The following is a 72089-nucleotide window of genomic DNA, read 5'->3' as shown; positions in this document are numbered from 1 at the left end:
TACCTTTCAGTTTTATTCAGGGCTTTTTCATCACTTCTTTTTAGGTCGTACCCTATTTGACGAAAATAAGTCTTTAATTTTTTTACATCCTTTCTCCACTGTTTTTTTGTTTTGAGAAAAAAAAATATTTTTTTAGAAATAAAATTATACAATATCTTTGACAATTTAATAAAATTTAATAAAAGAAAACAAAATTATTGCCTGCTACGCTTTATAAAACCGAATACAACCGAACTTTCCCGAACTTTGAAGTCTTACTCTAATGCCCGATCTGTCAAAAGTAACGGATGTTAATTACATCGGGATTAAATATTTGTACTAATCGCGCTTGCGGTGCTAAGTATCACTTTAACTGGTCATTATGAACTTGTCTTTATAATGATGAACGATTCGATTGGTTACAGAGAGTGGCAGACATCTCAAAGTTGACTCACTGCATTATTAACGCCGGATTATCTAAAAAAAGGACCAATATTTAGCCACTTCCGCACATGCAGTGGAAGTCGTGCAACAAAGTGCACTGCCCGCCAGTCTGCTGATAAATGTGCATGCGGCAAACAATGCGAATTACACAACTGGCTAAATATTGGTCCTTTTCTAACTTAGGATGGACTTCCGCAAAAAACCGATATTAATATTATTCCTAGATCTGTTTGACAATCAGCAAAGGCTTCTAATCTCATCGAACCTTTTCTATTTTACAGCCACTTTGTTTTTCATCACTCCTACCACTTCTTTGATGCCATTATCTCTTCTTTTCAGTGGTGTACCTCTTTTTTTACGATCTTTGGGATACCATCTCGTATTTTTCCTACTCATAATTATGATTGTATAATAACATAGCTGTCAAATTTCCAAGCAGTACAATACATTAATCGTTCCACAAACGAGTTTTAGTTTTTGCACGCGCAACAAATATACTTTTTGCTCAACGCCAATTCCATATCGAATACTAACTAGACAACCAGCAAAAACTCACACGTGAAATACAATAACATAAATGTCAGTTGCAGAATATCGAAGAGCATAACAATATATGAAATATCGTTGTGTTGTATAAAGCGATAGAACTGTGGTAGTCCAGTGGTAGAGGACTAAAACTTACTATAGTAGTGCTTCCCGGGATACAATCTTATATACACCAATACCTCGCTTTGTGTTCGTTTTGCGTTTTTTTCAAAGTTGCGTCGCTGCTTAATTAGTACTTATTTTCACTGTGCGTTGTTAGATTTTCAAGGTTGCGTTGTTTTGGGTTCGAGTCTTAAATTTTTTTTTTAATTTTTTTTTCTTAAAGAGGGCAACACTTTTGTTTCTAATTGCGCCATGCCATCAAAATTCGGGGATTCCCTTTCTAACTAAAAATCAACGCAATTTGAATACAGTTATATTTTCACTTTGTTTTGCTAATTTTAAGAGTTCAGTTTCAATTACGTAGTGTGTTGTGCATATTTTACAAGAGAATAATAAATTTATATAAATTTTTACGAGTCGTTTCTAGTTACAAAAAAGGTAAATATTTTTCCAATTTATTTATTGATAGAGTTCTATCATTTTTGTTTTTTAAATGTTTACTATGTTCAATTTTCTTGTGTGTTTTTCGTGACCCTGGAACCTATTTCCGATCTTTACATGGTTTGCTATAGAAAATCTTAATTCACTTTGCGGCGTTTCAATTTGCGTCGTGTTTTTTTGGAACGTAACCACGACGCAAAGTGAGGTATTGGTGTAGTTCTCAAGCTCCATGCTCTGCAATCTTATTTGTGACCAGTGGCAATCTTATGTAACTATTGCACAAATTGTAAATCAATGTCATTTCATCATTCATATTTTATTCTTCACAAATTCTTTCATTTTTTTCTAATCCTTTCATCATCACCTCACTTTCGTCGCCTTTGCACCAGAATATTGCAGTTTTACATTTTGTTCTGTTTTGCTTAATCTTTTATTTGCTTGTTTATTTTGCTTTATTCTTACATTAAAAATCTTTTACATTTTAATTTTTACTTTCCTATTTTCACAGATTAAGTATCTTCACTAGTCTTATTACACTTTTGTTTTTTACCTACTTGTTCTTTTTTATCGTCTCTTATATGACTCTCTTGCAGTACCCTAGAAATGACCCACGACTCTTCCGTTTTTCATAAGCGATGCGATGGTCTTTTCTTCGACCCCTTGCTGTAACCGAAACTGGTGTACCGTTCTTATCGCGCCAAATACGGGAGAGCCGGTGATTGTTTATTTTATCTTTTTGTATTACAGTTATAGAAACATTTAGGCCTATCGCAGGAAAGAGGCATCAATAAAGCAATTACCTGTGATTATTGTGACAATGAATTATTCATGTATCGATCACCGGGCAAGTCGCGGTGACGTGTCTGTAATAATGTCCGCTGATCGTGTATTCTTTAAACGACAACCTCCCCCACCGCGCACTCGCTTCCACACATTGACCGCCCTGTACACATGCTCTCTGCTCGCGATTTCAATACACATAGACTTGGAACGTCCGGTAAATATAACTCCTGTGTCTTTCTTTACAGAGATCATTTCGTAAATACAGGATGTTAAAATTTTAAAAGCATTAAGTAGTTGAATGCATAGCTCATTTACTGTCAATTAATGTATGTATACAGGCTGTCTAAAAATCAACGGTTTAAATAATATAATGATGACATAGTAAGAAAGAAAGTTTTTCAAAATTCGAATTATTCTATATTTAAATTTTACTATCTGTCTCAACAGAATTCGTACAGCCAGGCATTATTGGCCAGTTGCATTGAAATTGAAAAAAAAAAATGTCGAAAAATCTGTTTTTTTAACATATAAACAATATGTAATTTAGTATTCCTAAAACTATTGGTTTTGAATAGACCAACATATGTTAATTAAAAACAAAGGGGTTACACATTTATCTGTTTAAACCTTTTACACCTATAACCAATTATCCTGTAAATACTCTGTTTGACTGCCAGAGAGGTGACGTAAGGACTGTCCCACCGTTTGGGGATTTTCGCGGGAGCCTTACGCCAGAAATATAGATGCGTTTAATAATAATAAAGCAATAAATATTTATATATATACATATATATATATATATATATATATATTGCTATATTACAGTTCTGTTTCGTCAATTACAATTAAATTGAGCGTATTATCTATCTGGTATTTTATTTTTAAACAAAGGTACTCCACCACTTTGCTATAACAGTGGTCATCGCCCACGATAGGCCGAGGATAAATGATTTTGAGCCTTCTAAGGCTCGTCATCACCAGCAACACACGTTGGTGAAAGACCTTCTTCTTCAAACATTGCGGTATTTTGAATGAAAAGAGGTTTCCGAGCTTCCTGAACGCTGCCCATCTGAATTAGATTCGGCGTGTGAACTCTTTCTTGAAATTGGTTCAATGTAATACATAGATTTATTATGACTTATACATTACGCTGAATTATTGTCTCTTATGATTTAAAATCACTTAATAATTTTTGTCTTTTTGAACAGTGTACTATACCGAGCATAAATAACTTTTTACATATTATGTATATATATTCGGTTGTATTGTGCCGTTTGAAAAAAAGAAATATATTTATTTATAATAAAAGGGTAGTAGTAGATGGCGACAAAAAGGCACACAAAGAAAAATATATATGTGTTTAATTATTTAACTAAGGGTAGTGGGCAGAAGGCCTGGTCTAATTTTGCACCGCAGTTAGGTACTCCCCTGATGGTGGTGGTGGTCAGCTGCACGATCTCCCAGGACTGGTCAGGCGGCAGCAAGTCGAGAGCAGGGAGCGCCGGTAGGTTGCAGTATGTGTCGGTCCCGGTGCACGGTGATATAATTTCAACGGTGTAAAACTTGCAGTGTAAAACTTGCAGTCTAAAACTTGCAATGTAAAACTCGTAGCGTAAAACTTGCAGTATAAAACTTGTAGTATAAACCTTGCAATGTAAAACTCGCAGTGTAAAGGTAGCAGCATAAAACTCGGAGTCTGAAACTCGCACCTGTGAATAAATGTCACAGTTATGATATACATATATAAGTATATGTACAATTTGCTCCGCTGACAGTAAACCCCGAGATGGCTTGCGATGAAGGAAGGAAAGAAGCCGAAAGCAGTTGATGTGATTGTTTACTGTCAGAACGGAGTTACAAAATGTAAAGCATGTAAAACAAAAATAGAAGAGATAAATAAATAAACAATTGGAAAGTAATAATGAATACATAATGATGGAACTATGGACACAGACAAAATGTTGAGCTCTAACTTATAGATAAATGCTACTTAATAATGATGTCTTCATAATATTTGTTCAACACTTACCCCTTGGGGTGCGAGACGATGTAAAGGTTGTGGCGTGAACTAAATGATGCCCGGAGAATGAATAGGACCAAGGCGTGAATTTATAAAGTAAATTCTAATTGGCCCCGGCGCGTATGAAGACACATAGCTGGTGAACGCAACCGACACAAAGAGTGTGCGTCGGTGCGTGAGACGACACCTAGCTAGTGAACGCGACCGAGGCCAGGATCCTTCTCCTGGCAAATGTGAACTGCTGTCGCTGGTGCGCGGGCGCATAGGAATTTTTGTTATAAAAACAAAGATCCGTTAAACCAATAGCACGCTCCCACGACCCCACGCCACTTGAGATATACCGTTACCCGCTAAGGGTTGAACAATTTTTTGCTGTATTGCGATTTATGAGACGTTTCTCGTGATTATATTTTTTTTGGTTAAAATTTTAACTAAGATTTATGGGACCTTAATCTGCAACGTTACATTACCCCGCGCGTCACCGAAGGATTTTATTTCATCTAAAGGAAATAAAATCCGAACTTATTGATAACAATTTCATTTTTATCCTTTTAAACTCATTCTTTCATACTTCTCGCAAACAAACTAGCAATAGTAATCATTATAAGGATTACTAACGCGACCAAACAATTATGAAGGTTATAGATTCATTCTAATAACCCAAACGAAATATTACGCGGTTAATGGTAATGCTTCAGTTTATGTTGTGTCGCATTATGTTTATTATTTATTCAAACCTATTATTTTTAAATCCTTTATGTGCCATGTTCCAACATTTTTATCGGCCATGTCTTCTAATACATACACTAAGAGAGAATTTATTTTCATTATATTATACATTTTATAAAAAGAATCAAGAATAACGTATGTCCTTAACAAGCACGTCTTCTACGCTATCGTAATCGTCCGAAATTTCATTGCTAATAGTATAAAACATCCCCAGAAGGAAAAAAAGGACCCAGTGTAGCGATTTGTTTACGTAAGTTGTTAACAATAGCGCCATGTTTAATCTATTTTTATAAATTGGTAAAGAGAGAAAGAAGAAAAAATTAAATGCACCACAATAAGGAAGGTGTTGAACAAGTATTCTACTCAATCTACTCCGTTCTGTTACAAATTCACTAACGAACGTTATGGTTGCTAGTATAAGAATTAAAAAAATAACACAAAAAAAATATGAAAATGATGCGTATAACTGCAACTAATGTGTACGGTCCTATGAAAAAATAGCAGAAGCAAAAAAAGTTACAACATAAGAACAAAATGTATGTTAAACTAAACAAAAACTTTTTTAAGTGAAGGATGTACACTTCAGTTGCTGGCAGTAGAAAAGGCAAAAATAACGTTTTACAAAATTAATTAAATAAAAAAAACAATCACATAACTACACTACAATGCAAAATCAGACCTTTTAATACCACGTTAAGGGCGCCAGTGTGCCGTTATAAAGAGAAGAAAAATATATTTATTTAATTATAAACGGGTAGCGAATGTTGGCCTGGTCTAATTTTGCACCGCAGTTCGGTACTCCCCTGATGGTGGTGGTAGGCAGCTGCACGATCTCCCAGGACTGGTCAGGCGGCAGCAAGTCGAGAGCAGGGAGCGCCGGTAGGTTGCAGTATGTGTCGGTTCCGGTGCACGGTGATATAATTTCAACGGTGTAAAACTTGCAGTGTAAAACTTGCAGTGTAAAACTTGCAGTCTAAAACTTGCAATGTAAAACTCGTAGCGTAAAACTTGCAGTATAAAACTTGTAGTATAAACCTTGCAATGTAAAACTCGCAGTGTAAAGGTAGCAGCATAAAACTCGGAGTCTGAAACTCGCACCTGTGAATAAATGTCACAGTTATGATATACATATATAAGTATATGTACAATTTGCTCCGCTGACAGTAAACCCCGAGATGGCTTGCGATGAAGGAAGGAAAGAAGCCGAAAGCAGTTGATGTGATTGTTTACTGTCAGAACGGAGTTACAAAATGTAAAGCATGTAAAACAAAAATAGAAGAGATAAATAAATAAACAATTGGAAAGTAATAATGAATACATAATGATGGAACTATGGACACAGACAAAATGTTGAGCTCTAACTTATAGATAAATGCTACTTAATAATGATGTCTTCATAATATTTGTTCAACACTTACCCCTTGGGGTGCGAGACGATGTAAAGGTTGTGGCGTGAACTAAATGATGCCCGGAGAATGAATAGGACCAAGGCGTGAATTTATAAAGTAAATTCTAATTGGCCCCGGCGCGTATGAAGACACATAGCTGGTGAACGCAACCGACACAAAGAGTGTGCGTCGGTGCGTGAGACGACACCTAGCTAGTGAACGCGACCGAGGCCAGGATCCTTCTCCTGGCAAATGTGAACTGCTGTCGCTGGTGCGCGGGCGCATAGGAATTTTTGTTATAAAAACAAAGATCCGTTAAACCAATAGCACGCTCCCACGACCCCACGCCACTTGAGATATACCGTTACCCGCTAAGGGTTGAACAATTTTTTGCTGTATTGCGATTTATGAGACGTTTCTCGTGATTATATTTTTTTTGGTTAAAATTTTAACTAAGATTTATGGGACCTTAATCTGCAACGTTACAGTATAACATATCGAATGTTAATTCATGTTTCAGCTTACTAGTAGGATGTAAAGAGAGTAGTACAATATAAAAAAATAGCGGAAACAAACAGTAGCGGTGCAGCGGCGAGCGTCTTGCATCAACCCGCTCCGAGTCCGTGACCGGCCGCCAGCCAATATGACGGATTCAATGAATAATTCACGTGTTCTTAGCTTTCTGTAACCAAGCCTCGGTCTGTTACAACTGCGTGGGAATATCCACCCTGTTGTATAAGTTTTAAGGTTCGAATTGTGTTATAGCCAGTGTGTAGCGATGCCCGCCGCGCCGGACAAGTTATCCGTGTAGTTTGAGCAAGGCTACTCGCGGACGGAATGCGAATTTGTTGCTTCTGTCAATTGGAGACGTATTAGCATAGTGGCACGAAAGCCTTACATCGGTTTGTACATCTTCACGCTATTCCCACAGACGAGGTGAGTTGAATATTAAAAGCTTTTTTTTATTAAATAGCTCCCGCTATTGGGCGCCTCTCGTACCACTAACTAGTTTGGGACAGGGACTTTTATTTTCTTTTTAATAATTTTTCCATTTAACATTTTTATTTTCCCTCTGTTTTTTCATACATCTCAGGTTCTCACGTGTTTCCCTTTTTTCTTACATTTCATCTACCTTTCCCTAATTTTAAAATCTTGGTTAAAACTGTTTTTTTTTTTTTATATTTTATTATAAATATTTTTGTAGCATGTAGTGGATCTTTAGATACATTATCCAGTGTGAAGGTCAGGTAGGTGGTCACTGGTAATAGAGACCTTGGACCGGCATCCGTAGATCACCAGCGGATGAACACCCACAAGTAATTCAAACGACTCCAAGATCATCAGAAGACGCTGGTTGTAGACCGCTTCTGACCGGTCCTAGCAAAATACGTATATTCAAATTTGGACTTCATATAGATGATATAAACCCGCTCGGAGATGATGCCATCAGCAGTTGCGCTTTATGAGGGCTTTAATAATATTGGTGTTTCCATACCACAAAAATGACATTAAATTCGCGGATGTTTAGGGTTGGGATCCTAAATTGCCTCTTGCTTCAGTAAATCTGAGGCGGATAGTGAATCATATGGTCATAGCAAAACACACATACAACACTGTATACTATCCAAGCATAGAAGAAGAGGAACTGCCACTAATCAGTGTAGAAGAGATTTTAGATCACAGGATTCTTTAATAACTCCTGCCTGCTCCAAGAAAGATAGCTCTCTTTTTGAATTTAGAAGATTTCCCTACGAATCGAAAAACAAAAGACGCGCCATTCGTGGGTTCTGATAATTAACCACGTATTAGTGGACGTGGCTTTCTTTTTTCTTCTAATTTAATTGGTTAAACTCTTGCGTTTGCTTACAAAAGCCTGGTTGTAAGACCGTCATATCAAGTATATCGAATGCAGTATATCAGTAAATTTTCGATTATTGTATTTTCATTTAACACCGCCTTAGTAAATTAAATCAATACACCAACTCCTCCTCGCGTTGTTCCCCTCATTACTGAGGGCCATGACCCTTCCCCCCACACACAAAGTTTGTGACACATTATGTTACGTCACCTGAGCTGGTTTCCAGTGGTGTGTTACTTTGGATGCTGTAATTTCCAACGTGGTTCAGATTTCCAAGATCAATCAGTATTTCCAAGTTGTCATCAATATACATTAACACAACAATAAAAACATAATTAACTATATATACTCATATGTGCCGATGACGTCTGTATTTTAAATTTCGACACAAGAGCATCAGCGATGGAGCCGTCGGCCGTGCGTTGCAGATAAGTTGTACCAATTAAAAAACAAATGAATTCGCATTCACACTTCGACGGATGCTGTTCGCTTGTTAAAGCGAACTTGTGCGACGATGAGACGCGCGATTTGTCGCATGCACGCACGCACACGCTCACGCCACGCACGCTACGCATGCATGCACACATGCACGCATGCAATCCTCCCCTCGTCCCCCCGTTACGTCGCTCCCCTCCGCCCCGGACCGTGGGTAACGAGCGTGAAGCGGGCGCGGTGTTCCGAACCGCCGCCCGATCGCTGCGGTGAGGATCCGCTATAACTTGAACGTTTTGCGGATTTTATCCGTTTCACGTCTAACCGGCCAGCACTCTTTTGAAGAGGGAATTCGACATTTTTTTTTATTCTTAAATCCATAGTACCTCGGAACGGTTAGTGGTGGAGTATTGGCTTTTGAAATTCGAACGTTATTAGCCTTCTTTTTTTCATTCCCGATATCTACAGGAACATGTGATCTGATCGGTTATGTGGCTGGTATTTCGTAGTTTTCCATTTTAATTGGTACTATCGTTGGTGGTTTTATAGATGAAACTCCTATGTATTTTTAACCGATTGGTGAATACATACACTTATTTACATCTAACTATACTTGTAGAGGAAGATTTTGAAACATTTCACCTTAGTATTTATTAATATTTATAAATTTACATTATATATGTTTTTATGTTCCATTACTACTTTATACAAAAACAGAACTAGCTGGAATACATAGATTCTATAAAATTAGTTCTGTGAAGGTAACTGTGTAGTCTTTTATAATAAATTTTAAAAAGTCATTAAATTAAACGTAAAAGATAATTAAGTTGTGTTAAGTATTTTATGAAATAAAAAATTGTAAAAATGATCACAAAAAAACGACCGAGTTTGGTGTAGGCTTTATACAGATTAGTGCGCGTTTGTAACCCTCCTTAATTTAATTTTAGTTTTTATCAAATTGTGATTTTCTAGCATTCTTTCATTACTTCTCTTCTATAAGAGTATATTCTTCTTCGTTCCTTAATGAAGGTTTGATTTTTTTATTCATAGTATTATTATCATCACCATGTATAAAACACCTATTGCAAGAAGACCTTCCACAAAAGTCCCCGATAATGATCGGTTTTGCGTTACCTGTATCCAGTTACTTTCCAGCACTGTGAATATCTCGTAGGTCCACTAGTGGGACGTGAGTTGTCGCGTCTACCGACTCGTTGTAGCTGCTGTAGAACTTTTCTTCCCCGATGGGATTCTTCCTAGAGTCTTTAGGTAGTAACAAGATGAAGTCCGAAGTAGAAGTGCATATTCATTCAAGCATCGAATTTATACTGAAGTATATGAACAGTTTCATTTCTCTGGATTTCCCCTTTACAACGCGACAGATATTTATTTATTAATTGAACCTATATACTATGTGTACAGAAGAGGACTTGCGTTCACTGAGTCACATAGTCCAAAGGTATAGTAGTACCAAATATAGTGCAATAAACAGAATAATATAAGATGATAATTATAACGAAAAAACGTGTTAAATATATGAACAAAAAATGTAATGTTGCAAAATAAAATAGTAAGGAAACCTAGAATGTAGTGGTTGAGGATGGATGTATGGCTAATGGAATGAAAGAGAAAGATTGGGAAAATTGTAGAATGAAAGAAACAGTACGATATATAAGATGATACAGAAGAATGATAATAATAAAAAATATGAATAAATTACTAGAAATAAAAAGTCCCTGTCCCGCACGAGATAGGGGAACGAGAGGTCCCCAATAGCGGGGACCATTAAAAAAAATTCAGGGTCCAAAGGTGCCGTTATACAGTGGCTATCATCAGATGTTTCCTCATTGGTTTTCCTAATCATCCGGAACTGCTGCTACGGTTATATTTGTTCTAGTAGTTCACTTCGGACGGTCCCGCGTTCGAAGTCGACGGCAAGCACGCTCAGGAATCGATTTCAGCGCAGTTTGTTTTACAACTACTCAGGGTTGTCACATCGCTTGCTAAATCACTATTTAATCACTTTATAATAAATGTTTACAAACAGGAGATTAATAGAACCGAACTATTTTATAAGTAGGCTATCTATATAGACAGCAATAAAGGTTTTTTTTATATGGCCCCCGTAATTGGTAGCCTCTTGTACCTCCTATCTGGTGTGGGACTTTTAATTTACATTTTTTTTTAATTTTTTAATATACATTTTTTTATTTTCTTTCTCTTCTTTCATACTTTATATTATCTTTCGTTCATTTCTTTCTTTCCACAAAAGCAATAAAGGTTATTTTATTTTTAAAAAGTTGACCGTTAATTTTTTTTTAAATCTTCAATTACTTTGGGTCATAGGACTTCCACTGCTGGGCATGGGCCACCTCCATAGAATTCCAACAGAATCGGTAGAAAGCGATCTGCGTTCAATGTCTTCTGACTTCTTTAACAAAGTCTTATGTCGATAGCCTTACAGCCATATGTTCTTTGCGGTATGTGATCTGCCAATTGCCACATCAACTTTGCCAATCTACTTGGTTAAGTCAGTTGTTTCTTTTGTCTACGGATCAATGCTTTATAACATATTTATAAACATATTTTCTACAATTAAATTTTCAAAGACTAGTAGCTTAGTGGTTAGCGAATATTCGATGTGGACTCTCACTAAGAAATCTAGGTAACGGGTTCGATTTCTAACAACAAATCATTACACAATTGAATATGTTAGAAATTAAAAAAATGAAAATTACATTTTCTTAGAGATCTTTCTTTAAGAGATTGTATAGCAGAAATATAACACGCTATGTCAAATCATGTACAAGATGAACGTTTTTTATATAAAAAGCTTTATAAATGTATAGCTCAAAAGCTTTGAAACTTTTATACCTATTTACAATTACCCTGTATAATAAAATAGAACAAAAAACAACTTTATTAAAAGAAGAATGTTTGTTGTGTTTGTTTATTTTATGGGTAGTTTTATTGTATGTTAAATGTTAATTTTTCTAAACATTATAAAACGCATGTTTTGTAATACGAAATTTGAAAAAAATCTTTTTTGTCTGCTCTAAGCCTGTTAAATTAATTAAATATTAGTGTAAGATGCAGCTGGGGAGAATAGAGAGGGGCAGCATTGCCCCCCGATGGGAAAAAGTGTTAGATGCCACATATTCTTTCACTACTGCGTAATAAGTCATACAATAAAAATAAATAAACGTAATAGTTTAAGAATTGTGGTGAAGGATGTGAGATGATGCAAGGAAGATACGTAAATAAAAAAAATTAAATATATATGTATATATATATGCACCGCGCGACAAAATCTACATTAACATATATGATATAAATATTGCAATAATTGCACTTTAAATAGCTTATAAATTATCTGTTAGAGACAACCCTACCGTTGGCTAGTACTGTTAAACATTTGTAATTATAAACGTGTTGCCACACTAGGTACTATAATTAAGTTTTAAAATTAGGTTTTATTTGAGCTAAAACTATATATGACTATCGAATTGCTTGCTCAATTTGTGTAAATTAAATAAGCCACGTACCACGAACCGGCAGACACGGTGTGGGTAGTCCCCTACTAGATGTACGACCGACGACATATAGCACATATATATATATACATATATAACTATGTCGAGTGACATCCCTGGATGCGAGCAGCGCAGGACCGGTCATCGTAGCGATCTTTGTAGGGAACAATTTTTATTCAGGTAATTTATACACAAGAGGTGATTTTATCACTAAAGGCGATATTTAACAGTCAACCATTGGATCGAGATGAGAGACATGAAGGAGAGGGTAGTTTAGGGTGTACACGATAAAAAAACCTTAAAATATACTACACATTTTAGAATATAGTACACTTGTACACATATATATACACATACATAAACATACAAATATATTTAAACACGCACACACACACATATATATACATATAAGTTTTATATAAATATAAATAAATAACAAATGCTACACAATATCCGGTTTTAGACACCAAGGAAGTGCTTTTTTACCATATTTTTAAAAGCTGGCAGCGACTTAGAGCATCATTGCTTCTGGAAATTTATTTCTTGACCTGACAGCGAAAACAGTGAAAGGTTCCTTCACATATATAGCAGAATAAACAGGTATACAGACAGAATAACATGTACAACTACTTGTTAGTTTTATCATTTTCAAATGAGGACCACAGAAGCATGATGAGCAGCATAAATAATTGTTATTTTTATTCGACAAGACAATGTCAACATACTGTACACACAAAACCTACATTACACGTTATTTGTCCCGTCGTGTCCGACGAGTGTGTCTCAACACAGCAAACACTGGATGTCAGAAACACGTGCAAGTGTCGATCTTTTGTTACTGAGTAGATATTTGTTTAATCAGTTGCTGGCAAGCAGGTGTTCTAGAGCGCGTACACTCGCATTTCGGTGTTACATTCCGATAAAAGCGGTGGGTCTTTTGCAAGGCAAATACTGGAGTTAAACAGTGTTCATTACTACTTTGTCATTGCAGGTGCTGGAAATTTTCACATGATTTTATATACCATTATAAGGTATATTTTTTTTTAAGTCTGTCTGCTTCCGTAATGGAATTTCTAGATTTTAGGTAAGGGCACGCCTAGTCTAAAATTTCTTTTAAGGGAGGGAGCGCGAAGGCTTTCTAGTAGTCTCGATTCGAGTCGTTATATCGCGGACGCTCTATGGTGTGACTAAGCTCAAGAGCTCCCACCAGTGGACCTCGGCTCGGGTCATCACTGTCAGTGAGGGTCAAACTTCGAATTGGTCGGTTGCTATTGCCTGGTTAAATACATTACTACCACTTTGGAAAGCGTTAACGCTGGGAGAAGAGATAGAAGAAACTCCAGTAAAGTTTCTATCTAGTATGATCGCGGGTTGGCATTCCCTGTGATATTTTATCCGACTTCGTTTCCGACAGTAAGTTATCAAAGTGTTAGCGCTAGAAGAAGAAGTAGTGGAAGAATCTTCAAAGTTCTTATATGGTAGTTTATATCGAGATTGGTTACAGGGGTTTAGTGCTCGTAATAATGGTATAATAATAATTTATTCCCATGTCCCCAAGATGGGGCAAGGGGTGTCTGCAGTACGACGCGATCCCGTGCGTTCTTGTGCTTTGAGCTTTACTTCGCTGAACGTCATTCCAACTGCCTTCAATTCTGCAGTGATCGTCCGCCGCCGCTGCTTTGGGCGGCTACGTCTTCGCTTTCCTTGAGGATTCCATTCTAGGGCTTGTTTCGGTATATGATCAGGGTCCCTTCGGAGCGTGTAGCCTATCTAGTTCCACTTGCAGCGTTTGATCTGCTGGTCGATCGGCATCTCATCGCAGCGTGTCCAGAGATCTACGTTGGAGACTTCAATATATATATATGTTATTATAAATAAATGAATTGTTGTAAGTATTTTCTATTACTTTATATATTAATAGTGAATATTAAAGATAAATAAAGTGTATATGACAGAAATTTATCTTTAAAAAATACAAATTTATCATTTAATATCAAAAAAGTGTTAAATTTATCCCAATTTGAAAACTCTTTTAAACGCTATCAAGCTACTATTGGTTAATAATCGGTTACCATAGATTTAGGTCAGGACTTCCCGGATACGGATAAGTTTTTTTCAATTAGACTGTTTCAAAATTTTCGTCGTAAATTTTTAACTTTAAAATATTACATTTTTATATGACAAACTTATTTACGCAAAATATATCCAGTTTTATATTTCGACTTCACTGAAACCGATTTGAGAGTTCACTCAGAATTTTTGATATTTCATATTAATGAAAGTAAAATATTTTTAAAGATTATTTTTAAAATAATTTTACTTTTATTCATATTTTTTATTTGTTTTTATTAATATGATATTATTTTAAAGCTTTTTTCATCTATCTGAAATAATTTAAAATTTCGAATAGATGCAAAAATGATATATAATAGATGCATAGGCCCAAAGATATCTATGGGGGGATATACCATAATCATCACCCTTGACAGGTGAAATGGCGATTGCAGTGCAGAATTATGGTATGCAGAATACGCTAATGTCCATCCTCTGGAAACTTTTGAGCTGTGGCAATCTTGTATAATTACTGCACCGTCAAATATATAAGGTTGTATGCCGGGAATCAAACCTGCGTGCTGCGGTCGCAAGTCTCAGTCCTTTACCACTCCACACTGCTAAAATTATTTTTAGCATATTGTTACAGGAATACTATTGCGATTTAATCAAGGTTGGAGATACTTACTTACTTACTCACTCCGCTGGCTTAGTGACCCAAAGTGGGTCTTGGCTTCTGAAGCGAGAGACTTCCACTTTGCTCTATCTTGCGCCATCGTCTGCCATTGGCTGACATTCAATTCGCGCAAGTCTGCCTCAACGCAATCGATCCAGCGATACCTGGGTCTACCCACTAGTCTTCGACCCCTCGGTTTTTCCAGGTACGCTATCTTCACGCTCCGATCCGATCCCATTCGCTCCAAGTGACCAAGCCAGCGGATTCGTTGAGCTTTATATTCGCCAATGATATTTGCCGGCTAGGCCCGAAGGGCCCGTTGACCAACGAAGGATGTGGTCCTCCAGCACATTGGGGGTTGTGCGGAGGGCTAACTACCCTCCCACGTAAAACACAACTGTTACGAAACCGAAGAGAGAGAAAGGTTGGAGGTAGAGTTTGTTTTTTTTTTTTGAGCCCAAGACTTTACCTCTATACTCCTACGTACATTGACGAGGATCTCTTACGTTTATCCGCTTGTCACGGGTTACTTAATATTTCTTCCACTATTTTGTGATTTGCTCTCTATTTTAACCAAAGGTAAGTCAATGTAACAATGGGTAGACAGTTAGTAACAGATGTCTGCAGGAACCTTAACGTTCTGGAATGGAGGCTGCAAGCTGGCAAAGGCAGCTTAGAACCTCCATCCATAAAGTGGATGGACGTCCTTGTTTAGGTCCTCGGAAGACATCGGATGCAAGCCGTCTCAGGTGGAATTTTCTTTTAACACCAGGGCATCAGGAAGGGTAGGTATTGTTGTCTGGTTTAATTATCACCAACTTATACCAGCTTTTGTCGAATGTCAAATTTTATGAATCGCTTCAAGTCTTGATCGGTGCTAAAATCGCTCATTTTTTTGAAAAATAAAGAACGTCAAAAACTCTATTCACACTGTTCTGTAACCATTCTTTTTGACTGATTTGATTCAGTGCGATTTCTGCAAAAGCACCATGCGGGGACGACACAATTGAGGAGATAAATACCGAATCGAAGTATTACTTGAAGGTTGTAATGGTTGCGATGAATGGAAAAAGCATTGGCAAATGTACGTTTTAACGAACGGGGATTACTTTGAAGGTGATGAAATTAATTTCGAAGAATAAATAAAGAATTTACATTTTGTAAACAAATTCACTTTACATTTTGACCACAGTATTATATGTCCAACAGGAGTGTTGGCTATTTATTTATTCTGTATCTTCGTTTTATATCTATCGTCTTGTTATCTTTACTAACTTCTCCAAAAATTTTTGCGGCTTCCCACTCATGGAATTATTGGTTGCCGCGATACTTAACCATATCTGTTTTTTTTTTTTAAAGACATTTAATAAAATGTAAATATGAAATAATGAAGAAAAAATGTGTTTTATAACTATAAATGTCATAAATAGGGTACATATTTGTGTACTCAGTGGTACATTGATAGTGTACCCGTGGGACGATCGTATACCGCGTCGGACGTCACTAGGGCGTCATAAATAACAAGCGATGGTGTGTAGGTGGCCTTAAAGTTAAATTTATTAATGATTCGTTCTCGCAGCTCGGCTAATAATGAAATAAGTTATTTCCATGTCCACTGCTGGGTCGCGAGCTGCCTAGTATCGACTTTCACAATTTTACTGCGGCACCAAGCAGTAAAGTCAATATAAAACACGTCTAGGGTTGCGCCTCACGCAACTCCGTTGTATAATATTATTTAAATATAGTTTAGTTAAACAAGTAACTTCTATGTTTCGTCTTAAAAAATAACAAACCCTTCGTGTCAGGTCCTGGAGCAGAGATATATAAACAAGTTTCTCCAGATGTCTTAGATCTCACGTTTTTTTGTTAAATCTAAAAATAAAAAATTTGTTTCCATGCACGTAACAAATCACTACAATTGTGCAGCATTCTCCGAACAGAATTAAGAACAGAAAACGTCAAATTTATCGCATTGGTCATCAACATTAAAGATATGTTTACATGGGACCATAATATCAGTTTACATATGTCATTTGCACGGTGCGGACGCCATCTTTAATTTTTATGTCTTTTTTTATTAATTCTAATTTGTATCGCTTGTGTTTTTTTACAATATTTATTTTTCGCTTAAACTAAACGCAGACAGTTGGGAGAGGGTTGCCGCTATTTGATACGGATCTTTCTTCTCCCAGCTGCGAGGCACGACAGCGTTTTATAAATTTTTTCAATTTTTTTTTACACAATTTTCTCTTATGGCTAAATACAGCTAAAATTTATACGTATTAACAATACAATTTAGAATACTCAATTACATAATTTTTATGTCTATTGTTTATATTTACATTATTTCAGCGTGATCTGAAAATGACCTGTTGTTTCTGGAACAATTACAAAGGTTTTCTAGGGAGCACTCAAGTGTTTGATGTACGACAGCAAGTGTACTTCCAGTCGACTAAAAAGTTGCGTTTGTAACTTTCGTAAAATTGGGTTCTAAATAAAAACAGTAAACGATTCAAAATGTAAAATAAATATTTATGAAAAGAATTGACGAGAAAAATCGACAGCCCTGATAGCTGAAGCATTTTAAGACGTTTCCACACACTTAATACCCGATTTAAAAGCAATAAATAGACAAATGCATTCGGATTTAAATCATGCCGTGAATTATTTATAACCTGACTTCAAATCTATCGATATTCTAAGAACTAATCAAATATGATATATGGAATTTAATATTTGGTATAACAGGTTTCTGTATAATTAATATATATTTTTATTAAGTGACAGAAATAACACTTCGATCTGTACCGGGTGAGTCAGAGGCAAATTTTTTAAATATTGATATAGATCATACAAGGTCCAAATTCAAATTCAAAATTATTTTTTTTAATGGATAATATATAAAAATGTCAAAGTCATTGGTAGATGCTGCCAGCTACAATACAATCACACCTAGTATCATAGCAATCACCAATACCTCGCTTCGCGTCATTTCGTTTTGCGTTTTTTTTCGAAGTTGCGTCGCTGCTTAATTAGTACTAATTTTCACTGTGCGTCGTTAGATTTTCGAGGTTGCGTTGTTTTGGGTTCGAGTCTAATTTTTTTTTAATTTTCTCAAAGATGTTAACACTTTCGTTTCTAATCGCGCCATGCCATCAAAACTCGGGGATTCCCTTTCTAACTAAAAACAACGCAATTTGAATATAATTTTATTTTTATTTGTTTTGCTAATTTTAAAGTTCAGTTTCAATTACGTAGTAGGTTGTGCTTTTTTTAAAAAAGAAAATAATAAATTTATATAAATTTTTACGTGTTTTTTCTGGTTACAAAAAAGTTAAATATTTTTCCAGTTTATTTATTGGCAGAGTTATATCATTTTTGTTTTTTAAATGTTTACTTTGTTCCATTTTCTTTTTAAAAGGTAGTATTTTCGTAACCCTGGAACCTATCTTCGATCTTTACATGGTTTGCTATAGAAAATCTCAATTCACTTTGCGGCGTTTCAAATTGCGTCGTGTTTTTTGAAACGTAGCCGATGCAAAGTGATGTATTGGTGTAAATTCAAACGCCGCACCATCCTAATATCACCTCTTGGTAGGTGCAGCCAAGTATCATCTGGAAGCTTTGGACTCAGTTGACCGTAGAGCCCGTAGGTTAATTAACAACGAAAAGCTCTCAAATAGCAGACTACACGCCCTTGAGCATCGTCGTCGAGTTGCCAGCTTATCGGTTTTTTATAGGATACACTTTGGAGAGTGCTCATAGGCTCTTCGAACTGATTGAGCCATCTCCATTCCTTTATCGGACTACTAGGCGCAGGCAAAAGTTTCATCCATACGTTGTTGACATACCCAAAACTCGAACTAAACGGTTTGACAGCTCGTTTTTGGTGAGAGTCGCCAAGATTTGGAACGACCTGCCTGGGTCTATTTTTCCTGATGAGTTGAACTAAGGAGCCTTTAAAAGTAGAGTAACCTGGTCTCTTTTGGATAGGCCTGTACCACCTTCGTCTTCATCTACACTTTCCATCAGGTGGAAGACCATTACAACTATATAAAAACGACGGTCGCCCTAAAGGGGGACTCACTAAGCTTTCATTTGCCTAAGCTTTATGCCAGTGAAATTATTATCTGCAACGGATTAATGGCTTACGAAAAAATTTTCCAAACATACAAATTTAATCAAACATCATGGGAGTTAAAACTCGTCACCCGGCCGCCACGCCAGTCAGACGACAAGCAAATTGACAAATTCCGCATAAAATGCAATCGTGTTTGTTTTCCACATTTAAATTTAAATTTTGAAACTCGAATAATTTTTCGAACGCTCCAATACGGCCAGTGCAAACGGTTTGACGTTTTTTAATTTTTATATTTTTTCAAACGCTTTATTATAGAGAGACAAAAGCCCCGGCTCTATGGAGCGATGGCGCCTTTATAATCTATGCAATTAAGATATTTTATGACGTCATAACGCTTCGGCGCGTAAACAATATATTCAACAAATTAACATGGCGCCCGAGATATCCGCGGGCCACGTGTCGTTTTACTGCATTTTTATGGCTAATTATACTTAAATTTAAGATGATGTCAGTAACGGTACGGTGCAGCTTGTGTATGTGTTGCCATTGTATCGATAATAATCTTTTTAAATTATACAAACTTTTTACACGAAAAAGTAATAAGACGAGGATGGCGGTCATTTGATACAAGCTGATAACAGTGACACACACATACATTTCAATTTACATTATGAATACCACGGCAATACCTGGAAACATGAGATATATTTTCTCATACAGCTCAGTGGTAGAGATCAGAGGCTTGAATCATAGGTCGCGGGTTTGATCCCGGGGATACGATGTTATTCAATTCACACTAACAAAAAAGTTACAGGACAGCAGCCCCGTTTAGCGCCCCCACTGCGATACAACATGCCTGCCAAACGTGGCGATTATGTTATATCCCCCCATATATATCTTTAGGGGAGGCCCACCAGTGGGCGTCTATAGGCTTAAAAGACGAAGTTATTTAATAAGCTTTAAGATATATATCACAATATTTTTTCCGTGTAGATATTTACAAGCACTTTTAAATAGTCAATTATTTTAACATTATAAGCAGTAAGCTACCACCGACTCCCGTTGAGAAGAACTGGCCAGAAAATCAACAGTTGCTCCAGTAAATGAATTTTAACAATTTTTCATGTGTACTTTATAATATCAATCAAGTAAATGAGTCAACAAACCAAGTTCTACACATCGATCAACTAAGAACTCTTAAGTTTTTCTTAGGTTTTAGATTTAAAACTAAGAAACCGTAGGTCTAACATATTTTATGAAACTTTGTTATATATGCATACCAGATCCATAACAGATTTGTTAACATTTTTAAAACGAAATTTAGGTGTTACGAATTTATTTATATTTCTTGCATTTATAAATCTGTAATTATTTGTATATGATTTTAAAATATTGCGCAAAGGTAATATTTATAATTTATCTCTTAGGGAATCTATAGCTTTTAAGATATGAATAGTTCGTACTCCTTTTTGTGAAATAAATATAGAATTACTAGTGGTAGCACAGTTCCATAATAAAATACCGTAAGTGACAACTCTATGAAATTACACAAAAAACATGGCGGAACTTGGTGTCATTTTTAATATAATCTTCCTTAATGTTTTATTAAAATTTTGAAATTGGAACTTGCTGCCATTTTAAATTTTTTCCTTTCGTTAAAATGTTATTTTCTTTACACGTTAATAATCCCTCCTTCTCCTTCACTAATTGCAACCATTTTCCCTTGACCTATTCAGTTTTTAATAAATAACTTGTAACACGATTTATAAAACAGAAGAACATAGATTTTATATGGAATTTTTTCCAAAGGCAATCACTATGTCTATTGGTATTCAATATCGCAAATAGAAACGTGAGGCGAAGACCAATCCGAACAGTTAAGAGATAATTTCATTCATTAGACGAAATATATTTTGACCAGACCATAAATAAAATTGTACATGTGTAGACTTAAGCATTAAAATGTTTTATTGATTTTTATTTCAAAATGGCTGCACGAGCTGACGAAGTTACTGACTTGTAAAGTTTAAAAGAAAATATGTATGAACCTACCGTATACGAGTGCTTACTTTATAGATGTAATATCTTAGCTTGTATACTTGTAAATATAAGTACTAAAAATAACCTGAAAATTATAAATAAAATTTGTAAAAAATGTATATAGATTAACTAGACAGATGAGGAGGTTAATAATCGAAGCTTTAAAATAAATTGTAGTTAAAATAAAGAAAACTTTTTGTAATATTTTTACAGCGAAGTATAAAAAAAGAAGGTGATGTGTTGAGGAAAATCAGTGAGCTAGAGAAATATGTGATATTGTGAAGAAAAATAGAGAAATGAATGATGATTTTTATATTAACCCTTAATAGCCTGATTTACGAAAGTTATTTTTATTTTAATATTACTGTGTTTGCTTGAGGGTCTAGGAAAGGGAAAAACAGATATTTTTTTAATTTCGTTGGAAAGTACACACAACAGTAAAATACGTACAGCCAACCTATAAAACAACTAATAGTAATGTGAACATTCGGTTTAAAAGAATGGTATCAAAATTGAAACTTTAGGCTATTTATGGTTAAAGAATAAAAAAGCCTCCGTCCCTCCCAAGTCAGAGGTAAACTAGAGGTCCCAAAACAACGAATACTTTTAAATCCTTTGTCCACCTGTGGACTTCTTGACGTTAGGAGTAATATGATTAAATAAAAATATCTGGATTAAATAGAAATATAATATATATATAATAGCGAGATTTTATTGCAACTTTTACACACGTTAACAAATATATAAATATATGTAAGTGTATGTAGGCATACGCGCATATATACACATAATGTACTAAAATTTCCTATACATTTCATAGTTTATGATTACAAATTAATTGAAACTAGAATAAAATTGTGCTACATTTCGTTAGTTCTAAACGTGCCCTGATCATAAAAGAGCCCAAAATTCAGGCCTTTATTCATGATCATAATAAAACATTTAATCCAGTAGTAATTTTATCCCTGTTCATCGTTTCAGCCTATAGATGCATACCCCCAGATATCTATTGCGGCATATACTATATTCGTTACATATGGCAGGCGAGTGGGCGATCACAGTGTGGTATTACCTTACGCAGAGAACGCTGCTGCCAATCCTCTGGAAACTTCTTTGTGAGCAGTGGCAGTCCTATATACTTAATGCAAAAAGTTTGAATTATATAAGATTGTATCCTGGAAATCGAATCGACCTGCGATCGCAAGTTACAGTCCTCTGCCGCTATTTTTTTATAAAATATGTTCATGTAAAAGTTTCTCTTTGTATAAATTCTCGATTTTAAATAATTCGTTATGTATGTAATTATGTAGCCATGGATCGAAGTATAAAAAGATCGTGTATGCCAATAAAATCTTGAATACAGGTTGGTTCACACATCAAACAAATAAAATTGATCGCATCGACGTATTAAACTCGCTATTATTCCGATGCGGCAATAAAATTTTATTTTTAGTTTTTCATCGCAATTTTAGTTTATTGCTACCGGAGTTATAATATAAAAGTATCTCACGACACTATTAGATCGCTGGAAACATTTAAATGTAAGACTTTATGGGCCAATAAACAGCGGCTTCGAGTCCGCCATTTTCAATTTCGAACCGAAGCGTATAAATTCAAATTTGGCGCGTCGGCGGCAGCGGCGTTTACTTTTTTTTTCGCGACTGCGTTAAGCGTTCCGTTTCAATTGTCCCGGTGTCGCACGGAGCTCCGTTCGGATATGACAATGCATTCTTGCTTATTTATTTATATTCACGGGCAACAGATAACAAAATATTATTTGTAATAATAATAATACAATGACATAAATTAATATTTTATCATGTCATTTATATATAAATTAAAAATTAAATAATTTAAATATTATGTACAAATTTTTACTAATTTGAATTATATTTCAATGTTACCTTGCATTTAATCCTTGCAGAAATTAGATTAATAAATCAAAATTAATAAATATTTTAGTAATATTTTTATATGTAAAATGAGTTTTATTAACCAAAAATGTGAAGTTATTTAGGTCATTTTTTATTTTTTTAACAGATTAAGCCAGTTTTTCCTAACATGAGGCTTATGCCCCTGCTTCTGGGGGCAATTCGAAAATAGCCTCGACACTATTTAAAACTTTTCGCTTTAATATAAAGTAATTATATGTTACTTAAGGGGGCGTAAGAATATTAGAAAAAGGTGGGACAAAATACGGGATTAAACGATTGTGAGCTTGATTATTTTTTTATTATTTTGACTATAATGGAAAACCGCATCATTTAATATGACACGCGTGCACCGATAGTGCTTGTTATGTCATTTTAAAAAAAAGTGTAGAAAAAGAATCGAATTCGTATCATGCAATCGTAAACTGCAGTCTTATCATTTGGTTAACAAGTTACAACACTACGATAGTAAAGCTAATGAAATATTTTACTACGCTATTAATGATATAGTTAAAAATAAATGTGACAATAAAAAAAAAACTCACTTGAGTTTTTTAAGGTACCTTTTGAACTTTTTCATGGATCGGACTACCATTGCTGCCCAAATGGAATTTGCAGATTTCGCGCTTAGCCTAGACCTTTTGTGAGGTAGCGGCGCCCGAGGGCTCACGGGGTATATACTATTTCACCAAGGGAGGCCGCAAAATCTTATTTCGCTCAGGTTATCGCTCTATGGAGTGATAGGCTCAATTAGGGGCGACTCTAGCTCGTGTAGCGCCCGTGTGTAATGAAACCCTGGCGCCCCCTAGGCCTGCACCCCCCCTCGTGGATATAACTATTTACTTTAACTTTAACTATATATATATATATATGAACAATGACAAAACAAAATTATATATATATATATAATTTTGTTTTGTCATTGTTTGACTATAAATCATTAAATGTTCTAGTGAGATAGTTATAAGGTAACAATTGTAACTAATTTTATATTTCTAAGCTTTTAATTTTGTACTTTCTTACTGCCTTTTGTTACTGTTTATCTCCAATAAAGTAAATAAATAAACTTTGCCGTCGTAACAAGAAAGTTTTTTCATATTCCAACAAGTTATTTTATAAGCAGGTATAGCTTACAGTATAGTATTAGTTACGGCCTTTTTTCTTATGATGGCAGAATAACACTCATTGTTTTTTATGCCTGTAGAACATCTCTATTGCGAAACTAAGCGGCGAACCGCGATAGATTCCAAGACAATGCTCTTAGCTGTCTTAGGAAGCGCCACGGCGTCCCCTAAGACGGCGGCGCCCGTGTGCATTGCACACCCTGCACTATAGGGTAAGCCGCCCCTGCGTTCAATATATACGCAGGTCAATAATATCCGCTTAGCATTCCGACAAAAGGCGTCCAAGATGGCCGAACCTTGACTTGGTCGGTTGCTATCATCTGGTTAATGTCACAACTACTTCGGAGAGCGTTAGAGAGATCTAGTCTAGATCTAGATCTAGAAACGCTTCTATCTACAGTAATACCCCGCTTTACGCGACCCCGTTATACGCGGTTTCACTATAACGCGAATTGCAAATTTCGCGCTCAAATGCCTCGAATTACGCGAAAGAGTGTATATAAATACGTGTATAATGTAGTCATCAACTTCTCTATGGTGTCTTGACCATCTGTCAAACAATTAAAAAAAGTGTTGGGTGTTATGAACGTATTTTACAAGAACGTAAACAAAACGTTACCCAAAAGACAATAGATGTATTTTTCCGTAAAAAATAAGAGTATGTGTTGCATAAAGTGTTCCTAGAATTAAAGTGATTGATTAAAATGATTTGTTTTTTTTTGTAATAATTTTTGACTATGTTTAATCATAAACCTCGTTATACGCGAATTACAGTTAACGCGATTTTTTTGGAACGTATCCCTCGCGTAAAGCGGGATATTACGTATAATCGGGGTTAGAAGTATGGAACCTTCGTCGTTTAAACTATATAAGATGTTAAGGGACTATAGGGAAGTTCAATTTGACTCTATTTGTACCAAATTGAGCACTCATATCATTTTTCTTGTGACAAATCCTACAGTAATATAAAGAAATAAACACGTTGTTAAATGTAATGGGTTTGATTAGTGAAATCTGCAGCCTTTATAGTATGTGATAATAATATTAACCGAGTATAAATCTAATTCTTTTGAAAGGTCGAAACAGAATTGTTTGAGCAACAAACTGAAAGACGTTTTATTAATTAAGATATCAATCGCGCGCGTGACGGCCGTTGGCGCAGTCTCCCCGTCCGGAGGTCTGTAATTGGATCGGAATAAAAGACCTCGGCTGCACTAGCCGAGCATCCGACTTTGCTCGTGATTTTCTGAACAAAATCTTTGTTACAAGTCATACGTTTTGTTTGTAGTCTGAATATTTAAATGACTGTTATTTTAACACGTATAAAATGTTATAAATATATATTATTGTGATCAAAAAGAAAGGTGAAATTTTCGTTTAAAATTCCTGGGCATTAGGAAAGAAAGTAGTTTTTTTTTTCGGTCGATAGGAATGTCTATAACATTTGCGAAGCGTCCGTTTAGTCAAAAGTTGGAATATCGTTTTACTGACCCCAAACCCTTTTTGAAGAATGTTTTGTGTCCCAAACACGTCAAGTTTCGATGAATCGATGTCATACTGTATTGGCTCTTCGCGACTTTTTTTTGTGAAAAACTCGACTGATGTAATTCTACAACCACCGTATTCGCCGGATTTGGTTCCGTGCGACTTTGCGACAAAGTCCCAAAACACGGTTAAGGAGATAAAAACAGATTATAAGAAGTTCTTGAAGGCTATACTGGAAAATTGCAACTGTTCCGAGGACTGGGCCTTTTATTGAACGGTGATTATTTTGAAGGTTATGAAATTTATTCGGAAGAATAAATAAAGAATTAATGTTTTATAAACAAATTACTTTTTGATCTCAGTACTTTATTATTGTAAATAGTTGTAAAAACTTTAAAAAGTTGATCCCTGATGTATCTCCTTCTCATCTCTTCCCTTCTATCTACTTTTTTCAGTTCAGGGCACGGAACTCAACCATGTATTTAAAGATGAAAAATGGCAAAGTTTCAATCAAATTAGAATTACGAAATATTACATATATAGCTTCAAAAAGTCAGCATACTCTCTGCACTCTTGTAAAACGGACTAAAAAGGCAAAAACAGTGTATATACATAAAAAAATAACGGAATGCCTCTGTGTAAAACATCGTCATAATATAAAGCATAAAAAAGTGATAAAATTGCATATGGACCCCGAAGGTTGTAGATTGGCGACCACGAGACGGGTGACGCGTGGCTGGGCCTTTCATCAGCCGGGTGGACTGTCTGTCAAGTTCAGATATCGTGGCGAATGTTGAAGGGGGTCTGTACATTTCAATGGGCGTTTATCAGCTCACATGGTGATGATGATGAAAATACGTTATCATCTCAATAACAGCTCCAATTAAACTGTCATTACTAGTATTAAATGATTTACAATAAATAGTAATAGCAATTTACCACAGATTTAATATAATTAAGAAATACTGCTTCAAGTTATTGATAAACATACAAATCACTCATTTTATATATAGTTATAAACTGCATGTCGCAAGAAAAAAAGGTGTAGTAAACGTTTCGAGAATATCTGTCACGAAATCTTTCGTATTTAAATTCAGAAGCAACTTCTGCTAGTTGTTACGTCTGTCCCGCTCTGTCCCGGTACGCCCCGGTCCGCCCCGCTTGTCACAACCATACCATCTCCTCATTAGGCGAAGCTAGCCGCACGACACGTGGTAATATTGTCCGCCGTGCTCGAACACGCTCTGCCACTGACATCCTCAACTAATGACGTCATTTAGACATCGCAATTTTTATTCATTGGTTTATATCGTTTTCAACTTGATCGTTTCACACCAGCTCTATCAGGAATCTATAAGCGGGGTCTATGACCATTTCTGGGCAACTTAGGGCTATAGGATTGATGATGACTTGTTTATCTCAAGATAAGAACTCTGTTACTTTTACTGCTCTTCTAAGTTTTTATTCTTGTTCAAATTTCTTACCCGAATCTATTTTCATTTTCGTTTTTATGTTTTATTCCTCACGATTACGTTTTTGATCGCCCTCCTGCAGTAATTGAGGAGGTATGCTCTCTTAATGCATATCAGACAATAGTAGTCTCATGCGTGATACAGTAGTGTTTTTTCTGCGGTAAAATTTTAGTAATAATTTCTGTGCAATAGTTATAAAAACATATAATATAATCGTCATCATCATATAAGCTGATAGATGTGCACAGTAACGCATGGGCCTACCCCTAAGGCACAGAATATAGTCAATGAATTTTATAAAGCTAAATATCTTGTTTGTTTTCTACCTATTAGTCAAGGGCGTCAAAAATTATCAAAATAATGAAGATCCATGCATGAGACATTGTAATAAAAATTAAAATAATAATAATTCTAATTCCAAATTACTTCAATTTCACTACCTGCGCTCTCAAAGAGCGAATGTGTCATTTTAACAATTGGTATAATGGTGTTTATTATGTACAGTTGTAATTTTTCTAAATAATTGAAAACGTAAACATAATGTGAACATGTCTTTTTTAATTTATTTTACCCCAATTTAAAGCCACTACTTATAGAAAAATTGGTGTATTTTATACAAAGAATAAAAATAATTATCAAAAGAAGCAAATGATACTTGTTGTAACAGCTCCTAATAGATACTGACTTTGTATTTCGTGCGACAGAGATAACGCTCTACGAAGCAGAAATTAGCCGATTGTCTTTTTCTAAAGGTTGATTTGAAATATTTATAGCAGGGTACTGTATCCACATTTTATTTAAATTAATAATATGTTTTATTAACAGATTTCTACACCAGATGGCCCTAACACTGCAGCGGTCGTTAGATTAGACGGAAATGACAAATGCGGGTATTTGAGTGTTCGGAGATGAAAAAACAAAACTTGAAAGAAAAAAAAGGTTTCGGAGAACTGGCGTTGTGCACGTGAGTTGTTTGTAATGATAATATTGGTTTATCACCTTGCAGTTCCCCGGAGTCGTGGTTTCTAGGAGCTTACTCGTGTTGCCTACATAACAATCTATCTGCACATATAAATATAAACTTAAAACTTTACGCCTTGTTAGTTATTTTATTTTGCAATTAGCTGTCTGTCTGGCTTCGTATTGTCTAAACTTATCGGTCTGTTTCAGTTCTGTAGAAAATATAAAATCAAATTTAAGTATTTCAGAATGTCAACTTTTTTTTGTTATTAGGATCTTTATTCCACAGAACTTTTGTCCGTGCGTTCATGCCTTTGTTTCTATATTTACGTTTAAATTTGCGGAATTTTTTTTTGATAAGTTTTAACATGTTACATTGTTTATTGAGTCTCCTTAACTATTTACTACCTTAAATTATGAACTATTTAAAATTAAGTTGAAGTCGATTAATTATTATGATAATTTTTTTTAAATCATTGCTGTCTTGTTTGTTTTTAATGAGGCACTGACAATGTGAAGTCGATATTAATATATTCTTAGTCTGATCATAAAGAATGTTGTAATTAAAAAAATATTACTTTTGAATTTGGAATCTGTCATTTTATATGATCGTTCATTGTCTTTTCTTATTTTAGCGCCAATATATTGTCACATATTTTGAGAAATTAAAATGGAGTGGGGTGATAAAGAGAAACGAATCGTTGTGATTGCATTACATAAAGTAGAATGTTGCCGAGTACAATTTTTAAAATCTTCAAAAAAAAAAAGAAAAAAAATCATAGAAAGAGTGCGTGTTCATCGAAATTGCTACTAATATTTACTCTGGCAAATCGGATCCAAGTTAATGATGATGTTCACACGAAGATTGACTTTATCTGTGTTTAGTGTTGTGGCAGAAGTGTACAGAAGTTTTGCGAAGCGAGGACTACTCAGAGGTCGGGAGTAACGCTGGCTGACCCTGAGTCTAGCTTGCACCGAGTCCCGGTGTCGTCTGTACGAGTGTCATATGTGGAGAATCACGCCGGCGGGGAGCCCAAACAGTTGGTACCTGGCCTCAACATTTAAAGAACCTTATTGCAGCAAATCGAGTTCACTTCCAATAAACTTTATATTTTTTAATGATTATATATTAATGTATTAAACTAACACCCTGTAACACTAATAAATGTTTAATGGAATCAGACGTTACCTTGCGGAAGTCCATTCTAAGTAAGAAAAAGACCAATATTTAGCCACTTCCGCACATGCAATGGTAGTCGTGCAAAGAAGTGCACTGCCCGCCAGCCCGCTGAACACAGTGTGTGTGTTTCTCTGTGTTTGGCACTAATCGGTGTAACATAACTCCTGAAGATGCCCCGTGGAGGGGTGAAACACGTGTTGAGTGATTTAACGGTGGCAGTTGTGTAATTCGCATTGTTTGGCGCATACGCATTTATCAGCGGGCTGGCGGGCGGTGCACTTTGTTGCACGACTACCTTTGCATGTGCGGAAGTGGATAAATATTGGTCCTTTTTCTTACTAATAAATGTTAGGTACAATAAAAAATGTTGTTTTTTCTTGTAACCGTATTAATGGCAAGACTAAGTTTATATAAAAAAATTATAAGAATACGTTAAAAATAATGTCGTAATTAATTACGTGGTGACATCTTGTACGTGTTACGAGTATCGAGTGGGTGATGAAATATAAGTTTTCATGGTGCCCACTCCGCCGGTGTCGCTCGTGGCATGCGAAATCATGCAGTATTTGCGTTTCCCCTGTAGAATAAATAGTAAAGAATTTATTTCTCGATGCCATCGATTTGTATTCATCGCGCGCTGGTAATTTATTTGTCGAACCGTTGTCAATTCACTCCGGGGTTTTGCCCTGTTAATGATAATATATATTTAGGCATAATACCATCTAGGAAAAACTTCGTCAAAGAATTATAAAGCGGTATGATTTTTTTTTATGACCCCCGCTATTGGGGGCCTCTCGTACCCCTATTTATTGTGGGATAGGGACTTTTTTAGCATTTATTTATTCACATTGTCTTTTATTTTCTCTCTTCTTTCGTTCTTCACATTCTCTTTCAGTCTATTATCTCTCTTTCATGCTACAGTTCTTCTATCTTTCTCTTTTGCTCTGTTCAACTTTCATTCTTTCCTCTTTTCTTATTACAATTTCCATTTTATTTTTATTTTGCATTTTTATTTTTACATTATTATTACTTATTCTAAAATTATTTTCTATCACAGTTTTGTATATTGTTTCTATTTTATCATTTTATTATCTATTTATTTACTATGTTTACTTTTTGTTTATTTCTATTGCACTTTTTGCAATTTTTTGCAGAGGGATAAGAATGACTGCTTATGTTTTCCGCCTATCAGGGAGGGTATTGTCTCCTCCCTGATTTCAAGCGGTATGATATTAGAATAAGGAACGAAATAAACGAAAGTATTTTTTTTTCAGCCGATGAACGCTCACAGCAAGGCTTAGTGTCTTCGTTCCAGCTAATGGCCACAGTGTAGTGTGGAACAGCGTCACGCGTCGACCAATAAGTTGAGTGCCACAACCCAACCCACCATGCCACTGCCCACCTACCGAACCACCTACATACCACTGTAAATCTAGGGTTGACTTTGTTCAGGTTACGAAAAATGATGGTGACGATGCCCCGGCATATGATAAGGCACATGTAATGAAATAGATGAAAGATAACCAGGCATGTATGTCATGAGAGAAAAGTATATACAAGGCACCGCGAAAAATTGTCTGTATCGAAGTATCAACTACTATATCTCTAATTCATTTGTAATAAACGGAATTAGATTTTTTTAATAAAATTTCTGAAAACATTATTGGATTATTAATTACATAATTCAAAAGGCATATTAAAAGAATTATAAGAACATTTCACTAGATAAGTGTTGAAAATAATTTAGTATTGAAATATATAGTTTTATTTCCATCAAGGCCACAATGCAATAGGTTCACACACAGTGCTATATACGCAGTTAAATTAATTTTAAAATGTTTCCAATTGCATTCTAATGTTCCTTGTACATCTTTCTTTATGAAAAGACTTTTCTTGTTTGTTAATGTATACAACCTTGTGATTATGACAGGGTTATTTGAATAAAATAAGAAACTTTTTCCGTAGCAATAATAGTTTCAAAAGATATTTAAATTATGCTTGACAGCACAAAGTTTTCACATGTTCTGCGAAAGACTTGGAGTTAAATTTAATTTAGAAGAACTTTCATAATGCTTAAGTGTTTATTTATTTAAAAATAAGCACACGCGTAGCACATGCAATGTAATCATTTATTTTTATAATTGTATTTTAAAGTTACGAAGGGCCTTATAAGATGCCAAAGGTGTTATGCTCGGAGTTTCGCCGCGAGATGGCATTAGAAGTTAAGAGATAGTAGTTCGAAGAATTTCTCGTCTGAAATGGCAGTGTTAGACATTGAACGTTCAAGAGACTATTTTTTCCATTATAAGAAAAGGATTTGGATTGTTCTAATTCTGCCTTAGATATCTTTGGGGAAATCTAAGCCTTGCAGTGAGTGTCTAAGTCCTGAAAAAACGATGAACGACGAAATAATTTGTGATATATAACAGTACATTGATTGCTACATTATAAATGATGGAAGAGTATTATATAATAAGAGTTATACTCAGTGTTATTAAATGTAGCAATGATAAATACAAAATATCATGTCGTAATACATTTCATGGAAATTAATGTCAATATCTAAAACGGCAGGGGATTTTAGAAACGTTGACAACATTAGGCTGTACCGAGAAATTGAATTGTCAAAGTGGACAACGCTTTCACAAAATAGCGGAAGTGATCCCTCACAATTGGCAGGTAAAATGTTTACTATAGAACAATTCGAGTTAAAAGTCCATGTCCAATTCCATCATAGAGACATCCAGGGGGCGGCGGGCGTGTATCTCCCCGTCCGTCCATGAAATTGACTTTGTCACTGGCAATAAATCTTCCCGTCGAGAGCGGTTGAAAAAGCGCCACAACCGCGTCCTCCGCGCGTTCCGATTCACACAATGTTTACCCAACACACGACGACGTTACAATGTTAAGTTTTTTGTGACGTCTTTGTTAGAAATATTCATTTATTTATCTATTATCTTATCGCTGTTAGCGGAAGGATTTCTTGCATTGATTGTTTTAGCAATAACTTGTTATCTTGCACAGATGACAAATAAAATAGTTTTTCAGTAATGCTAGAAAATAATAACGAATGCAATTTTTTAGCGGCTCTTGTTTACGCAATTAGGTGACTAAATAAAGATATAAAAGCTTAGAATCTATATCTCATTTGCTGACAATAAACATATGGTATACTGAATCGTAAAAAATCAATGGTTTCAGAAATAATAAATATCTTAATGATAATATAGCAGTACAAAAGCGTCAACAAAATCAGAATTATTACATACTAAAATAGATTATTATTAACTATCTGTTACTGTACACTTTGTAATGAAATCATTGGCATATCGCATTCCAATTTACTTTTTAAACTGAAATGTATATTCACCCATCTGAAGCTTTTGAATCTATATAACCGTAAATTCTCTTTTCAAAAGTACTGCAATGTTTTATAACGTACGGATCTGGGACGTGATCACTTACAACGGATCGCAGAAGGCTCAATGTCATTTAGAGGTCAATAGAGAGGGCAATGCTCGGAGTTACGCTGCGAGATCGAATCAGAAAAAATGAGATCCGTAGAAGAACATCACCGACGTAGCTCGAAGAATTGCTTGTCTGAAGTTGCGGCCACGAGCTGGTCGATGCGCCGTGGACAGGCCTGCCACAAGGTGGACCCACGACATTGTTAAGGTTGCGGTGAGTCGCTGCATATGAGCTTCGCAGAATCGCTCATAGTGGCGAACTTTGTGGGAGGTCCAGACCAGTGCGTATCCATCGGTTGAAAAGGAGAAGTACAAGAAGGACCTTATATGTTATTTATTCATACACATAATTATTTATGATATATTTTATATAATTACTAGCTGATGCCGCAAACGTTGTTTTGCAAAAAAAAAATTAAAGTTTTTAATTAACAAATGTAAGATAAGGGTTGATCGTAGAGGGGTGAAAATTTAGGTTTGTATGTATTTTTGTATGCTGTATCATAATAAAATATAAACCAAAAAAATTGTCTAAAAAACTCAAAATAAAATTTAGGGGTGGACCACCCTTATCACTTAAGGGTATGGATAATAGATAGTAGCCGATTCTCAGACATACTGAATACGCATGTAAAATTTGGTAAAAATCGGTCAAGCCGTTTCGGAGGAGTTCAAGTTCGAACATCGTGACACGAGAATTTTATATATTAGAAATATAGCAGATATAGCTTGTTACAATATATTTTATATTGTTGCTTTATTAATTGAAATACGCTATTATATCTAATAGTGGCAAAATGTTTGTATCAATAGAAATACATGGCATCCGATAACGCATTCCAACACCTATCGCATAACAGCATCGATACTAAGAAAAGTATATCACGGGTGGCCTTGTCAACATTGGGATATATTTAACTTATCCGTCATATTTTTAAATGGAAGTTTTGTCACCTTAATTTGATAGTTATAATCTTGGAATAATACAGGATGATTGTTTATAGAAATAAAAGCTTTAAATGGTTGGATGTATAGGTCATTTGCTTTCTGCCAATTTATGGTACGATCTATCCAAAAATCTATTGATATACTTATATACAGGATGATTAGCTATAGGTTTATAACATTTAAAGAGTTGAAAATTAATGTATGATACATCCTATCATAAAGGCTTTTAATATTCAAACTATTACCATTTACACGGTATATTATTTTTTGTTTGAGAGATTTTAGTTGATCGAAATGTGTGAATCTTGGTTTATTGACTCATTTACATATTTGGTATGATTATGTCATTACATTGTAAAATAGATTACAATTTCTGGTCGGCTCTTGTTATCGGATCAACATTCCAAGCTGATGACAGCTTCCTACTTACAATTTCAAATAATTGACGTTTCCAAAGGGAAAAAATTGCAGCAGACTATAGGCGTTCCAAGTAGAGATATTTTAAATTCATTTTTTTTAAATTATCCCTCTTAAATCGTTTTTATATCTACTGAAATGTGACATGTCAACTAGATCTAATAATATAAAGTCTACAGAGACAGAAAGTAAAAAATAATTAATTCTGATTTGTACTAATTCGAATTTTAGTAACAATTTTTCCCATATATTACTTGATTGTAAATGTTATACATTCACCCTTTTAGGCTTTGTACTTGCAAAAGCTAAAAGCCTGTCTATTTCCAAAAAAAAAAAAATTGACAGAGTTATCAATATATACATGGTGGTCTAAAATAAGTATGAAAGCTTTACATATATTTTCTAACCAATTAGAATGATATACATTTACATTCAAACCTTTTACACCTGTAGTTAATCATCTTGTATGTATGAAAATAGGTTTTTTTTGTTTCGATAAATTGAAATAGTTGGAGTTTCAAAAACCATTTAAAACAGACGAAAGTGCGATGAGTTGGTAATATTCAAATTTGCGTATGCAGTGGTCGGGTAAGGCGCGCGACATATGCCGTTATGTGGATAAATTATTATGTTTTTCAGCTGAATCGAATGAATTAATATCTCGTATTCGCCGCTTTGGATTGGCGCCAGTGAAATAAGTTTTAAGTAGAGGCCGGAGGAGTGCGCGCCCTCCATAACTCCCTCCCGATGGCAATAAACGTCACGCGACGCGGCGCTATCAATTCCGTTTTGCATCCACTATCGGACATCTACATCTAAAGGCCGCCATCTTGCGTCGCCGAACGAGCGATATAACCTTTATATTTCTGTCAGCAAAAACTGCTAGAATGCCACGTCAACAGACGTTACATTTTAACGACGATAATTTTAAAAATGGAATAATGCTCAATTGTTTTTAGATTACTTTAACTGTTCTTTAGTTTTTCATTATCTTGTTTCATCATTATCATCGTTTCAGCTGTAGAACGGCCACTTCTAGTGATGCGCTTCCGTTCTATATACAAGATTATTGGTTATATATGTAAAAGCCTATTTATCCTTATTTCCAATTAATCTATATAAAGTGTTCACTGTGAAATATATTAATTAAATTATTTTTTTTTACTATAATGCGACAGACCAAAAAGTTCCGTAGCACAAAGTGCCAATAGTTAATTTTAACATTTAGTAATACGAATATTGAAAACGGCAGCAAATGAGCAATACATTCACATTTTTATAATTAAACACCCTGTATAAAATAATTCGGTTAAAAAATGGAATTTAATGATTCTAAATATAACACTGTAATAGTGTTCACCCTGTATGTTATATTTGTATATTTAATAATATTAATTTAAATCGTTTTTAGTGATCATGTACACCAAGTAAAGAATCAAATTTTGATAGAAATTCGAAACAAATTGTGCTCCCCTAGTAAATGCTCATGGGACCCACATGGGAACCGTAGGTAGTTCGACACGGATCCCTACATTATTCATTACACAGATCAGAAAAGAAAATTATAATTCAATTACATTCTGAATGTAGTTTTCACAGAAATTGTGGTTCAAAAACTTTTCCTAACTAATTCTTATCTAAGCGGCTTCATCTTGCGCGCGGGTGGTCGCTCGAACGAACCCAACTCAGCGTCGATTCGATCTCATTGTGGATTCTCAAAAGTGCGGGAATTTGACAAGCTATACTTGTACTTCGGTCCGCCATCTTTTTGTGTAGTATCATCAGGTGTTACTTTTTTAATCTATTTAACGCCCATCAGATGATTTTATGATTTTATGCAAGTGGATTGGTAACTTGAATTGGCCTGACCACTTAGAATGCAGAACTGATAGTATTTGGGACCTTAGAGTTTTGTTTATTTGAAAGTGGACAAATGACTTTGCGAAGTTCGTTGGAAGACGTTGGATCCAGGCCGCTTCCAACCGGTGTTATTGGAAATCTATGAGAGAAGTCCATGTTCAGGAGTGGACGTTCATCATTTTAGATGATATGTTTTCACCAGTTTAACATGCAGACCTGGTTAAAAAAGTTTTCATTACAGAAAATAGTTTAATCATTTTAAATTTGGTTTTTATTATTAACAACGTACTAAGTATTATTATAGTTAAGGTTGCGAAAAGTCCGGTCATCGTGGCGATTAATGGAAGAGTCCTCTGCCTTACAGTAGGCGTTCATCAGCTCAAAAGAAGAAGAAGAATTTAGCTTTCCATCAAGACAAGCCCTCGTGGTAGTGAGCGTGAATAGAGCGATGGTACATGGCGCCTGCCAAGGAGAGGGGCCACAATCGCCAATCAGCAATGCCAACCACTAGGGGCAACAGCACAAAATTTCTAGAACACTAGTGACCGTTCATAGTTTTCCAGCTTTTAATATTCTGGAGCCTTCAGAAAGTATTTTTTCTTCTACAACGATCCCCGTACCAGCTGGCCTCTCGTTCTCTCTGCCTTGTATAGAGCATGGACTCTACAAATTCGGATAAAATGAATCTTTCAGTTTTTATTTTATTTTTTTCGGCACTATCTTTTATTCATTCTTTTTACATTTCACATGATCTATCATTCTTCACTTGCAGATCGACTTCCTTGTATCGCCTTATTTTCTTCATCTTCGTTTCTAAATGACAGTTATTTATACTAATTATACACAGATAATTTTTTATTCGAGATTCTTTATATTTATTTTATTTATTTGCATATCTAATTAATAATTTATTTCCTTGACATTTACAAGTCTCATTCTTTTCTCTGGTCTGGTACATAGTCTGGTTTCCTTTTATTTTATTTGTATATCTTATTTTTAATTTATTTTCTTGACATTTACAAGTCTCATTCTTATCTCTGGTCCTTAGTCTGGTTTCCTTTTATAGCAGTCTGCATCATTTTTCTGCCGAATTCGAGGAATGATGAGTTTCCCAGGAGGCTGGGAGAGTCGAAAGACGCTTTCACACGAAACACGAAACGTTTTGTGACGTCAGTAAAGGATGTTTTAAAAACAAAACAATACAAATATAGTACACGCAGTAAATCTGTTTATAGGTTTTAATTCGCTATGTCATGATCGGAAAATTCTAAGAAACCTTCTTTGTGATTGGTTACTAAAAACTTTATAGGTGTAGATATTTGTTAGTAAAAAGTTTTAACATCTATTTTCTATCATTCTGTATAAAGTGACTGGTCTGAAATATGTTACATTAATTTATTTTTTCTATAAGAATGCTACAGGCGAATAACATCTGGTAGTACAAAGCTTGCAAGGACACATTATACAATAATTAATTTCAATATGTGTTAATCTGGATTTATAAAACAATTTTTTATTATTATGTTATTTATTTATTTTTCGATAAGTAATAATAATTTAGCTTTATTTCATTTCACACAAATGACTTAAAATTAGTAATTTTAAATAATAGTTTTGATAATTTTGTACTAAGTTTGTATGGACCTCGTCAAGGTAAAAGCCTCCTCCAAAGCCTTCCATTTTTCTCTATCTTTGGCAATTTGGAGCCACCTGTGACCTGCCGTAGCAACGATGTCATCAGCCCATCTGGCATTAGGTCTCCCTCTCGCTCTGGTACCTCGTGGTCCCGTCAATTTTATAACCCTTTAAAATCGATAGGAAGTACTATACATAAATTTACAGTAAATAAGCTATACATTCACTCGTTTAAAACTTTCATATCTAAAACCAATCACTCTGTATGAAACTTATATTTTTAAATCGAATAATTTAGAATAACTTTTTTTTAACGACTCCGTGGCAAACACGTGTTTGTGGCCCGTATGAAAAAAGGTCGAGTACCATTGGCGCTGGCAGTTTCAGTTGAACTCTCTCTATTTATAATGTTTGCCGGAAGTAAAACAATCGCTAGTTACTTTATTGACTCGCTTCCGGTCAACAATGTAACGCACAACAATATTAACATGAGAATGCTTAGTGTTCTTATTACAAAATTAATGAAAACAACTATAATTACAGGATACAGAATGATTGATTATAAGTATTAAAACAGTAAATGTGTGAATGTATGTTTCATTAATACTGAATAACGTAACGATAATACAGTAAAAAACGGGTTTTTAATGTTATGTTTACTAAATATTAAAATTAACTATTGTTCACTATCTGTCCGTGTAGACATAAAATATTAATTATACATATTTTCGAGGGAACACTGTGCACAGGATGATTGATAAGAGATGTAAAAGTTTTAACATTTTTTTGGTGAAAAATGATCTGTATCCTCTTAAAAGGTAACACATAACTATTTACCCTGTATTAGTCGTAGTCGTTGTAGTTCGTCGTAGTTTCAGTCCAAAGACGCTTATTCCAAGAAATAGGCGTCCCCCAAAGATATCTATGGGGATATACCCTAATCGCCATCGCTTGGCAGGCTGGTTGGCGATCACAGTGTATTGTATTATGGTACGCAAAGAACGCTGCTCCTAATCCTCTGGAAATCATCCTGTATATCTATACGTTATTATTATGTAGAAATGTTAAATCGATTTAGTATAGAACAGGATAAACTTTCAAAATGGCGGATGCTTAAAAGATTAATTTTGAGAGAAAACAATTAAATTTATTTTTACCTTTATTAGGTAGATTATAAATTTACAAGCAATATGTATATATAGATGGAAGAAGGTAATCTAAAAAAACCTTTAGGCTGGTTAAAGTGGCAGTGGGAAAGTTTTAAAGCGCGCAGAACATAGCCTTAAGGTTCTACACCACATTATACGACCACCCATAAGGCATAAAAACTATCTTGTTAATGTTCTACCCAAAACGTATTTGCTACCATACAATAAATTCGAATTATAGTAAATTTGTTGAAATGATGAACCAACACGTGGGTGTAGCTTTTGATAGAGAAACATGCATTAATACTTGAACATATTAAAAATAGTCCTCGGTACAGTCGCGTGTAATAAATTTGTACCGTATCCTTTGCGTACGTGTTTGTGTGGGCGACTGTACACGCGGGCCCGTGTCACACCTACGGTCATCTTACCGCCGGTTAAAAACCGAAACCAAAAAAGACCAGACATACCTCCCATGATTTATTTAACGCAATGTTTATGTTGGCCTCCGACAGGACGTGAACACTGTCTGACTTCGTTTACATTGCTCCACGAAATAACGTCTAAATGATCTTTATTTCCACTGCTTAAGACATAAATTAGACCACCAACATACAAGGATGACACTGTAATTTGCTGTCTCGACAAATTATATTTGATATCAACATGTCTGTATTACATGAGGAATAGGGTTCAAATTAAACAAAATCGTTTGTAAATGTGGAGTGGTGTGCTGGTGTCGTAGGTGGGGACAATGGCGACGCGTGGGTTCGCGGGTGCGTAAGCGCAGCCTCGCGTCTCACCTCAAACTTATTAAGTTCAGGGTTTTTAACATTATAAATTGATTAATAACTTTTTTTTTCACATTTCTTATATATAAAGGTACCAAAAAGCCTCAAAACAAGCAAATTTGTTTGTACATTTTGTTTATACATTTATTAATTGAATTTAAATTAAAACTACTTAAAATAACATTTTATATCTACTATACCAACTAAACCAATCTATTATACTAACATCCTACAACTTAAATAACTTTATAAACATATGTAATATTTTTTTTACTTCAAAGGTACTTTTATAAATAATGTAAATGTTTTGATATTATTATAATATAATATGATGTAAATAAATAGGTACTATCAGTGTATATGTTGAGATCCATTATCGTGGACCCTCATTTTCATTTCATGGACTCCCAAATTTTTTTTCGTTCACGTAGACCCCTTGCAGGTTGTCATAGACCCCTAGGGGTCGACCACTAGACTAATAGACCACTTTGGGAATCACTGGTCTTCATTCATTGCAGATATCTTTTATTATAAGCTAAACATCAGAATGTCACTTTAAGTTGTTAATTATGGTTTTATCAATACAAAGTAAGTGATATGTTCGAAGTTACTCTGATAGCCATTAAGCGTTTGTGTAGCTTCAAATCGAAATTAGCTCAAATTGAGGTCTGCGAGCTAAAAATTTTCGTATGCCAGTTACAAAGATGATGTTTGCACTTAGAGGAACTATACCTAAGTGGGTATATAGGGTTGCGACCATAGTGTGTGTTGTGCGAAGTGAGGACTACATGGCGGATGGGAGTAACGACCAGTTATATTCTATTAATGAAAACAAATAATTAAAATATATAATTAAGACGTTGACTGTACTTTGTCTACCCTATATTCGTCCGATTGTTTAAAACTGCTGAGGTATGCGAGCATTTTGCTTGGTACGCGATCCATAGGATAATCCGGTCTTAACCTTTCAGCGATACTTCAGTGTCGCTTGCTGCTTTGAGCTTCGTTGCCTCGTACATATAATTTAATAGAATCAGGCGTTACCTTGCGGAAGTCCATCCTAAGTAAGAAAAGGACCAATATTTAGTCACTTCCGCACATGCAGTGGTAGTCGTGCAACAAAGTGCACCGCCCGCCAGCCCGCTGATAAATGCGCATGCGGCAAACAATGCGAATTACACAACTGCCACTGTTGAATCACTCAACACGTGTTTCTCCCCTTCACGGTGCATCTTCAGGAGCTACGTTACACCGATTAGTGACTCTGCGTTTGGCACAAATCGATGTAACGTAGCTCCTGTGGCTGGTGGGCGGTGCACTTTGTTGCACGACTACCACTGCATGTGCGGAAGTGGCTAATTATTGGTCCTTTTCTTACTTAGGATGGATAAGATAAGATCAGGTCGTGCTTTTTTAATACTCATTTAATATTTAATAAGTGTTGCTGTATATAACATTTTTAGTGACGGTGATAAAACCTCTTTAGGGTCCAAAGTACAACCTCGAGGATATACTTCTTTGTACCTCTCTGCATAGCACGTTTCTCCAGTACCATTGGCCCAACATTGGAACACAGATTGCAGGAAGTATGCCAGAGCAGAAATAGGCAGGCTGCATTTCTCTCATGACACTCATTCGTCTTGCATTCTTGATTAAATAATATATTTTATAACTTGGCTTCTCAGTGGCAGTGATGTCGTCTGATTATTTTGTTTTAATTTAGGCTATATCTGATAAAGTGTATGTGTAAATCTTGTGCTAAAGTTTATTAAAGAACGTGTTGTTGTGGAGTTTCTTCCTGCTTCTTCTCCACAACTGTAACACCTTGCGAAGCAAAGTAGAGTAAAAAAAGTAGATAATAAGTTAATGATCAATAAGACTTTTGTTATTAGTTCTAATTTAGAAGTCAGGCGTCACATTCTCTCCGTGTCTCCTTTATCGGAATATATGACAATTACTAAGGAGTATTTATGGCAGTAGTGATTAATATAGCTGTAGTGTGTGTGTGGCAGCCCTGCCTGTGACGTTTGAATTACGAATGCAGATTCAGCGGGAGATTAATTACGTGGTATTTATAGTGATCGCGGATAGCGGATCGGCAGCGTCTCGTTGGCGGATTGTTGCGGATTGTGGGCTCTCGTTACTGCATTTTGAACGCGAAATTCTCCTACGTATACAATCATGATTATAATTAGTTGGTAAACCGCCTTGTCACGCAAATAGGTGTGAATATATGGCTTATTAGCTGGCAATTAATATATTTAGAAAAAGCGTTTCCAAAATACGAAATACCACAAATTAAAATTAACTTTTGTTTACTATCTAGAAGAATTTGTACTGTTTGATATTATTGGCTTGTAGCATTCGAATAGAGTTTCAGAATTAGAATTTTTTTTTGATTGGAAATGTATGTATAAACTGGAAAGCTTTTTGATGAAAAACATGCTATAGATTCGTCTTAATAAATTTCCAGTTACACTCGTCTTCAAACATCCTGTATAACAAGTGGGTGGCTATTCTTACAATCCATGGCAGTTATTCCCACTGTCCAAACATTTCAAATGGCCCAGGACTCGCCCCTTTACAACTCGATTGTCATCCCCCGTGACCGTACTATGGGTTCTCACTACTCAAACGCCACACTTTATTAATTTCTCATAACTATAGAGTTTATACGGTAGTGGAGTCCTGTAGATGAGCTAAAACATTTTACTGTTTTCTACTTCCATTGGTAAATCAATTATGAGAGGCACGTTCATGTATCTTTTTGTATAAACATCAATAATTATATGTAAGAGAAACAGTATTTTTGAGCAACCTACGATTAAAATTTTGTTTATGATGTTCTTTTAGAGAAGACCTTATTCCTTCTTTCTGGAACATTAAAACGTGTATTCTTCATAGCAGGTACTGTGACTTTGGAAATAAACATGCTTAATGATCACACAATTAAGTTAAAAAAACTTCGATCTAGTGAACGAAATAATTTGGAATGAATTTATAGTGAAATTGTAAGTGGAGATAGAAGCGAAAGGTATAACAGACCAATCAGGTGAAACTGTAGTATGTAGCGGCCTGAGCAAAGGCTTCCTAGGGAGTCCTCGAGCTTTGATACCTTAAAAAAGAGGTCAAGCTAGGCGCCTTTAGCACCCTGCACCCTCATACTTGGAGGGACTCCATGGAAGACGCTTCGGTGAATGTTCTTCAAAGCTATCTAGGAGCCCGGCTTCCTTCCAATCCGGTGAAATAGTAATAAGGCTCCCGCGGAACCCAAGAGCATTGTTACTTTAAAAGAGGTTTTAAGCTAGGCGCACTCTGCCCCCGCCACCTTATATCCGTGGTATCTGCAAATGCCATTTGGACAGCAGTGAGAGTTCAATAAAAAAAACTGGAGCACGTACCCATGTACGTAATTTTTTAAATATACTATAATTGGGTTCGTCGTCCTTCTATCTTATATTTAAATTAGTTGTTACTTAATGTTTAACTTACTTTTCTAAGTTAAAAAATATACGATAACTTCCAAGCTCATGGTACGGGTGCGATCATTGGTGACATTCAAAAACTAATTTCACCGCACGCACCCGCATCCTCCGCGGGGCGGGCGGCGGTACGGTTCCACGTGTTTGTTTTCGTTGTCAAAAAAACGCATTCGTCACGGCCCGGCCACGTCTGACTGACATATTTACTTGGCGACTTCGTTCAATAATTCTTTTTGTTGATTTTATTTATTTATAATCACTGTAATAGTTATTTACTGTTAAAGACTTCGACTTCCTCCAATATTAAAATAATTAAATAATACATTAAAATGTACTAAACGACAAATAATTTTAAACGCAAATTAAATTACATATAGGCAATTATTTATTAGTAAATGTGTTTGTATGTGTGGATTTTGAAGTAATACTGTGATCTAAAAGTAAAGTTAAATTATTTATATATTCTTCCAAATCAATTTCCTGCCCTTCAAAGTAATATCCTGATAAAACGCACTTTTGTGAATGCTTTTTCGAATCTTCGATACAGTCGGAATAGCCTTCTTCCGGTATAGCCTTGAAGACCTTTCTCGAATCGGTTTTTATCTCCTCAATTGCGACAAGACTGCGTCCCCGCGTTAGTTAGTTTGCTGAAAAGCCAGAAGTGGAACTGAGACAAATCAGGCGAATACGGTAGTTATGGAACGATGTTAGTCGTGTATTTGACGTTTTTTTTTTAAAAAAAAAAATCATCCGGACAGGTGAAATTTTTAATTTGACATCGATAAGTGATATTTACAAACATATGTTGAATACATTTATGATTTTTTAAAAAAAACAATGGATTTAATGAAATCCGATTTGGTAGGATAAAGTTGTAAAAGAACGAGAAAGAAAGACCGCGAAAGAACGAGAAAGACTATACTATTTATACTTTCGCATACATAGTATAAAGTATTAATATACACATATACATGTATATAAATAAATATATATACATTGTGTAACTAAAATAAAGTATTTGACGACCACAGGTTTTATTTATGGTTTGAGTAAAATAATTGATATTTGTTGTGGCAGGGATTCTAGAATCTTTATCTATGGCAATGTTTGACAGCGTCAACTAAAAACTTTTAAGCACATAAGTTTCCTATTTTGGGGGAGTTGCTACGTTTTATTGGGGCAGCCGGGGTCTACGAGGGTACGTCAGGGGAAATCATGGAGCCCCGCCGAGGTGTGGGACCGTAAGTTCGCGAAGATCAATGAGAGGGAAACGTACTGTCACTAGATATACGTACAAACTCACTTTATTAAAGAATTTGTTATTCCTTTTTTAAAAATAGAGAAATGATTATGTGACGGGTTCTTACATTAATATAACTTTATACCTTAAAGCTTGGTATGTCGCAGTCAGATATGAATTAAAAAAAATAATTCTGTTTCCTGTTATTGTCTTTTTTAATTGATTTCATAACTTTAGTATAATCTACAGTTGCGTACAAAGATATTTTTTTTTTCATTTGATTAACAACAAATGTTTGACATATAGATACAGGTGTTTAGGGTTGGGGACCAAACCTCCAACCAGCTTCAGCGACTCTGAGGTGGACGATGGGTAGATGTAGTCTCGAACCATCGTGATAACACCACGTGGGTTTCTGGGGTAGTGTGATCCATACACGCATACCCCGGGACAAGCTATCTAAAATAGTAGTGCGCGGGGAAAAACCGCGTGGCGATCCCTGACCGGGAGAAACCGCGGTTCCCCGTATAGCGCAGAGGGCAATCACTGGAGGGGTTTTAGTGTGAAGGAATCTCTCATAACCTTGTCCTCCGCCCAGAGAATGTATCTTGAACTTTCGAAAGATTCCCCTCCCCTCCAAACCAAAAAAAAAGGGAAAGGTTCTCGAGTAGCGATAAATCGCGATATAAGTCTCGTTATCGTGGCGATCTTCGTGGGAGGCCGGTGCAGTGGAAGTATATCATAATATTGAAGTATTTTATAAAATACTGGATGTTAAGTTTAACTTAAAATTATGCATATGATATTTCGATTGAATTTGTAACAAATAAAGTTGAAGGTAGTGTCCTTGTTACGTGATTTGCCGCTTGTGCCTTTAATTACTCTTTGAAGTGATCTATGCCATACGGAGCGGTTCTCTTTGATCATGTCGAACGTGAAGTTGTCATAAATTTGGGCGGGCTCGGAGGCGTAACTTCGTAGATACATTGATTGCTGCTCGCGTCTGAGGACGCGGCGTGCGATTTAGTTCCTTACTAATGGTTCACGACTCGAATCAATTTTAGTGTCGTTAATAAATTTTATTTATTCGTTTTAATTTTCTAACAGCACAAGCTAATGTTTTTTATATTATTTTAATTACTTTAAAGTATTTCTAGATGAAAATCGGTGCAGAACAATATTTTATTTGGTACATCTAAGTACTTTCTATTTGTAACTTTTACTAATAAAGGCTTTAAGTAAAAAAATTACTACTTATATATAATTCACACTTAATGCATTAAATATACGGGAATGTCACAGCACACATGTTTTCAGAGTATAGGCAGCAGCATCCTCTGCTTAAATTAAACAGGTACAGTGCACAGAAGTAAACGTGATTAAGTACATATGGGTAAATATGTATTGATAAATATACTTAGGTATACATATATATGTGTATACATATGTATATTTATATATACATAGTATTATATAATTAAACATATTTAAATAAATGAAAAAGCGAGTATAAAGTTCTTTCGATGACCTGTGGTAGGGTATTTCGCTATTAGTTTTGCGAGGATTAATCTGTATGCAAATTAAAGTATTCCACGCAGTAACGAGATGTTGCCATTCATTTGCGCGCCGATACGTCGCTGGTTGCTGGGAACCGGCGCTAACGAGCGCGACTTGCCGGCTCCCCTACCATTGTTCACCTAACGTGTTGCATCGAAGTTTTCCTTCTCTTGTAACAGGCGACGTCAAACTCCTTCTATATTAGATGTAAGCGTTACTTCATTATGCAACTTCTTCTCCCGGCGCTAACGTTTTCCGAAGTGGCAGCAGTGTTATTAGCCAGACAATAGCAACTGACCATGGATAGGTTCGGCTTCTTAGGCACCCTTGTGTCGGAATGCGGGTGTTATCGATGAGTGAACAATCCGGTCAAATAATAGTACGTAGCGGCCCGAGCCGAGGCCTTTAGAAGCCCTCGAGTGAGCCTGCCGCTTCGAACCTTAGTAATTTGCCGTAAAAAGCCTGTCCAAAAGAGAAGAATCTCTTGATTTACGTGTACACAAGGTTTGTTTATTTTCCACCTGAACAAATTTTATAGTCTAAGATTACATTTTGCACACACTTCAATGGTTTTCACAAGGGACAATTTTTACTTTAAGTTCATCTAAAGGTTTAGTTCTTTGGTTTTCTAAAAATCACATAACAAATATAGTAATTGCTATTTCCATTACATTTAAAATTGCATTAAAACCCGCTTAATAAAATCTACACTTAGTGTTTATCTCGTGGAGTGGTGGTATAGTGTTTGGCATAAATAAAGCCTATATTCAGGAGTAAATATATAGGCTTTCATAAATGATAATTAATATATCTTTAACTTACCCACATTATCAACCCCGGCGACGTAACCACGGAAACGAAAACCTGAAAAAATAAATATTTTTATTAATAATTCCACCTAATATTTTAATTTAAATCTTTCACATTGAAAAAAGTGGCATTAAGGAAATTGATACAGATTATAAAACCTAAATGAGTTCGAGTTTTCAGAGTATTCTAGAATTCCGAAATTCCGGAGGCATGTGCGTATTTACATTTGTCAATATACATTTGACATCTGGACACAAGCAAAAGGATAATCCTATAATTGAGGTCCATAAATACAATATTTATTTACTTGTTAATTTCACTTTATTATACTAGTAAAATATTTGTTTTGTTAAGGATTTTCCGTCGATTAATGTATGGATACGTATGTATAGTTTCAGACATTGCGGCCGAATGGTTCTCGAGTGGCGACCACGGGTGGGAAGACGCTGAGTGGGCAGGCTTCTCATTATGTGGACCGAAGACATGTTAAGGTTACGGGAAGCCACTGGAAGTCGGCAGCGCTGGACCGGTCATCGGTGCGATCTTTGGGGAAAGCCTTGCAGTAAGCTTCCATGGGTTGAAAAGAAAAACTGATGATTTAAGACTTTTATACTTATAACCAATTACCCAGAATGAAATTAAGTTCGTTGTTTGTTAGGTATAAACTAAATATGATAATAAATATCAAGTACACCTACATATGTTAAAAATGGAAAGCTAAGGATGATGTATTTGAGAATATGATTCATAAATATATTCACGAGTCACTCGAACTGACTTATTACGGGTCGAGCTTTTTGCTGTAACACAAAAAGCTCGCGGAGCAGCTGTCCCGCGACGGGAGACCACTTTTTTCGACCATAAATATCAATTCTCACAATCCAAAATAACGCATTTGTATTTATTTGGGCACACTCGAGTTGAGTTACGAAGGGGAAGAACATTAGCACAGCTACCTTTCGTTTTGTATGGTTTTGCGGACTTTCGAAACATTGTGAAATAAGATGTTATACTTTCTTTTGTTTACGAACAGAGAGTTGGTGTAAAAATATGTATACATAGAGTAATTTACACAAATGTAGTAAAGTAAGTAGTGATAGATATTTTAAAGAACGAAGTGAGGTGGTCGTAACGAGATGAAATAAAACTAAGTCGACAATGCTGAGGTCTTTAAAATTCATCTCTTTCTTTTCTATGCCGTATGTCTTACTATGTCGTTGTTCTACCTGGGAGGGGAGGGGGGGCGTACCCCCGCTACGTCTACCGGCTCGTGGTCGACCTCAGAGGCCATCGGTGACTTGAACAATGATGAGTAGCTTATTTGAGCCAGCTAACTTTAATTAAAACTAATGTTTATAAGTCACTTTAACTATGAGTCCAACGAAAATATAAAAAAAATTGCTTGTACCGTTCTCGGGTTTTACGAGTGATTTCCATTTATAAAGATTGCTTGATAAATATTTGATCATTGGAATAGTGAATGAACGATGACCACGAGACTACAGCTACTTACGCTAGTTCGATCACGTCTTAACCAAGGTCTACAATAGCCGAAGCAATACATACCGTCGAAGATATAACGTAACAGACCGCGCAATTAATTTACCAGAATGTGTTATTATTATTACACAAAGAAACCCTGTCTAAGTTTTTTTGTGCACTTTTCTCATATAAGGGCCGTATTTCGAAGCCTTGTAAATCTGATTCTTGTTTCTATCAAATTATATTCTTCCGGCACTGTTCTCTTGATGTAGATAAGCGGTTACTATAAATGTAAATCATTGTGGATAAAAGTATAAATAAATGAATAAAGAATTACAGTTTTGTCGTTAAATAACTGACTAATAATGTAATGATGCTGTCTCTTTCTTTCAATGTTTTGAATCGATGTAATCGAATCGTTTGATTACCCTGCACGGGCTCCGGAGAAGGCAGTCGCGTATAATCTAAAATAGAATCTGTTCTATGACAATGTTTAGATTTTATTGGACGCAATTATATGCAAATGATCAAACCCGGTCAGCATAAAGGCGGTTTTAGTGCGGCAGCGATCAGCTGCTTCCAAACAAGCTTCATCAAAGGCGGCCCGGCCGCAGAATGCGTTCACTTAATACTGTTTGCGTTCCTCTACACGGAGTCAGAGCTCGGCGAATTATTTGTAAACATTAGCTGCAGGAAACACTCGATTTAACTGCGCACGTGCGCGTCCGCCATCTTGTTGTGGGCCGAACACGAAATGGCCGCCCGTGACCGACGTTTCGGCGAAATTCTAGATTAATGGCTTAATAGTTAAAGTTGAACTGTTAAACCGGTGAAGTTTGAATGGGCAATCGTTAAGTGGAAAGTAATGGTTCCAATAATCGTTTTGTGTTCGGACGCCGGAGCGCTTCGTAAAGCGACATAAAGGGTCTATTGACGGATGGGGATCATAGAATTAGTGCTTGCTTTATTATACACTAACTAGCTGTTCCCGCAAACGTTGTTTTGCAAAAAAAAATAGGGTTTTAATTAACAAAAAAAAAATAAGGGTTGATTGTAGAGGGGTGAAAATTTAAGGTTGTATGTATTTTTGTATGCTGTATCATAATAAAATAAAAACCAAAAAAATTGTTTAAAAAATAAAAAAAAATAATTTAGGGGTAGACCACCCTTATCACTTAGAGGTATGAAAAATAGGTAGTAGCCGATTCTCAGATCTACTGAATACGCATATAAACTTTGGTAAAAGTCGGTCAAGCCGTTTAGGAGGAGTTCAAGTTCGAACACCGTGACACGAGAATTTTATATATTAGATATTTAATTCTTTTCCTACTAACATTATTATCAAATTATATTTATGCTACGTATGTGTTATATTTAGAATTTATCTAAAGTTTGCACCCTTGAAATTGAAACAAAGATAAATTATAATTTAAAATCACGGTACCTATCTAAAAGGAGGGTCTATTGCGGATTGGTCTCGAAAAAATCACCAAAAATATCTCAGAATTACATAGAACAAAACAACAAAAATTATCAAGTAACAAAGCGCCACAAACTTGCAAAATCTGATACTAAATTGCAGTTTTTAATCAAGGACTCATTAGTGTTACCATATTATAAACTTAAAGCAGGATATTGCTTCTAAATTTTATATAAAACGTAATTTTTTTTAAAGTTAAGAAGCGTTGTGAATTTATTTCACTACGGCTGACATTTCTATAATGCAAACAATCGATCTAAAGTTTGGTCCTCTCTGTCGCCCTCGGAAAGTGATTCAGGTGACAGTTCAAGCTGAGGTCCTGGAATTTTTTTGCCACACTTAAAACTTCTTCCATAGATCGTAAGGTACTATTACATGAAATTGTTTATATGTTGATTCTTGAATTCTTTAAAATTTTATTGTTTGTGACATTTTTTTTTAATTTTAGTGTTATTAGGTCTTCCGAGGTATTATAATTTAAATATAAGACAAATTTTAAATGTGAGTTGGGTGTATAATATAATATTTTGATGTATTTGTCCATAGTAAGAATAAACTTGTATTATGGGCACTGAAAAGCAGTGGTAGCGGTAGGGAGACATGCGATCGACACGAGTTCAATTCCCGAGATCCAATTTTATATAATTCACACTTTGTTTATAAATTATATAGGATTGCGTTTTCTGCGTACCATAATACCACTCTTCGATCGCCAACCCGCCTGCAAAACGTGGCGATTGTGGTATTTCCCCACATAGATATTTTTGGTCGAGGTCTATGTCTGGCTGAGTGTCAATGGGATTAAAAAAGAGATGGACACCGAATGTGATCCAGTGTAAATAAATACTCAACAAGTTACTAAGATACAAAGAAATTTAGATAAGTGTTGACGAAGCATTACCAATGAAATTCAAAAGAAGGATTTTTAAAACCGTTTGCAATTTCAAGTCAAGGTAATAAAGATTCGAACTAGTAAATACTGGCGGGAAGATTGTCCCCGTTTCACGCCGGAATGTAACTGCTAGTGGACGTATATATCACGTTATCTCCTCGATAAAGATAGGACGGCTTCCTAGTTCTCTACTCGTAACCTGTCGTTACTTGTTTGTGCGAAATTGACGCACGAGGGATGTTATCTCGGGTCGCGCGGCGCCTCCGTCTCGACGCCCGGAGACACATCGCGGGTAGGGTGACCATGCGGGTGTGAGAGCGTGGACAACTGTTTATTACGTATTTTAGTTAGCTTTATTTTTATCATTTTGTTTTATATGTCATTTATTTACTTGATTTAGAATTATGTGGAAGAGCGTTTAATGACCGTCGATAATAAAGTAAGCTAATATTATTTTTGTTTAAAATCGAATCATGGCCATTTCAAACGAAAGCTGCCATTATATCATTTTTGTAAGAGTGAAACAATAGCACATGTAGGCTTCTTGTTATTTTCAGCCGGTAGACTTCCACTGTATAATTCTTCTCAAAATATCGCCAAGACGACCGGTCTCGCGCTGCTCGCATCCAGCAAACTCCCGCAACTTTTACTACCTCATCCGTCCATCTAGTGGAGGGGGGTGGTCTACCCAAGTCGCGTCTACCGGCTTGTGGTTGCCACACAAGCACCTTTCCGTCCAAACAGCCAGCGGTCACGTGCAATATGCCCTGACCCGCCACTATGGATGAACAATTATTCAAGCTACGACGGAGATCTTGGTTCTTGTGCGGATCTTCTCATTTCCGATTTCATCTCGCGGCGAAACATCGATCATTGCTCCCTCCATTTCAGGATGGACTGTGCCTTCTCATATAGCCCGTCGTAAGGGGCCACGTATTAGGTGCAATAACTTATTTCTAATATACTTATAGTGCCATTGAATTCATTAAAAAATTGGACAATTTTTTATTTATTTTTCACAGTATATTTATCTCTCTCTTTCTCTCTCTCTCTCTCTTTATAAATACTTTTTTATATTTCATCGTGAATCATAATAAAAAATACTTTTATATGTTGATGTAAAAAAAGTAAAATATACATATATAACAAACGAAAGTTGGAGCAGTGGTACAAAAGACTGTCTACCACAAATCTAGACAGGGTGATTGGTTATGGATGCAAAAGCTTTAAGAGGGGGAATATATAGTTAATTTGTGTGCTGAAATTTTTTATTTTTTATCTGAAAATCCTATATTATAGTCTCATTCATTTTGGGAGGCCCATCCTTCAGAGAGAGCCATTTTAAAAATGCAGATAAATTTTAAAAGAATTTGAAACGCAACATGCTATAGATATTCAAAAAATATTTTGTCCGAGACTGTTTAGAGTTATGCTTACCCTAGTAGAATACTTGGCCACCTTCCAATAAAATCTTTAGGGTCGTGTATCCTGTAAAATAATTCGTAAAAAATTGCTTTATCGAGGCTTAGGTTTTATTCACAGCTGAAGGTCGTGACCTCTACGGATAATCTCCTTTTATAATAGTTCTCTGTTTATCCACTGACTGTTCTTTGTGGTTCTTTTCCGTGGTTCTCGTGGATAAGCTTTTCGAAGTTTCTTGTATATTTGCAGGCGACGTGACTAAAATATTCATTGACGTATAGACAAATACATGGAAGTTTTGTGTGCATTTTATGCGACCGAAGTTTTGTTTTTATCCTACATGTACGCATATATATACAGTTTCACAAGCTATCTTAGACCTTAGCCTTTAGCTACCTTAAATCTAAATTTGAATATATATTATTAGATAAATCTTATAACACTGCACGATATTCGCCATTCCGTCAGATTTTCGACAGATTCTAGTCAGCCAGTAAAAATCCTTTATCTTTTACATGCCCTACAAAGTAATCACTTCGAAGGCATTAACAAACACTTTATGTGTTGGTGTACGCATATATAACAAAGTTCCACTAGATATATTAGATCTTCCGTTTCTTAGTTTTAAATCTAAAATTAAAATTATATTAATAAATCTTATTATAGTATTTAATAGTTTTAAGTTTTTTTTTTTTCGTTTTAAGTTGATCGATATCTGTGTAACTTGGTTTGTTGATTCATTTACAAGATTGATATTATAATGTACACATAACAGATTGGTTAACTTTTTGGCCGGATCTTCCCAACAGATCAGGGTTCCGAGCCGCTGGTAGCTTAATGCCTCTAATGTAAAAATAATCGACAATTCAAAAGCGCGTGTAAATGTCTACTTGATTAAAGATATAATGAATTGAATTGTGGCAACAAGCTATTCTTTCTCGAGCCGACTGACTTTTAAGTTTGGGTCTTTTAAGTATCTAATTATATACAGGATGATTCGTTATAGGTGTAAAAGGTTTAAAGGGTTTAATATATACTATATATATATTACAACTATATCCAATTGTAACTATGATGGTATAGTAAAAAAAACTTTTTTAAAATTCGAATTATTGCAAATAAAATTATTTATTATTTACAATCTGTCCTTGCAAATTTTTTACGGCTATAAATTATTCCACTGTCGCATTTTAATAGAAATATATATGAATAGTATAAGGATTCATATGAATAATTGAACAAGTCTGGAATATCTAATTATAAATTCCCCTTTACTTATATTCCCGACATGACCGCAGCCATAATTACATTAATTATAAAATTAAATAGCATCGGGACCATGATTAAATATTCTTATATCGAGTATTGAGTCCTCGACTTGTGAGGTAAAATGTTAAACTATTTTCGTTATAAAGTTGACTCTGTAAACAAAGGTATACGGTTTAAAATCGAATGAACACGCGGACCATATTCGCCTGTAATTATGTGAAGGAACATGTGGAAATCTAGATTCTACATCCCAGCTAAGTGCCCACTCGTTTGATACAAATACGGGGTACGAAAGATTGTAAATTTTTAATTAATCCATGTGTGTCGTTGAGGCTCGGGGAGGTTCGGGGTGGGTCGGCGCCAATGTTTTTGTACATGGCACCTAATTATTCCCATAACAACAATAATATTAAGCTTCGAAAATTTATTTATCTATCTGCTCTTTTCACAAATCGACGATTTAAAAATGAATGTAAATGGCTACATGAATATATACATTTTAAATTATAATATTTTAAAATGTAAAATGACAGACTAAATACTGTATTTTTCTCTATCAGTTAACCCAAGATGATGCAAACATATGAATAGGCAGTTATGTATATGTTCGATCATAAGGTAGTGGGTTCAATTTCTGAAATACAATCTTATATATTTCACACTTTGTTCTTTAATTATATAGGATTGTCACTGCTCACAAACAAGTTTCTAGAGGATGGGCAGCAGCTTCCTATGCGCACCATAATACGGTTTTACGATCGCCAATCCTCTTGCCGAATTTAAAAAGGATATATAGGATAGGAGGAGCAGGAATATTTAATGATTAATAACACGCAAAAACCAAACCAAAGTGATCGAAGTCATTTGCGTTTATTGTAACAAAAGAACTCAAATGTAATGATGATAATGATTTTACAACAAAATATCGAGGCCTAATGAAAAATGTCGAATAATATTAATTTTTACTTCTGATATATATTTTTTAAATGACAAGTTAAGGCATATCAAAAATTTTAACACAAACATTTACAGAAATATAAATCTTATCCTAGCATGTAGTAATAAAAAATGTGGACATAATTATTATTTGTCATCGTTTTAGCTTACAGAAGTCCGCTGCCTTCCCCAAGACAAGATGACTTTGGGGAACATACCATAATTGCCATTGTTAGAAGCCGTTGGCGATCGCAGTGTCGTATTGTGGTACGCAAAAGATGCTACTACACGCTGCTGTTATAATCTTATATAATTAATGCACAAAGTGTGAATTATATAAGGTTGTATACCGGGAGTCAAACCCACGGTCTATAATCGCAAGTCACTCCTGCACCGCTAGGTTACCACTGCACTGTATTGTGTATATTTTATAATTAAAATACAATAACCGATTTGTCCTGAAAGTGTCACTTACACGTTACAATTATCAGACGCAAAAATGAATTCTGTATATCTAAGATTCGATTTCATCCAGTTATTTAATTTTAGATGTTCAAAAGGCTTTCATTGCTAAATTTAAAAAAAAATGTCAAGTAATTGACTTATGTTAACGCTTAACACATTGTAAATGATAGAAGCTAGCATACGTTTGGAATTATCTATTTTGAATTACATTTTTTGTACGCCATAGATAATAACTAAACTAAAAAAACCTATTTATATAGGTACAAGAGGAGGTCTTATCGCTCGAGTCGATCTCTACCAGACAACCTTTGGATGGAGATGAGAGACACGAAGGAGAGGGTAGTTTAGGGTGTACATATATACAAATACATACTATATACGTATATACAAATATACTTATTATGTATATGCCAGGTGAGTTTCTTTCGGCAGTTCTTCTCAGGTCTCAGGCATTTTATATGAACAGATGATAGATTCAACTTGACGTCAACAGGAACATATATATATATATATATATAATTTTTTTCGCTATGAAATGAATTTTCCGTTAGTTGCTGTGTTATAAATAGGAATTAAAAGAAAAACGCTATTTACAGTCTGTGAGTTTTCCCGTAAATTTTACTTTTGTATGAGCTTATTACCGCGAGGTTGCATGTTACGTTTTTAAATCCGCGCAAGGATGTGTGGCAAAGGATGTGGATCGGCCGTGGAGTGAGCCTCAGTAATTACAGGTCTGGCCTCGAGAGTCTCATTGCTCATTAATACAGCCTTAATTGAGCCCCACCTCAGCCTCCGCTAATATACTTGTGCGTCGGGGATTTTCTTTCAGGTTTAGATTTTAGAATTTCATATTCGGAGTGAAATGTTTTGGGTTGTGGTTTGTTTTGCGTAAACGTACCTTTGTTGATCAGCCATTAAGATACTCTTCGTGCTAAATTTTTATTTAATTAATATGAAAGCGTCTATTTAATTTGCAATGAATGTTTTATTGAAATGTACATTTAAAAGTGTTGAAATTTAATAATTCAAATTATTTATGTATTTCGTGTTGCATTGATTAATTTATTATACATAAAGATTTAATTACAGACAAATAAACATAACTTCATAGAAGATGTCTTATAAAAATGGTGTCTAAATATTATTGAGAAATAGCTTTAGTAGTATTTTACTAATAATATCGATTAATATACAATTACAATCATCATCGACATCATTTTAGTCGTATAAAGTCCACAGCTGGACATAGAGGCTCTCCCATACATTTCCAATAGGATCGATTGGAATTGACAGTGTCACTTAACTAAGTTCGACAGTCCACTTTGTGTCAGCCTTCTATAATACAATACGCACAATACAATACACTTTATTTTTATTTAATTAGATTTTGACGCTTATTTGTTTATGATAGACGTCAGATGTTGGAGTCGTGGTTGTTCAGAGTGGGGGCCCTAAACTACCAATTGGTTCACCCACTCTAAGGTGGAAGATGGATCGACGTGGTCTTGAACCAACGTGATAGTACTAAATATCTAATGTAGCCAAGAGTGAGGGAAGATTGTGTGGTTATTCCTGACCGGGAGATATCGCGGTCACTTCTCGAAGAGGGAAATCGAATCTCACTTAACCCTGTCTGCACCCCAGAGGCAGAGTATTTTAAACATTAGGAATATTTCCCCTAACGAAACCAAAAAAATGTGTCAGTCATATGACAGAGAGGAATATCTGTTTAAATTTGTACTTTGATTTATTTAGAAAAGTAGATGTAAAAGTAACAATTTTCTGTCTATAATACCATCTTTGTACATTAACAAAAATGTGATAATAATTTTGCGCTTAGCAACACATCTTGAGTTTAATGTGATTAATACGAATTTCCAATCATCATTATGTCAGCCGTAGAATGTTGTTGTTTGACACGCATGCATGGCTTCATCCATAGATCCTTAATGTTCGGAGGTCAGAAAGAGGTCTTGAAAATGCAAACCGCACAGTGTCACAATATAATATTTGTTGCAAATAAAGAGCATTTAAGCGAAAAATCTTAATTTTATTGATAAGAGATTAGACATTAACAGCTATAATGCTGTTACGAATGGACTGCCTTTACTAAAGGATAGATGATTATTAATAGAATCTTAAAAAACCCATTGGACTTTGTTCTGGTTAACAATAACCAATGGATTACTTTTTAACTTTGGATAACAATGTACTTATATAAATTTAAGGGTGTATTAATACCATTTAGATACAGAAATATATAGACATTACAGTGCCTCAAGAGGACCAGATGGAAGCGGCCTTAATTCAGGGTCTTAAAAAGGTCGTCTGTAAACCTTCAATACAAAATAATTTGGTACAGTCAACAGCGTAACAATATCTTAAATAAGGCTTTGATTTAATGACAATACTTTGCCGTCAATGTATTGTAATCACTAAATATTAGTGACGTCATTTCTCCAACATATATTAGTTTGTATGAGAAACGGGACGCCTCAGGGAAACCTGACCTCAGGAGTGAGGCGAGCATCACGTTCGGACGCTGGATGCGGTATAGATGTTATCTCGGAATCGATGTTCCCTGCGCGGGCGTTCCCACTCCCCTGCGACAAGGAGCGGATACACAAGAGGCGGAGGCGGGAGCGACTTAACAAGAAAAGCGGGTACACTAGAGACTGGAGGCAGAAATGAGTGATGTAGGAGATTGAGGTAGCTGATTGAAATGTTATATAGATGTAAATGAATATATATATAGTTAATGTTGCGACCAGTCACCGTGAAGATCTTTGGAAAAGACTTATACCCAGCAGTGGGCAATGATCGACTGAAAAGAAAAAGAAGAATAAATACAACTAGATATATACAATTGGACTCGGTAACCGAGTAGAAACAGAGCGGGCGGTAATTAATTATTTAAATATCGAATACTAATAAAAAGTATTATGTAAGTATAATATTAAAGCTGCTTAAATTATGTTTGAATGTAAAAAAAATTAAACTTATCGGTCACAATCTCTATGCTGGCATTAAATATGTAAAAAGTGACTGACACCTTTCTTATTTGCCTTGCTGTAAGCTAATTTAGAAAAATGTAAATGAGCAAGAACTTAAATTTTCATGTTTCTGGTTATTTAAATCGCTACTTCACCCGCCAAGTCCGTCAATGCGCACGCGCACAACACCGACCACAAAAAGCCGTCTCACATTACAACGTTCATTTCCGTCTCGTAGTTTATTTAAATAAGTTAAACAAGGTATATGATTACCGCGTTCCCAAAATAATTCCCCTTTATTGGTGTGAATGGAAAACGTTAACTTCACGTGTTGATCGCGTTTTACTAGTTTTTTGCTCGCAGTGTTAGCTTTCTCCCTCTGTAATGACTAGTGACGTGAAATACATCCTGTACATTTTTTGCTAATGCAACATTTATTGATTGGTAAATAAAGGGTGTTGTGTAAATGATGACTTTATGTATAGTACAAAAGTATTAATAGAGAATTTGCAATACAAAATTCATGCAATATCAGTCTACAACCTCGTGTTTATAGATGGATAAATGATCCTTGAAAAGTGACGCGGAACATGTCAGTTGGTCACAGAGTCTAGACTCTGTGTTTGGCGTTAATCGGTGTAACATAACTCCTGAAGATGCCCCGTGGAGGGGTGAAACACGTGTTGAGTGATTTGGCGGTGGCGGTTGTGGGATTCGCATTGTTTGCCGCATACGCATTTATCAGCGGGCTGGCGGGCGGTGCATTTTATTGCACGACTACCACTGCATGTGCGGAAGTGGCTGGGTGTTGGTCCTTTTCTTGCCTTTGTCTTCGTTGAAAAAAAGAAGAATAATGACTTTAAGATAAATACTTTTTCAAAATTAAAGAAATCAACAAATCGTTGTAATCTGATTAACAAATTGTTATACCTCCAAAAAGAAATTTCGACTGACTGAGACTAATTCATTGTAAAAAATTCCGTAATTTTTCGTTTCATTTTCTCTGAGGATTGTTCTGACTTTGAGATCGTATATCGCGGGTTAGATTTCTGGAATGTCTTGGATCTGGATGTCTTATCATGATTCAAACTTGTGCATTAGTTACAAGCAATTGTGACTGCTCACAAACAAGTTTCCCGGTGGTAGGCAGCAGTGTCCTCTGAGTACCATGACACCACACTGCGATTGTTAAGGTACTTGCCAAGTGTGGCGATTATGGTGTTCAAGACGCCTGTCGTAAGTGACCACGTTTCGGATCCTATCGTCGCCGGCTACACACATTGGTCAAAGAATACGAGAAGTGGTTTCCCAAAAGGTTATCAGGTGAAAATTATGGCAATAATTCCAGTCAATAAGTCTCGAAACTTTTTTTTGAACATAACGAGAAATATTTTTCCAAATTAATATGTCACTGTATATTCATTAATAATTTCTCATGGTGTTACAGTGTCAGTTGAGTGCAGAGGGCCAACGTTGTTCATCATATATCATCAGATAACATCTCCAAATGTCGTTCGAATTGTCGCCGTACAAAAATAAATAGTTCTAGAAACGTCCACCGGCGTCCGCGTCAGGAATGCCGCTTGTACACGGATATGGTGCGGCTAATGTTATTTCGCGGAATTCGATGACTTTCTGTTTCCAGATTCTTATCGACTAACACGTGTGGGCAAATGCGTAGGTAGCACTCCAATTTGTATATATGTCATATCGATTTTTGGTAATATAATTATACGTATGTTGGTGTTTAATTGAATTAAATATTCTTTGTAAAAAATCAGAAATATAAATAGACAGAGATGTAAAATTCAAAGTCAATTATAAGTAATAGACCCTGTCCTAAGTAACTATAAACATATACTAACTTCATACTTAAGCTATATACACAATGATCGGTTATAAATGTAAAGTCTTGAATAAAATCAAAAAGCATTGGTTTCACAAATAAAAAATAATAATGATAGAGTTAGAAAAAGTGTTCTGGAAATTCGTATCAATATAAATATAAATTAATTATGGTTTATTACATGTCTCTTTAGACTTTATACTGACAGAAGATATATTTCAGAATGATCACTATATTCAGGGTTATTGGAAAAAGGTATAAACTTTTAGAGGTGTTGGGAGCTATACATTCACCTCTTTGTGTATGTGACCGCGTTGTAAAACTATGGGATTGTTGAAATTGATTATTGTAAACTCATATTTTGTGTATATGATTACAATGTTGCCATTTCTGTGTTTATTATAATATTTATTTGTATGACTTTATAATATTAAATATCAAGAGTGAATGGGTTGGCTATTCTATCCCATTCATCTATCCTTATCACTGCAGTTTGTTCTTTTTTATTATAGTTTATCACAGACTTTTGTTTATGAATTCTCTTATAGGCATATTTAACACAGTTTTAATACATTACAGTTAATTTAATTACATTTTAATTTATTCCTAATATAATTTTTATTTCATTTCATTTTTATTTATATTATTTATTTGCCTATTTATACCTTGTTTCTATTTATTGCATTTTTGCCTCAACCCTGTAGAATCTGAGGACACTCTTTCTTCTTTTTCAGCCAAAATAAAGGCGACATTGGACTCCTCTATCCTTATTCCTATCAGGCATTCGATTTCGAAACAGTGTCCTCCAAATGCGGAGCATTCTGCTATCAGGTGGATCATGGTCTGGTCCACGCCCGGTTTACAGAAGTACGAGGGATCCTTCTTGAGTTTAAACCTATGAAGGTACTCAGAGAACCCCCTGTGCCTCTTGAAGAGCTGGAACAAGATTGAATGGGTTGCTACCAGGTAAGCATGTATCGTCGTAGGCTTCGTCGCTTAAGATCTGGGGAGACGGAGGTCAAATGCTTCGCCTATAAAGGATTAAAAAAAATAAGACCAGTTAAAAGATAACTGCATCCGGTGTTAGACCAACGACGTTAAAAAAGTCATATGTCTACTTAATACAGTCTGTTTCAATAAATAATGGACATATTTTCAATAAACCGCTCTCTTTTGAACGTTCTTTTAAATTGAAACTTTATTTGACATTTTTATCTGTTTCGTAACAAAATTAATGATACTCGACTCTAAATAAAAAAATACAAAAGTGATACAAAAATTAATTATTCGACGAACATAAAATGTAAGATGTAGTAATTATAAAAATGTTGTTGTGCAAAAATTTTGAAACAAAGTTACGGGATCGGATAAAGTTATATGAATCCCAGCGGAGGTGTGAGTTATGAGGTTGTTAAGCTGCAGTAAAATAAGTTCGGATAACTTGAGTGTCTTACACGGGGTCGCTTCTACTTTGTATTCCATTTTATAAGGTAAGCTGTTTACAAATACTGCATTGTACTATTTCGTCATTTGTTTTTCCTGATCAGAATTAATGTTTGACAGTTCAAGAGAGGATATTTTCTCAGGGTCTCATAAGCTCTGTCGAGTTCCCTTCCTTGTGCACTATGTGATGGACTCGTTGGATGAGTTGAATAATGTTCCAGCTCACTTCTTTGGTAGAGAGAGAAATTTATTATCCTTGAGGCAGTTCTTTTATGCGTTTCCTTACTTGCTCTAGGAAACACAGCGCGGGAAACTGTGGGTATTATTTAACTTAGAGTGATCAGCGTCAAAGGCGTTTTAGAGGGTAAAAACTCCAAATAAGGTAACTCGAATAGTGACCACAAAACGGTAGACGCGAAGTGGGTAGGCCTTCGGAAACTGGAAATTTCTGGATACAGGCAACGACTGGTCATTGTAGTGATCTTTGGGGAAGGCAGATGCCTAGCAGTTCTTTAATTAGTCTTGTTTCCCTTGAAAGACTAAATTATATCAGCTTCACCATACTGAACTTACCACGAAATACTAGGATCTTGGAGTAAGCTCCTATTTGCTGACATGAATGAATGAATGAATGAATGAATAAGTATTTGTAAGAGTTTTGTATACTTTAGGTAAGAAATAGAAATATTACGAATAATATGAATTTTTCTTCTGTCACCCCTAAAGATTTCTTATGGGACCCGTTGGAAGCGGCCTGCTGATCCGTGGTCTCTGCTTCAGAACTAGTAACGGTGTACATAATTGTAGGATGAGAAAGATAGATATATATATAGGAAGATAATATTTGTTTTCAATTCGTAATAGAATACTAAAAAATGACGTCTTCCGGCATTTTAGCATTGTTATAATATACGGTATATGTAATACTAATTGTATGCATTCTGTGCGCTGATGGCAAATACACAAGCATTTATAATAACTAAATACCAGAGACAATTGAATTACCTATTCGTCGACATTCGTGTGGGTTCGGTGGTGAGCGATGGTGACCGCAGTCGGTCGATTGTATCGCTACAGCAGTTGATGTAACTGTATCAATATTTACTAGGAACAAAAACAAGGATTAAAGTGAAGGGTCGAGTAAAAATAAAAAGTTTAAATCTGTATTAAATTAAAAAAATGTTTCGTTGTGGAGTTTCTACCTGTTTTTTCTACACAACTATAACACCTTGCGAAGCAGAGTAGAGTCAAAAGTATAATAGATTATATACATATACATATACACACACACATATATATATATATAAATATATATATATATACATATATATATATACATATATATATATTTCTGTTAGCAGGTATAACATAAATCGAACCGGTTGATCTTGGTTTTAAATCCAAAAAAAAAACACAAAAATTTTACGCAACGAGTTGGTAATATGAAACGATATAAAAGCGTGAATTTATCAATCATAACATATACAAACACCATAAACGTCCGAGCTCCTTGCCGATGTTGTTATTTACGAGACGGCGTTGCGCGCCCACGCCCACGCCCACGTGTGGACTTCATTAAAATTAACGATTCGAGAAACCGATTTGTACATCAATAGTTCCGACGTAAAATTTGTATATGTTAATTTAATTATTTAAATTTGCTAGCGCGCTAATGGTTTGTTGGTTATGCGGTAAGATCAAAAGGCTTTTTTATTGCTTAACTTGATAAAACATGGAAATATAAATGAGGCTTTTCATTAAAAATTGCTTTTTTACAAATCAAGTTCGTTACAGGCATAAGATCTTTAAGGAGATAAATTTAGTGATCAGTTATGTTCAAAATGCTTTAAACCTATTGCATCTAATTTCAATCACCCTGTAATGCGTAACATTTTTTTTCTATTGTAGTATGATATGCCAATAACTTCTATCAGTACAAAGTTAACGCTACTGTTACAGCTGATTACTCCCGTGTCAGAAATAAAAACGGAAAAGTAGGTAGTTAGATGGAAGTCCCATCCATAGAGGCAAGAAGGATGAGCATATATGTAGCATGAACATGCGAGAAACAGGAAAGCGAGAACTGGAATGAAAGGATAAAGCAAATATAGACTACGATCATGTTGGAGGAATAAGAATTAAAAAAAAAAACAACATGAAGTCTGCAGGGACATAAAGAAAACAATAATTAATTGTAATATGTTTAATCATTACATTATTTACATTAAACCATTTATTTGTTAATACATTCGACTCAGTTCGTGAAAAGGTTATTAGAGACAAATTTATTTGGTTCATATTTAAAATTAAAAAAAGAATATTTATAACCTAACGTAATGGTATAAGTAAAAACCTGTGGCGTTTTTAAACGAATTTATTTAGTTCGACCCGTACGGAATTTATTTGGATTATAATTAAAAATTTAAATTTAAGCACCTTCCCGTTGCCAGATTGATCTGAAATTTGGTACACACATTTAATTTAGATGACAATACAATATAATAAAATCAATAACATTATAAATCTAAGATGGCTGCCGATACGAATTGGCAGACTACATATTTTTCCTTAACCTTCTCAATATGGGTATCAAATGAAAGGGCTCTAGAAAAACACGATGGTTATGTCAAAATTTAAAATTCAAGATGGACGCCGTTCCAATATGGCGGACTAGGTACATATTTTTCCACAACCACCACAATATGGGTATCAAAAAACCGTTCAACTTAAAAGTTTTTAAATGAATTTATTTCTTTGTTAAGCCTCTTTCTAAGATCGCTACCACTTCCTGCAATCTATGTTGTCAGTCTATTCATTGGGTAGTTTTCATCCTCAATGGCCGTCGGATGCATAAGTGATGTGACACGCCCACTCTCACTCCAGATGAGCAACTCTTCGAGCTACATCTGTCACCTTACTTCTTCATCTCATTTCTGATTCGATTACTTTCTCCATTACTCTTTGGGTGACCTTGAGGCTTCTAATAAGGCTTGCTGTAAGCGACCACGTCTCGGATCCATAGATCACCACCAATTAACTCTTAGTTTTACTGTACTGTTGCTTTGTATGTAATAACCAAACCTTTAAGTGTCCCATACAAATAAATAAATGAATCTCCATCCATCAACGTATACATTTTAGAATGAATAAAATATAGAGGAGCCCCGGCTTAAAAGGACTTTAGACACGCGAGGTGCGTCTACCCCTACCTCATCAGGCACTAATGCCGGTATCGCATGACCATCCTCCCCCCGGGAATCCCCGTACCGCTTTAGAGTAGTGCGCCGAGTTTAAATCTTGTAAATAATGTTTTGTTTCATTCCATTGGGGTGTAACAAAATGAATTTTTAACTTTCCTCTCCAATCTTAATTTTTCGTGTACAATCACATTACCTTATTTCAACTATTTCGTTTCTCAGCCTGTTTTTTTACACTTATTCATTTGTTTTTATTTTAAATAGACATGCTATGGGGTAAAAAATATTAGCTTGCATTATTATAAATGTGTTTGCTTATTATAGATGTACATAGTCCTTTCTATGAATTGAGACAGTTAGGTGTGTAGTTCTCCTGTCTGGAGGAAGGTGAGGAGGCGGCGCGACTTGCCACCGCGGCTGCCGATGTGGAAATTTACATCGACAACAGCCGCATCGAGGATAAGGAGGCCCACAGCTGTAAAGCAAGAACCTCAAGATAGGGAAAAGAAAGATAGAAATTGCAGAATGTAAGTAGAAGAAAGATAAATCATGTGAAGAATGAGTGAAGAGTATGGAAATATATAAAAAATAATAAATGTTCCTGTCCCATAGACAAGATAGGGGAACGAGAGGCCCCCGATAGGGGGAGGGGGATAAAATCTCAAGTTGGACAGCTTTTGCAGCACATACCAGGCAGAGCAAGTCAGGCTAGTGAATTGACACAATCATGCGCTAATCTCAGTGACTCGCAGCCCGCCCTTTAGACTGTCGCAATATCGTACACTCTCCATCCCTTACCGTTAAGAATTCAAGAAGAACTTATAGAAGCAAGAGAAAAACCGAAGGCTGTATAAACAGTATAATATAAGATGATAATTATAAAGAAAATACGTGTTAAATATTTGAACAATAAATGTAATGTTGCAAAATAAAATAGTAAGGAAACCTAGAATGTAGTGGTTGAGGATGGATGTATGGCTAATGGAATGAAAGAGAAAGACTGGGAAAATTGTAGAATGATAGAAACAGTACGACAAATAAGATGATACATGAAAGAGAAGAATGATAATAATAAAAAATATGAAGAAATTGCTAGAAATAAAAAGTCCCTGTCCCACACGAGATAGGGGAACGAGAGGTCCCCAACAGCGGGGACATATTAAAAAAAAACCGAAGGCTGTTCGGGTCGAAAGGTTCTTGAGCGGTGACAACGAGCAGGTAGAAGAGGCGTAGGAAGACTTTTCACTGTGTGGACCGAGGACATATTTAAGGTCGCGGGAAGTGACTGGAAGTCGGCAGCGCAGAACTGGTCATCGGTGCGATCTTTGGGGGAGTATTATGTCCTGAAGTAGTAAGTAGTTTCAATCAATTTCAGATCTTCTCATGACATAAATAAGTGATCACTTGTAATAATTCTACATTGATAATAATTCATATAAATAAACAAAAATATCAGCTAACATAGTTATATTAAAACTATTTGTATTTTTTATATCTCTTGTACTCTCCATCCGGCACAGTTATATGTACACATCATTTGTCTCCATTGGGAGATAGAGACTGTTGTCCGTGTGTCATACGAAGCTAACCTAAGCAGGTCAGACAGGCTGAGTCGCTCCCGCCGGCGCTGTCTCGTCCTGCGCCCCAAAAGATTAGCTATCGTCAGTCGCGACAGTTGTCCAAACGTTATTTATATTACTTAAGGTTAGGGGTAGCGTTCAGTGCATAAGCGTTAGCGGTTTCTTTTTTTTAACACTTGTCCTTGTTTGACCAATAACTCGCATAATGAAAAATAATGTAGTAGAAGGCGAAGCACGCAGATAGTAGGTACGTATTCATTATGACCCTGAACACATTACAACTGGAATTACATTGAAGGTTTACTTTATCACAGTTCATCCATCTTAATAAATCAAAAATATTGGTCAACCCTCTCCTAATGCTTGACGATCTTCTGAGATATATCGTTTTCATAAATGAAAGCTATGAATTGCTTAGTTCGTTTCAGATCCAGATATAGATTTAGAAAGCGGTCTCCTTCTGCGTCTTTGAACTTTTAAAGAAGAAGAACATATGGCCAACTCTCTTCGAATGATGATCGGCAGTGTTCGTATGTGCCTTGATACTTTTAAAGAAGGAGAAAAAGGAATGGCTGTCTCTCTTTCGAAGGCGCTCGGCAGTGTTCTTCTTTGCATTAATACTGTTAAAAAAAGTAAAAAGTTAGTTGCCAGTACTCTTCACAACAGTATCATACTTGCTTGGTGGTCTTCTTCTGAGCCTTCTTTCACGGGTAGATGCCAATGGGTTGGCTAGTTTGTGCCAAATTCTGAGAGATCTTCCTGTGCCTTCACATATGTAGATTATTTAGTTCATGATAACCGCTTCCGCTTATAAGATGGACAGTTGTTATTTCAATAAATCTATAATTAATATCAATAAGGCGCAGGAGCGGCGCGAGGGAGTGTGATCGCGAGTGGGTTTTATTGACCGATTGTTCTTAATTTGATATTTTCGTTGCCCAACGCTGCGCATTATGAGCGCGTTGAGTCAATAATGAATTTATTATCTATAAACGATACATCTGTTTGACACCTCGGCGTGTTGTACACAAATATATCGCTATAATGAAAGAGAGATTTATAGAGGAAAACGATGAAGAGGTTATATTTCATTGCTTTAGGTATTAAGAAATCTAGACAAGATTTAAACGTGCCGTTTTTTAAAACAAACAAGACACCAATGATATAAAAAATACTTGACTTTAACTTAGTTTAAATAGCTTATGATTTAAGTTAGGAAATAGTTTAAGAAGCGTAGTAAACACTTTAATATGCAATAATGAAAGCAAAAAAAAATGGAAATATTTAACGTAAATGTAAAACCAAAGGCACGGACGCTGATATCTGTGGAATATAGATACTAATATAAAAAGTCGATGGTTTTAAAAAAAATAATTTGATGACTTTAACTGAAGTCATCTAATTTTTTTTGTAAACAATGTAACATGTAAAACGTAATTACTAAAATTCGTGAAAATTAAATCTAAATGCAAAAACAAAGGCACGGACTAATGTCTGTGGAATAAAGATTCTAGTTAAAAATCAAAACAAGATTTAAGTATCAAACTTAATATATTACATAAAATCTAACTTGCCATGTAACATAAACCTATAATAAAATTAACAGAGAATGTTAAGTGACAAATTTAAGTATCACAAAGTAAAGGAAAATTCTGGTCGGTAACAGGTACAATATATTAGACCAGTGATCCCCAAAGTGGTCTATATCGACCCCTAGGGGTCTATGACAACCTGCAAGGGGTCCACGTCAGTGAAAAAAATTTTGGGGGTCCATGAAATGAAAATGGGGGTCCACGATAGTGGATCTCAACACATACACTGATAGCACATATTTACTTACATCATACTATCTTATAATATTAAAACAGATCGAATTGACGCCAAATGTTGATAATTTATTATTAAAGCATCAGGTTCATCCTGCTCACTAAAAATATCGACTTATTGCTTATGTTATTTTATTTATAGTTTATTTAATGTTACGTATATTTTACATAACAGATATAAAATCTTATTTTGAGTAGTTTTAATTTAAATTCAATAAATAAATGTATAAATTAACATGTGTTTTACTTTAAGTTTTTAACACTAAACTTCACTACAGTTAGAAATTTACAGGAAATCAATATCAGGTAAGTAGGGGGTCTACCCAACACGGAAAGACATGGCAAGGGGTCTGCGACACAAAAAAGTTTGGGGATCTCTGTTTTAGACAGTAAAAACGCAGGGATCCGGTTAAAGCCAGTGTTAGTAAGAATTTTGGAGCTCAGAACTCTAATAATGTCAAAATTATTTTCGTGAGTATCTTTTAAAAGGGAGAATTTACAATACATCATTGTAAACTTTCCCATATAGTATATTTCGATGTAAATAGACAAATATAAGATTATATCAGAAGTTAAAACTGGGTTATTTTGTGTAAAATTATATCTAATTTTAACACATAATTAATGAATAACGACAAGGTAACGTATATATCCTGATCTGTTGATCTCGACTCGCCTTGTATATTCGCTTATATACAGGATGATTAGTTATAGGTGCGAAAGTCTAAAAAGAGTGAACTTATAGGTCATTTCCTGTCAATTAAGTAGTAATGTAAGTTACATCGAATCAAGAAATAACGTAATGATAAGATAGTAAGAAACAGCTTTTTCTTTAATTCACATTACTATATATTATAATTAATTATTTTTTATTTACTGTACTTCCAGATTTTAAATCGACAGAAGGGAAAAAAATAGTGTTATATATTTCACAATGATCACTTTATACATGGTAATAGGAAATAAAAGCTATAAATCGTTTTGCGAATAAATGAGTTTTATATTCACGTCTTTAAGGCTTTAACACAAAAAACCAATCACCCTATTTATTAAAATAAGGACAAACACGTTCTAGAGTAAATAATGTGTTAAGAAAAATGCAGGTTATATCAAACTAGGATGCAGAACTTCGCAAATTAAACTTGAGTAAATAACAGTACTTATTGAGGAGGGTGCCCAACAGTGGACTGCAGAATTGATGACCTCAATTATACGTAAATAAGTTAAATTTGAGACGACAGAGAAAACATAACTAAAGCCAGAGAATGCTCGGTATAAAGCAGGAAAAACTTTTTGAAATATTTTCAGACTTTGTGCAAACTCTTTTGAAATTTTTATTAAGATCCTTTGATGTTAACTTCTAGAAGTAACTGGATAACGATGTCGCTTTTATTTAAATCTTACATAACTTTAAGTATTAAGTAGTTACTTATTTTACTTTGTGTAAAGGATGCGAGTAATAAAATATTCTGTTGAGAAAATATCTCAGGGTATTCTGTACTTGTATTTTGTATAGACAAAACTGCTTTCAAGAAGTTTCTTAAATTTAACAAGATATATATTATATAATATATACAGGGCGATTGGTTATAAGGGAGTGTAAAGTAATATAATAACACGAAATCATTCTATCATTCGATTCACATATTCGAATCCTTATTAAATTATTTAGTCATTTAAAAATTAATAAAACTGGCTGATTTCAAATATATGTTTGGCTGTAAGTTTAAAAGTTTTAAAGGGGTTAATGTATAGCAGATTTATCGGCAGAAAGATTCAAGGTTTTTACATCTAATTCCAATCAACCTATATATAGTGATCGCTTTGAAATATATGACATTATTTTTTACTGAAATGCGACTAGTCAATAACTTGTGGTAGTAAAAAGTCTTCAGGGTCTTCATTGTAAACAATAATTAATTATAAAATATTAACGTTTTAATCATTTCTGAATCCATTGATTCTTGGACAGGATGTACTATGTAATAATTGACAGCAAATGAGCTAGGCAATTGGCGGTCTTATCGTTCAACCAATTTCTTCCGGACAACCATAGTAAGAAAATGCAACTGTGCAACAAAATGTAACGTGTGCAAAGAACAATTTTGTGCGTGGGTTTGTTGTGTGTGTGTGTGTGTTGTGTGTGTGTGTGTGTGTGTGCGTGCGTGTGTGCGCGCGTGCGTGTGTGCGTGCGTGTGTGTGTGCGTGTGTGTGCGTGCATGTGTGTGCGGGTGCGTGTGTGTGTGTGCGTGTGTGTGCGAGTGTGTGTGCGCGTGTGTGTGTGTGTTTAGATATATATACATACATTCATGTATACATCATATATATTGAGTAATGGTAGCTTAGCGGTAGACGTCTAAGCTTGCGACCGTAGTTGCGGGTTCGATTCCAGGGATATTATTACATAGAATTGTAATTGCTCGTAAACAAGTGTCAAGAGGATGAGCAGCGGCGTCCTCTGCGTATCATAATAGCACATTGCGATCGCCAACCCGCCTGCTGAGCGTGGCGATTTGACCTCCCCCTTAGATATATCTTCCCTTAATGTATAAGGGTGAAGACTATGTCTTGTAGTGGGTGTTATGGGCTGAAACGACGATAATTTATATATAGATAAAACATTTTTTTTTTCGTCAGAACTAAAGATAGAAAATAATGAAGTTGTACAGTTAAATCCAATATCCATATAAATTTATAATAAAGAAGACTTGAAAAACGAGTCAATATGCCTCGTTCAGTCTTCCGATGGTCGAGTGGTGTACACTTGACATTTAATTCAATGCACTACCAACAGGTAGCTCTCTCGACAATTGGGTCAAGCGGCCGCGGTTATTATTTAAAAGAATATAATTACACAAGCGCATCTGTGTTCTGGTTCAAGGGCACTAGTGTTAAATAGGTTGTTAATATAACGAACCTTTTTTTGTGTCACTGTTTGCTAGAGTGGAATTTAGGTTGCTGTTGTCAGACTACCATCTTTCCACTTGATCACAAAAATGTTTACCCCGATTTTTAGAGACAGCCGTTGCCTTGTAGTGGAAGTCTATCGGCTGATATAATGATGATGAAAATTTGATGCTTAAGAAACGAGAAACTGATGATCAGGGGGAGAATTCATAGGAGCCCGTGGACACTATCAAATGCGGTGTTAGACAAGGTATCACAATACTAGACATATGTATACGACGCCATACACGTGCTCAAAAGCCAGGACGATGGTGCAAGAATCTTATAAAAGGACGTTAAGACTAGAATTTCTCAATTCAAATAGCGGAAAGCAGAGGATAGGGTTCCGATGTACAAAAAGTTAGCATCGCATATACATATATATATATATATATATATATATATATATATATATATATATATATATATATACTTGTTTATATATATTTAAGTGTTTTACCTTTCTCTCTTACACTCCTTTTTAATGCCTCTGAATTATTACACAATATTTCAAAAACTATGAAATTAGAACTCTTTTATATAGCATCATCTTATTACATATATTATATATAAAGAAATAAGGAAGGTTGTAAATCTATCTCCTAAACTACTGTTTTAAGGAAATTTATTCTTAAATTAAAAAAAACTTCCGGAAGCCATTTTACAATTAGATTATAGTTTCTATTGAATTGGATTCCGATGCAGTTCTGAATACTTGTTCATTATAAATTAGCCAAGATAATTAAATAGAAAGATTCTGTATGCTTTGAACTTAAATACTTCGTCTTTGCAACTGCGGGTACTTTTACTTTTCCAGTATTTACACGCGAAGAACGAATGTAAATTTAGGCGTCTCGTCGGCTTCCCTTTGCTCTTCAGCCAAATAATCGTGGCCACTAATTAGCAGTCGTGTCTCCGGCAAATGTGTTTGGCGCTGAATGTCTCTCGTTAGGCACGGACTCGATGCAGCTGCATCAGACAGTGCCTTTTCATTTTTCCACGCTTTTCTTAAAGATTGCATTGAATTGATACTTTGTGGAGCGGTATGGGTTAGTTCAAACGAATTCGAATTTACTACTAGCATCTCTAACTCGTTATAGCTATATCCACTGTTGGTACAAATCACAAAGTTACAAAAAACGTGACAATCATCTAGCAATAAGTTATAACGTTTCTCAACCTTCAAAGGTGTTTTCTCTTTATTTTAAGTTAGGCGAGTTGATGTTTAGTTTATAAGAAATTGCAATAAGTTTAACGTCTTAAAACTTATTGTAATTAAAACTTTTGTATTTACTACTGAAGGTCTATGATATAGAAAGTTGGTCTTTAACTGCTGACCTTATAGGCAAACTCACAGTCGCTAAACGAGTAATGAAAGGACTATACTTGTGATTAAGAATGAGGAGATTCACAGACGAATGTACGCAAGATAGTCTAGTGGATTTGTAAGTGGCAGTGGCAATGTTAAGGAGAAGATTCTAGAAGAGAGACCACGGAATACGACGGACCCTCAGAAAACATTGGAAGCAGGCCGCTTCCAATTACTCTTGAAGGAAATATATGGAGGGGGCCTATGTCCATCAATGGACACTATGCGGTTGAAATTATAATGATGATTTACAAAGTAACATAAAAAGTAAAAACTTGTTTTAGTGTAAAGAATCAATCAAAGTATATTATAATTCTAAGTGTACCTGTTTA

This window comes from Battus philenor, unplaced genomic scaffold, assembly GCF_028537555.1.
Source record: "Battus philenor isolate CCGP_79_NKW_IND1 unplaced genomic scaffold, ilBatPhil1.0.hap1 SCAF_16, whole genome shotgun sequence".
Taxonomy (NCBI): Eukaryota; Metazoa; Arthropoda; class Insecta; order Lepidoptera; family Papilionidae; genus Battus; species Battus philenor.
This window is presented reverse-complemented; position numbering follows the sequence as displayed.